Here is a 61,243-nt window from a genome sequence, read left to right as displayed (position 1 = left end):
CAAGTCATCAAAGTTTCTGGTAAACTCCTTGTCTTGGTCTGTCAATGTTCTAGAGCGATGACCAAACCTGCTGAATTTGCTCGATCCACGAATGCCATGGGAATGAAGATGCTGTTCTTCCAGGTAAGAGCCACAACCTCCACACACATGAAGGAGGGCAAAGTAACTACTATAAAGTTGTGATGGACCCTCTTGGTCAGTGCCAAATCTGATGCCAAGTCTAAACCCCACTTGTAGAACAAGCCAGGAGGTTGCTCACACCCTATCGCAATCCAAGCATATTTCCATCATATCCGCCATCTATGATTTCTAGTACCGATCACTAGAATGATGTTTAAACCAAACTGAGAATCCTCTTTACACTACAGTGGCTCAACTTCTCATGTACCAGCGCCACAGATTGTTGGCGCTCCGCTGGCATTTGCACCATGATCTTGTTATCCTCTGTGAACAGCCCTGACACATGGATATCGAACACTTGTACAGAATTTCATTTTTTTCTATTTGTTTATTTTTTAAAATTACTCTTTTAACATTGATACATACTCAAGTAATTATCCAACATAAAAAGAGAATTACAGTCAAGTAAATTCAGCATGTACCGTCCAAAATCGACTCTTCTTCCAAAAAATGAACCTCATTTTTTCACTTGCTATCCAGTGCTCCCCTTCGGAGCCTTCAACAAATGTACAAACAACACACATTCTAACTAGCTCCCTCCCAAATACCCATATAAAGAGGGCCTTATTATTTTTAACAGATGGATAAGGCAGTCTAGGTGAGCTTAAGAATCTCTATCCAGCGCCTTCATCGCACCGTTCTCCTTCTCAAAGGCAGTCACGCATGTTTTCATTGCCTGATTTGGTTCTGGAGGAAGTTGGATTTGGGCCTCCTGATTGTCGTAAGTGAGTTTTAAATCGCACGTTCGTTCTGTAAAGGTTTAATGTGAAATTCCAGCTCAATTTACCGTTTCGGTAACCGTTGATGGATGATAGCCTGACTAGGGTGTCTGCAGAGGAAGTGTGATGGGAGAATTTGGATGTAAGGAGCTCATGATCGAGGAAGTCCGCGTCGCTCGGTGGCATTCGGACTAGCCGTTGCAGTTCACGGTATAGAAATGACTGCCAGAAGGTGAGGATAGACTGATCGCATCTCGCATGACCCTTAAACGGCATAAATCTCGTGCAATCTAGCTTATTCTTAGAATAATGGGCCAGATCCGGCGCAGATCCGGCCTCAGCAGGCTCAGAAACATTTCCCAACGTCATCCGAGATCCCACAGAAATTGCAGTCATCCCAAGCGCACCGCCACTGGGTTGGTTCGTAGATGTGATGAGGTAGGTTGCATTTTCACCCTTTGTCTTATCTTAGAATCTTCTCTATTATTCATTCCCAACATATTCTTACTTGACAGGTTGAGTGCAACCGTCGAGGTTTGCATTTCAGGGGATTGAGATTCTGATTCAATTGGGAGAGGTGTTCCACTGCAAATCCGAAATGATCCTATTCTTTTGTGAGCAAAGATATCGTTGCGTATTTGTTGCGACCATGAATCGACAGCGCTGTGTGGAACCGAATGCATCGTACCGTTTGGCAACGCTGAGAAGGACGATATTCTCTTCTCAGCAACTTGGGTACTGAATGGGAGAAGGTACACCGATTCTAGAAAGATGACACTGAATTCGTTGCCCGTGCAGTTCGCAGTCGTAGCTGTTGGCTCTTTGAGGTCCAGGACATACTTGAGCTGCAGAATCTCGACCTATACACCTTTTCCCTTCATGAAATCGTAGGATTGCTACGTACACTGCGCAGGTGATTCACACTGGAAATGTAGATAATTTCCCCAAGTCGTGAATCTCGTGCTCTACGAGTCCCCCGCATAAATCTGCATCAGGTCAGGCAAAGATTGCACAGCCCTGATAGTTTGATGGCATTGCTAACCAAGTCTCTATTTTAGCATTTGGCCACCAAAACCCGCTCTTGAAAGTCATAACAGTGCGACAAGTAGACCAGTTCCGCAATTAGAACAACAAATCCCAGCTTAAGTTGAAGTAGTGAGCAAGCAAAGAAGCCTTGCAAGCATTTCGTGACAAGATAGAAACTTATTATAAACTTTTACATGGAGATTCTGGATACTGAAATTCTTGACTGGTGCTCGACCATGATATCTTCACTTTTTCTGACTCTTGCAATCAACAGTTCCTTGGAGAAAGTGAACGTGTTAGAGGTCCCGTATGAAGACACGACCTTAGCTGAAGACAAGCAGCCTAAACGTATCCCTGGTCCACAACCATATGCATCTTGACAGAAGCGTCTCTGCAGCACATAAGCTCTAGCGGAGTAACATTCTCCGATGAGTCTCATGTTTTGAACTAGGTTGGTGGACATGGTGCTGCTTCACATGGGCATTATTGGGTGGAAAGTGTACGCATGGTAACAAATCCGAATCAACAACCCTTTCATCTTTGAGTTTGCTCTGGGTACAAAGCTCCAGTGTGGGGAGGCTTTTCTCGACTACGATGTGTAACTGGCTTGTTGCTGGGCACCAGGCAAGCTACCTCGGGAGACCATACCTCCCATCACCCTCCTGATTGCTCTCCTCTTCTGCCGTCACCTCAATTGGAGTTCATGCTGAACCTTGGAATAGTGATTACTTAATATAATCAATGTCCATTACAGCTCTTACTCAGCATCAAAAAGGTTCATCACTGCTTGCCTCGTGAGGTTCTCCTCTGAACTCTTCATCCTGTTGTCTGCAAGTGGATTAATCGAGAATGTGCAAATCATTCATGCGATTCCGCTTCATAATCGATGATTACTGAAATTTGTAAAGTTTGAGGACATTGCGAGATACTTTAGCTCTATGACGCTGTGAGGTATGCGTCTGCAATGTCAATTGGGGTAATTGAACTCACTTACTCCTTGAAGAAAGTCTCACCTGGATCATTTTCTTCATGTTCTAAATTTTTTTGCAGCTCTTCATCAACGTAATTGGAAACTTCTCGTTGACTGCGGGTTGCCTCTGAAAAGGTGCAACAAGTGGCTACGAGACAATCCCATTTTAAGGGAGTAATTACACTTAATTTTTTTATGTCATGAATCGGATCACCAATCCACTAACTCAGCTGTATCATTAACGACATTTGTTTAGAAGCAGAGCCAGTGTGATGCAACTATCCAGGGTTTCTTAATGTTCTGTCCCTGTAGGTGCACTCAAAAGCATTACAGAATGTCTTCTGTGCAGCCATTTTAGGGTAGCTATTTGTTTATACAATGTTTCTAAAAAAATGAGCTGCAACTATCCATTCTCACATGCTGGGTAAACATGTGACAACTTTTTCTTGAGTTAGGGGCTTAACAATGAAGAAGGGCTTATGATACAAATGACTGTTGAAATCCCTTAGGCTTCAGGTTTGATAACTTGTCCATTGACAGCTTGTGCAGTCTACCTCTTTCCATATCCGGTTTTCAACTTTCCTGTTCAAATCCAAGAGCATTGCTTCACACTTAGTCTGAAGCAACAAATGCATGGTACTGCTGAAGAGCTTCCTCACCTGATCTTGAGCTTAAGCTCACAATATCTTAACCTTGGGCATTTTACACAAGCTGACTCAAGAAGCTTGAACGTGATGAAATTGAACGAACGCACCTCATACTTTCTCACGTTATCTCGCACCCATTTGATTTCTTTCCACATCTGACGTTGCATTTTGCAGAGACAAACACATTTTTCTATCCTCAGCACTGCGAAGAGTTTTCACACTCAACGTCTCACTCTTCGCAGTTCTTCCGGATTGCAGAATAGTTCTGAGAACAAACCTACTCTCAGTCGCTTCAGTTAGCAATAATCCACACCAATGCCTTTTACTTCTTCGTCTCACCATCTGCGCCATTCTGTTTGATTATGAAGGTGTTGCTCTTCGAAGATCTAGGCGGTTGGGAGTAATCCCAGTGACGTAGGGATGAATTTTACAGGAAGATTCCCAAATACTTCACGTCATAGGACACTGGCATGGTGGCTGTTACTGCTGGCTGCTAAGAGTGTTGACATTGTAAGAGGCTCTTTGTACAGCTTCGAAGTTACGCACAGATACTCCGAGAAGGCGAGGAAAGAGCTCCAGGAGCGCCATGGACAAGCATTTCAAGATTGGCCACAGCAAGGTTCACCAGAGTTTCATGACATGCTCTTCTTCTTCGACCTTCGTCGCCACTTAGGGCGCATTGCTGCATCCAAGACGCCACCGCTCATGGCAAGCTCCACAGGAAACACCACCTACTACAACCAATATGACGGGTGAGAAACCATGTACTCAAGCCCTTGCCTCTTCTCGCTATGAAATGATGCGCAACGCTTAATATGCGTTGGTTTGAAGCTGCTCACGCATGAGCGAAGCTTCTAATCAGGTTGCAATACACATACATTGAAATTGGAACCCCTAGCCAGGCGTACTTCGTAGCATTGGACACCGGGAGTGACTTGTTGTGGCTGCCCTGCGCGCATTGTGTCTCGTGTGTCGCTTCAGTCTCTACTGAATTTGTAAGTACATTCTGACGAGCTCTTACCTTTTACAAGAGGAATACTCTGTGACCGCAGACTTCGAGATTTCTTGCTTCAGCTGATTGATTTAAACTTGATTATCGGATTGCACACAGAGCTCCACATATAACGTGTATGATCCGGCAGTTTCGACAACGTATAAGGGAGTAGGGTGTGGCAGTCCATATTGTGATATGGCTAGACAATGTGCTTTGGGCTCAACGCAATGCCCTTACCATTTGCAGTACCTTTCACCAGCTTCCTCTGAGGGCTACCTTGTGGACGATGTTATCTATCTCACCCCACAGAATGGTGGAGACAAGATTGCCATAGCCATTGTTTTTGGGTATGCAACCTCCTTGAACCCTAATATTTTTTTAAATTTTTTTGTCGACAGTCAGCTCTTGTGAATTGATTGACGTTGTAGGTAAGTGGTTGATTCAGGTGTGGAACAAATCAGACTGGGGCGTTCCTTAATGGTTCTACGGTGCCAAATGGTCTTCTTGGACTTGGCATGCGAGGTATATCTACTCCGAGCATTCTGGCTCGAGCGCAGGTGGTAGCGAATTCCTTCTCGATGTGCTTCGATTATGATGTGGGCACCGGAAGGCTTGTCTTTGGAGATCGAGGCTCCCCACATGCGGAGAGTACTCCCATCCTCACCAGATTATCGCCGTGAGATGATTTCCATCCTCTTCTGTACTTAGCGTTTACAATCCTTGATTGAATCGAGTGTTTTCACTGCAGCTGGTGGGAAGGTAGGAGAATTTTCTATACCTCATTTGAATGATGAATTCTTCTTTAAACCCCTTGATGAGCAGCCCATATTACTGGGTGAGCTTGACCTACGTGGTTGTGGGCGGAAAACATGTGCTGACGCCGGCAGTGGCTATATTCGACACAGGAACCACATACACTTACCTGACCACCACCTATTACAACAAGGTCGCAGCCGCTGTAAGGACTGATCTTAATTATCTTTTTCCTTACTTTGAAATGCTTGTGACAATAACTTCGCTTATTCTATTGGAATCTAAAAACAATTGGTTCTTCAAGCAGCAAGTACTGTTGAGTACCTTGGAGCTGAGTTGCACATAGTGGACTTGGAAGAATTGTTTCATAATTGATGGTAGAACGAAACCAAATGCGTTGTGGTGAAGATCTCTACCTAATTTCTGGAGTTCGAAGTTTTCACCCATGCCTGTGCAGGTTGACCGAGCAGTGCCTTATCAAAGAATGGTCAGCCCTGTGGACGCTTTCGATCTTTGCTATGCGCTAGACATGTAAGTTTTTAGTCTAGACCGAAGCCAGGTCTAAGTTCTTGCGGACGACTTTTCATACAATTGGATGCTACAGATTTTGAAGTCATGACGAGTGTAGTTGGTTTATGGCTTGCTCAACTGCAGAGACAAAACTAGTGTGGAATTACCTGCTATCGCTCTTCACTTTTCTGGTGGGGCGAAGCTCGAAGTTATTCGACCATATGTTCTCATCGGCGACTCTCAGGTGGATTACTGTATCTCATCATCTTTGTCTCTCTAGTATCTAAAAAGTGTTTATTCGAATTGAGGTTGACCTCTTTTAGTTGTTTTGGCCTTGTGAAAGCGTCCGCTTGATGAAGCGTAATAAGTTATGGAGTGACACCTGATCACAACCTGAGTCCCCCAATTTCCAAACTTTTATTTTAGTATTGATGCTGTTCGTAATTATGTACAGGATAGAATACTTGGATTCTGCTTGGCGCTGATGGATAGCCAGAGTGATTATAGCATTATAGGGCGTATGTTCTGATTCACTTTTAAAACCTCCCGGTTCTATTAACTTATTTTCTGTATACCTGAAAAACACCGCTAAGAGCTAGCACGCACATGCTATCTTATAAACATTGTTACCAATATCAAAACAACGGTGGGCTTGTTGAATTCGCAGACAATTTCATGGTCAATCACAGCATCACTTTTGATCGTGTAAAGAATAAGATCACTTGGATTCAAGTTCCTTGTAAGCCCTCCATAGCCCGCAGCTCGTTTCAAAAGGCTCTTTCGAACTCACATGGTAAACCAGTTTTATGCTCCCAAGCTAAATTTGAAGTCTCTCTGTGGCAAAGTTTATGCACAGAAATTAAATTCTCGCTAAATCACTATGCCAATAGCATCATCTTCCAGGTTTTCCAGCAGAGATTTCATTTGAATAATCGATTAATCTATTACTTACTAAAAGTAGCATGTAGCATGTTACAAGTATCGAACAAGTGCTGGATTGAAGCGTCGGGTTCTGGCTGATTGGTTAAGCATTGCTTCAGCCATTCTCTCTTTCTGTTGTACGGCCTTGAGAACCAACTAGGGATGCGAAGTGCCACAAACCGCTGGTTTGACTCGAATAGTGCTCACCAGAAATTTTAAAGGTATATCCAGAAGTCCAAGACAGATCGTGACACTTAAATATTTGTTGCAGTTTTATACAACAAAGAAGTTCAGTTACTTAAGCACTTTACTTACTTTTTCCCCAGAATCAGTGCTTCTACTACACTATACCTTCTTTGTTTTGGCTTTTTCCTAGAATTCATATTCTTCAAGAATGACTGATTTGCGATGATAGTAGATATAGCAGTTTCTACAGCCATTTCAGGAGTCTTGTGTATACTTAGTCGTAACTCAGTTCATCTCGAAGTTTCTGAAGGTAGATTTGAACTATCACTTCGTTTCAACATTTACCGCTACTTTGGTGTGAGCATTTGGCATATTTTCTTAAACAAGTTTCGATAACTGTGAAGTGGATGTTTGACTATCTCATAATATCTCATGGTTTCCACTTGCTAGTGAGTGCCCCCAATGTTCTGATAGGCTTTCATGTACACAGGCTCCGCAAGTCAACATATGAGAAAAGGCGATTCTTGTGGGAGACAAACGCTTTTGGTGTTCCCATTTCAATACGAAATGAAGATTAGGGAAGGGACAGGGTTTACAGCTTCTATCCTTGTTGATAAGTCTATCAGTAAACGTAGTTCTTTCCCTCACTGATGGACGATCCTTTCGAGTAACACCTCAAACTAGAAAGTCTGATCCCATCCGAAATTCTGTCCACCCATAGGATTCAACCTTTTTCAGGTGTTAATGCAGTCATTACCACTTAGCTCATGAGAGCAAACTGAAGGAGGAGATGAGATGATAACCCCAGTTTAGGACACGCTTCGTGGAGGACCAAGCAGTCAAATTTGATTGCAAGTCTTCTGTGCTACGATGAAGACATGCAACGTCTAGAAACAACGTCTAGACATGCAACTGTAGATGACGATAAGAATTACTTGCGACAGGAGAGGAAAGTAAGTGAAGATTGCTGATCTTCGTCTCATCCGATTTCACCAGCAACCTTTGATATAGAGGCTTGAATTTCAGTTTTGAATTGGATCTTGACAGATATTAAATAACACGAACAAGATAGAAAGTCGTCTAAAATCATCAAGACCTGTGTTTTTATGACGTGCTACAAAAAATTGTCATAGCTTCCCATAGAATTCATTAGTGATGAAGCAGTAATGTTAAGAGCACTGAGTTGTAGTGTCTTTTACAACTTCTTCTAATCTATTATTTTTTAGAAAATATTGCAAATAAATACGAAAGGAAAACAGCAGTAGTATTAAAAATTATTTTTGTATTTCAAATTTTGTTTAGAATTTCTGCATGATGTCTTTATTAAGAGTGTGAGTGTTGAGAACCTGACATTAAAAAATTTATCATGCAAGTAGAAATATAAATAGAAGCAAGACTGAAATCATCTTCAATTTTTCCAATAAAATTATAATGAAAATTAAGAATTTCAGGCACAATTTTTATCAATGTATTTCCAAGAAAGCCACTAACTCAATTTGCAAGCAAAAAATCAATCATGTGCACATAGAGATTATATATTTTTTATGAATCTCTCTGTAATCTCCATATGAACTAACACAGTACTTAAATTCCCTATAATTAGCAATGATTTTTTTTAAAATGTTAAAATATTCATTGGATTGGCATGTATTGCAAGTGCAATACCAAATTAAGTATAAATATACCAACATAATAACACATACTTATATATATATATATATATATATATTTGTGTGTGTGTGTGTGTACCTTAAACTATTGAGAATTGTTTAGTAACTCCCAGGCTGCAGTTTCTCATTCAAAACCACCAGTGCCGACAGAGAGATGGGCAGAGTTGGCCAAACCATGGGTTTTGATGCCTACCGACAGCTGCCTCAGAAGTCGCGGAGGCAGCAGCAGCAGTGGGGAGTGGAGATCCCATTTGTCATGGCTCCTCGAAGATAGTGTCCTTTCAAACCCAGCTGCATCCCTCTTGGCTTCCTCACGCCCATGCCTGTTGTGGAGCTCTCGCCATGTGGTACGCAGCTTGTCACCTCCACGCACTGCGAGCTTTCCCAATCTTTGTCACCCACAGTTTAAATCCGCATGCACTGCGTCCATTTACTAGAGTTTAACTGCAGTGCATTGATCATGGTGTCTGCACACGAAGAGTTTGAGATCTGGCAGTGTGTGGGTTGATGTTGCTGTTGCTGTTGTTGTAGTTGAGGCTCTGAGCTGGAGTAGATGCGTCTGGAGCCTGAAGCTAGAGACGATCAATGGAGAGATTGTTATTTATTTCTTAAGTTTAGGCGAGGTTTGAGACTGTTTGGATTCTTTGAAAAGATGAATGGCTGCGTAGCGTGTTGAAAGGGAGATGAGATTGGAGAACGTGTCGATGTAGCAGTGGAATTGATGTGTGGAGTTCTCGCCGGAAGCACTGGTGCGTTCCATCGTCTTTCTTTCATGCCGATTGTGGTGCAGTTTTGTTGATGTCACGCTTTACTGTTGACACGGTGAGATTAGGACATTTTGTTGGATGTGAAGTCCATGAAATACATTGGATGCAGTTGTGATGGTTGAGGCTGTTGAACAGATTGGAAGAACTTTCAATTGCCGTCGGTGAGGCCATCTGTAGGATCCTCTTAGGAGCTTGAAACAAGCAACATGACGAGCACTGGGCGTCTTCTCGGCCTCCAGCTTCCCCCAGTTCCTTCACATCTATCTGATTTCATGCCATCTTGTGTCCGATCCGCCCAAAAGAGTGACGCGAAGGAATGCTCCTCGATAACTCCAGTGCCAGATTTGCCACTTCAAGGCCCACACGTGGTATCAGCTTCCAATCCGTTGTGTACGAAATTGTGCCCAAGTGACAACAGAAATGCTGATATGAACAGCCTTGAGCGACTTCAAGCTACCAAAAACCCTTCATCCTTCACATTGAGCTGCACCGACGACGTGATTGAAGTGATCAAGCCAACAGAGGAAAAGGACAAGACGGCAGTAGAATCCCCATCGGCGTCTGGGTGGGGTGTTCCATATTTCAAGCGTGGGGGTAATTCCGAAGTGGATTCCAAAGCTTCAACCACTAAAACTTCCCCTGAATCACACCCCACGACACCGCCTGAGGAGGATGGTGCAGTGACTGTAAGTAAAGAGACGGGAGAGAACAGCCATTCTCACTGCCGTGGGCTCCGATCGAAACTCAGCAGCATGCTTTCATTGGAAAAGAGAACCAGCCTGACGGGCTTACCTCTGGTGACCGGACATTCCAGCCAGTATGTGATGGAGATGTCAGGATTTCAGTCGACCTCGTTCAATCGACGAACCCAAGGGGTGGAAAGCAAGATAAGCTCTGCAATTCAGAAGGAGTCTTTTGCCCGGATGTTCGATTTATATGACGAAAGGAACTTCTCTTCCCATCCTGGCTATGGCGCGACAGGAGGGTATAAGCTCGGTAGGGCAACTGATGCAGCAGTGGATGCGGGGGTAAAAACTAATCCCCCCTGGATCGACAAGGACAAAGTAAATGACGCATGGGGTACAGAGCCGTGGCATTCCGACCAGCGGAACATCCTCATGAAGACTTTGCACATCATGCGCTGCGACATTGAATCTCTCAAGGTAAGTGACATCTTGAATATATGTGCAATACAGACAGGAAGAAAGTAACATCACTGCAAAAACAAGATTTCCCCTTCCTCGATCGTATGATTTCTGACTGTTGTAAGTCTTGTCAGATGATGCTCAGATCCATTGACCTTCCTGCAGCCAGGGGGAGGCCCCACGATGCACATCAATTCGACACCCTAGTAAGTACTTCGTTTCTCACTCTGCAACTCATTATGTTAAGAAACATGAGCCGAATTAAACCATGGAGCAGTTCCCCCTCACTCTCATGCGAAAAGGTTGTGTTCCTTCCGAATCTTCGACTGAGTTCATTCCATCTTCAGAGCTCCCGATTTCGAAGGATGTAACGGGTGTTCAGTGAAGTGAAAGTCACGTTGTTGTTTTCTTCTGAAACATCTTTGGATCGTCCACGGTTTTGTAGGCCCATGCGCAATGCCATCCAGTGATGATGAGGAGCAGTGTTGCAATGTCCGAAACACAAGAAACTTCTTGCAAACCACTCGATGATGTGCAAGTTCAGAATCGCATTGAACCTGTCGTAGAGGACAAAACATCAGCTCAGGCTGCAGAAAAAGTTGCGAGTTCAAAGGCTGGCAAGGATCTTTGTGTGTCAGAGTTGAATCCACCTGAGAAAGGAGAGAGTGACGAGCCGTTGAGTACGTGGAGTGGTGGGTGTCCCAAAAAGAGGAAACAGTGGTGGAGAGAACTGTTGGCCGCATTCGGATTGACAGTGTGGGTTCTCACTGGAGCAGTCCTGGTTGCCAAGGCTATTGGTGTTCCGAACCTGGGAGTTAGCAACAACCTGGCTTATAGCGGTTGCTGGGGCCGTTCTGATGACGAGGAAAGGGCCAAAACTCCAGGGTACTCTACCCCTATCAAAATCCTTCGATCACATGTCAAAGCTATTCAAAGCTTAGATTCTTATATAAAGTCTCAATCCGTTTCGGTGTAATGAAAACATCAGTCTCCACGAAACGTCTCACCCTTCTCTTTAAATTTCCAGTCAAGGAGCGAATGGAGTAGTGGAGCTCCGCTTGTGCACCTTTGATAATGTGATCAAGAAGAGGTAACTGTCTTTCGATCCGCCAGAGACATCACGCACAGATAGAGGCAATTCAAAACGTATGCATTCATCATGCGCCAAGTAGAAGTTACGGTTTGCAAATCGAGCCCTTTGTCAAGCCTTCTTCAGGTGAAACTATATCATGATATTTGTGGTTATTTCGTACATGAATCCAAGCTGGGAAAGGAATTTCAGGGATTTGTACCAACACCTCAGGGCTTGTTCCTATCCAGGCTGTCAACAGCAGAATAATATTGGAAATTTATCTGCTCGTCTTTTTTCCTGTGCAGACCAACGCTTGTCATGTTCTACGCACCATGGTGTCCTCATTGCCATCGCTTGCGTCCCATGTGGTCCCAGCTTGCTGGTGTGTTGAACGATCAAGGATATGATGTTCAGGTGAGTTCTCTACGCACACAGTTTTCTCTCCAAAATCGATCCGAAGAAAAGATCGATGAGGGCAATCTCAGAAACATCAGCTCTTTGAGATTTATTGCGTTGATGTCGGTGAGATAGTCGGAATTGAACAAAGCATCTCTAACTCAGTGCGTGTTTATCGAAACAGCTGGCAGTAGTGGATGCTACAAAGTACACCAGGCTAGCTGATAAATTTGAGGTGCCAGGATTCCCTACACTAATCATGTTCATGAATGGAGTGCCTGTTGGAAGACACCAAGGAGCACGCGACATGGACACTGTTCTATCCTTCATCAACGACCATAAGTAGGTCAATATTCCGTTAAGTCTAAGTGGTTGCAGCAACCTAGAGTTCGTTGAATGAGATTGCATGAATGGACACCGTCGTTCAGTAGCCCCCTTAAGAATCATTTCCACTCGCTATGAGTCGTTGTTGACCAGCTCATTTCGTAACTAAGTCACTGACGTCATTTCGACAAGTTCAGTTCACTTGAATTGATAGAGTACTCCAGAACTCTTTCACATGATGGCTCTATCGCATGACGACTTCGCATGCGTCCAGGATCTAAAAACTTGGTCGAAATGAATTATCCTGCTGTCATTGCAACAGGAGGTCCGGAGAAGGCAAGAATTTCCAGTAGTACACTATATTTGGCTTTATGACGTGACTCTAAATCTTATGGGTGAAATGATATTAATTGCGCGAGTTTGAGTTAAACATTCACACAAATCCCCTTGATTTTAAAAGCATATCATTTTGGAGATGGGAACATCAATTTTGGGTTTAGTTGGATCACACACTGCATGCCGGCTTCCTACCAAGCTCCATTGGTATGACATATCTAACCTACCGATCTTGTTGATGATTTGGCCAAGGTGAAATTGCCACACGACTTGGACACGTCTAGGGACTTTCATTAAATGTAAGACAAAATCTGTCCGTGGGATTTCAATCTGTACTTAGAAGACACTAGTTCTGCTCAGGAGCAAATTCCACATCATGGAATTCGTCATGAAATGGGACAACATGTTTGCGGTTGTCATTGCAGTAAGCTTAGGGTACCTCACTAGTCGATCGCTGACACACATCATTGCGTGTCTCGAAAGGCTGTTGTCTATACTTTACGGAAAAACATTGTATTCGACGTTACAAGGAAAGCATGTAGTTGTAACAGGAGGTTCTAGCGGCATCGGATACGCCATAGCCAAGCGTGCTCTTGAGGATGGTGCATCTGTAACTCTCGTAGCTCGGAACGTGGAAAAGCTGCAAAAAGCCAAGGCTTCCCTGCTGGAAGAGAGCAGTTACTTACTCGATGCTGTACATGTCAAGGTAAAAGCTCACTTGCATTTTCTTTACGATGTCTGTTGACAAAGAAAAACTAGTTCAATTCGTTTGCAACGTCCACATCCTTTATGGCGAAACCAATGCTATTGTCTTATTTCTTCATTGTTGCCTTGGCCTACTGGAGTCTGCGGATGTAAGTGACGCCATAGCCATTACAGCTGCGATACGCGATTCCCAGGAACGGAAGCCCATCGATATACTTGTCTGTAATGCGGGTGTGATTTTCCCCGGTCTTATTGATGAGGTTTCCGCGACAGAGCTGGAGGACACCGTGAAGGCAAACTTATTAGGAACTGTATATCCCATTCATGCAGCCATTCCTCTCATGAAGAGCTGTGGCCCCAGGACTCCAAAATCCATCGTCCTCGTTAGCTCCGTAGCAGGACTGGTATTGAACTCAGACACTCTTGCACCACTCAACTTGTAACGACAAGACAATCAACGGAATCTCTTGTGACTGCAACTTGTTGACTGATTGATGTTTAACCCACGTCCCTGTAATGACCAAGCAGCATCAAAGCTACGGCGCCAATGTCTATTCGCCAACAAAATACGCTCAAAGAGGCCTTGCAGAAAACCTACGGTGGGAGCTTCTCCCTTGCAACATACACATGCACGTCGTATGCCCGCGTTTCGTAGACACCCCCATGCTCCAAGGTACTTATCTGATTAGTTGCTTTGACTGGCCAGATTCTGAAGTGACTTGCATAGCCGTGTTGTAGTGCTAACCCCAGGTGAATTCATGTCAGCTGGAGAAGCAAACTCGGAGCTAGCAAAGATTTCTCGAGAAATGAACTTTTTCAACCCAGATCACATTGCCACCGCAAACCATGTGGCAAAGTGTACCTGGGCGGGCGTACGAAGGGGCAGATTCTTGATAACCACCGACTGGGTGGGACATTTGTTAGCAGTCGTTTCCAGAGGCCCTATTCCTGAGGACTCCATCGCCACCGACATCTGGGAGCTTCTCCTCATCCTTCCCGTCCGGTTGTTGGGCTTTGTCCTGAAGGGAAAGTTGACACAGACCATACGACGGCTTGTGACTATCCCTTCACATACTGAGATCAGTAACCAGTGAATAGTCCTGGTTTTGTGACACTATTCTAGTGAACCACTTAGGAACATACTCAAGGAATTCAATGTGGAACAAAAGAAAGAATTGAACAAACACAGATAAACGAAGGATAAGAGTGTGCTTCATTATTTTTTACAAGATAAATATACAGGTTGGGGCCAGCTAGGTTGGGTGTTTGTTAAATCCACACCAGCAGGCTTGTGCAGTAATTTATACAAAAGGCGTCACTTGATGGGTCTATATATTGTGGATGCAAACGTTTCTTCGTTTTTCGAATAATGCCGAGTTCGATGAAAAAATAATATGAATTGGGACTGGCTCATCGAACGGTTGGTCCTGTGAACCTGTTTGGCCTTTTGCACATCACACCCAACCACATTCCATAAATACGTCACGTACCTGGTCACTAATAAAACACTTATAGATAGATGCAAATTGTAGAGAGGTGTTCAGGTCTTAGTACTTGTTTCAAGTCATCTCATTCACATGATCGAAATAGGGTAGTATATAAGCAGTATTCACTTTGTGCAAGTCTTCCCCTAAGCATGTCTAACTTTGAACTTGACTCCCATTACCTGTCATGCACTAAAATCCTTCCATACTTGAGCCTACATTGTTTAACTCTAGCTCATTCTATCAATTGGGAAGAATTTGTACCTCTGGGGAACAGCTTCTTGGGAAGCTAAAGCTTGTGCGAGACGCTCCTCAAAAGAAGTTGCATGCCACATTACTTTCTGATCCTGCATCCCACAGTCCGTGTCACTAAACTTTTTCATATTCCAATCCGTAAGTCACTACTGCCACATGGTACAATGATCAATCAACTTTTGTAGTCTACTAGTACATCATGAACAAGTAAACATGAGAAATTGATACTCGCCTCTCTGTACTTGTGGGTGGAATTAGGAATGCCCTTGCCGTCCCACGCTGGACGCTTCGTAGCCCACGCAGCCTCCCAATGATCAGCAAGGGAGCCAAATATGGGCCTTTCCTCAGGATTCATGTCCATCACCCGCATGAAATTCAGCTCCGAAGTTGTAGGTTTGGGCGACACAAACACTTCCGGCGAAACTAGAATGTTCCTGACTGGGGTTCCCATCACCGTGTCATTCTCTTTTCGACCCTCACACTGCGAAACTACGATTTTTATTGGCTTCCGACGCACGCTACCAGATTCTTTCCTTCCAAACGTTTCAACTTTCGGAGATGCCGAAGCTGCTTCATCTCGTGACCCTACTTCTGAGCTACTGGTTGAGGAGTCTGAACCCTGATCAAGGATACGACCATCGATGCTACTTGTTGCACCTTTAGCAGGAGACAAATCCCTACCTCGCCCTTGATTGCCACTTACGTTTTCATCTCTCTGTCCAGAAGCAACTTCAATGCATGAACCAGAATTGGATTCCACTTCTAGGGGCTCATGCCTCGTTTGCCCTCTTTGGGTTGGCAATTCTTCTACCTTCTCCACGAGCACACAGTCGTCCCACTCTTCCGTGGAGAGAAACTCAGAAACATCCCTTGTCGCAAGTTCAGTGTCCAAAGCTTCTGTTCCACTCCAATTTACGGACAACCCCCCTGGGGTTTCTTGTTGCTGATTGTCAGGGACAGGGTTACTACTACAAACCCCGTCGTGAGATCCACGACGCCCTTGTGGCAAGTTGCTGTTGATGGACGAATGGAAGGTAACATCGCTATTTCGCTTGGCCCGGGGCTCCTCCGTTTGGAATAAGGATTCTGCAACGGTTGATAAAGGTGCTTGAGACAGACGAGACCCAGGTTGCAAGGACCATTTTCTTGATGACGAGAAGAGGCTGCCAATGTACGAAGGTTTTGGAGCAGGCTGATCCATGGGAGTGAAATCTGCTACTCCCGACTCTCGTCTGCTTTCCTTGAAAGCAATTACTGCTTTTGAGGCTTTTATATGGTCTTCCGAAAGATCCAGCAGCGGCGCAGAATGAGGGCGTTGAGAACGTGCGGTCTCCGGGGCAGGAAGAAGCTCGTGCGGCTCCAAATGAATTGGATAACTGTTAGTTCCTCCTGCACCACTCTGCAACTCAACCCACTCCATGCCAGAATCCTTGCAGTTGGTGGTCATTGCCAGCTTCAGAGCTACATTTCGTGACCTTTCTGTAGTTTGAACTTCCTGTAGAGGTGACAGAATTTCGCATTATCAAAATCTCCGGATTACAAAAGCATCGTGATTTTACGATCATATGTAGCGTGCAAAAAGGAGACGGTGTAAAATGAAAAGTATTAGAAGTATGAATACCTTGGACAGCAAACCAGGAAGCGAACTTGGTTCTTGCGTCCTTGCAGCGCTTTTTGCCACGGCAGGCATAGCAGCCCTGCCAGCCCACGCTACGGTTTTAACATAAAAGAGAACCCAATAATTAACTGAATGGAAACCTGAAGGAAATGCTTCAATCGATTTGTAATCTAATCATGAATCTCGTACTTACAACGCCAGGGGACCATTGCTAGGTTCGTCGACATCTATCAAATGTTTAGAGGCAGACTTCCGCGTGGGTGGTGTTATTCGTGGGAAATCGATAGAGCCTAAACTTATTTCAGGCAAATCATCAGTGTTGTCCCAGTATAGCCCATAATTATTTCTGATTCTCTCGTTGGAGGCAGAATGCCGAAATTCATGTGTTCCCTGAAAATTTAAACCAGCCGTAGCGAGATTAAAAACTAGTCCAAGAAAAGTTCAGTAATCAACGTGACGTTACAGGGGTGAATCTGTACTCGTACATGAAAGAGAGACTTAAGATGTGGCAGATCATTGTGACTTTGTAGCTCGGAAAAACCACATGCTTCCGTAAACTTGAGAGCCGAATTGAATACCTTATGACTCCGATCGTTGCCGTCCAGTGCACGTGCACGTAAATCCCTCTCCCAAGTTTCATCCGCATTTCTTCCCAACGATGAGGCTTCCTTGGATGATGTCGGGGACAATGGCGCATTGCTGTTGACGAACGCGTCGTAGCCAGCTGCTCTGGGATCTAAGAAGTCTGCAAAAAGAATCCAACGTAACCACTTGAGCTACAATTCGCCTGTGTGCAACTGTCGTTACAAAGACTTAACAAACAACCTCATAGTGCATCAATGAGAAGTGGCCACAAGACCTTGTATTCGCATAAGTTAACAGCCCTCCTAGCATAGTTTTCACACATATACACACAGCGTAAATCAAAACAGACGTCCACTGTCAACAAAGCACGACCTGTAGGCCTCCGGACAAGACCAATTCTTCAAAGGAAAAGATTTCTTCATCACCGAACCAATTCTAACCTTCTATGCGCGGAGTCTTGGTGAAGTCGTACTGGTGCGCGAGCCTGGAATCGTACGTGTCGCTGCTCACTCTTCTCTGGTACACACAAAACGTCACACAAACGAACAAGCATAATTCTACTCTGGTTCGAACTAGACAAAGGATCGGGCGGAGAAGACACAATCGGCTACACCGTGACCCACACAACACAACCACCCCGCAACCAGCCGCAAGAATAGTTCATCAAACACACTGGCAACGAGTTGCTCGTTCACACACCACTTCGGGTTCTTTCTACAACAATCGAATTCCCGCATCCCTGAAGGTTCACACTCCAAGATCGTACCCCAATCCTGCGAGCTGATTTATTTCTGATTCCGACGCACATCCACACCCACCCCATCCCGCCTCGATCCTTATAATACCGTGTTCAGCATATGTTTAGGTCTCTCCATCGCCAACAATACCCAATCCACTTCACCTACGGTTCATGCTCCTCCCAATGCGGTCCAGGGCCCAATGCGAGCACCATCGACCACCGATACACACTTCCTACACAATAATGCACCTCCCAACACATGAATTCCTTTTGCGGCCCCAAATTTGGAGGTTGAGTGATTCTGGTGCAAGGTCTACGGGCAAGTGCGAAGATGGCGGCGGCCTTTCAGAGACCTGTAAACTCAAGCCAACCAGCCAGTCTTACCGTGGGAGAGACGAGTGCCAAATACCGAAATTCCCTCTCTGCCCCCTGCCCGACACCAGGATTCTTCTCCGAAGCGAAAATGCTTTATCTGGCGGGTGTAGTCACAATACTTTTGATCTACCAAAGCTCTTCTCATGCAGGTTTAGAGGAATTTATCTATCTCCTGGAGTCGCAGAGTGTCGCCTGAATGCCATTTGTCATGAAGACTTTGACACAGTCCACTTCCCAATACTGAGGGTTCATCATGCCGGTTTCTCAGTGCATTGATCTCCACAGATTATAGGGTTGTATTGCTTAATGGGGAATCCGAGGAAGATCGACTTAGAAGTGCGAGATCTATCAACTTCGATATAGTCCATGATAATCGGAGTTATTTGTGCGCAAGGGGGCTTGATCTTTATGGTTGGATACAACTTAATGCTAAGCGTAACATTTAAGGGCTTCGCTGCCTGGAATACTTCTGGTTACCGGTAGGAGCGCTGCTGTACTGGTCCGGAGTACAATTTCGGTTTTCATTTCCACTCATCTGGTTGTCTGCGGATTTTTATACTATGAAGGTGCCAAAATTCCTGGGCTGCCCAAAGAGAGTCAACCCAAACTGCTTAATTCAAGTTTCTGAGCCCCCAGAGGTGCCAGCAGAATATAGACCAAACCCAGCCGAACAAATTCCAGCGCAGCTTACAACTAGTGAACGCGCTTTACTACACCCCCATTGAAGACAACGAGGAGGGAGCTCTGGAAGTTAAACCTGAACCCAAGTCAAGTTCGACAGTCTGGTAGTGAATGGTAGCTTGTGTGACACAAGTGGAGTGAATCCCTGGAAGTTTGCAAACAACTCCGATATGACTTGATGATGGGGAATCCTAAGCTGAGCGACGGCCGGTTCCATCCAAGCGAAAGGCGGGCTACGGCTGCGTCCACAATTTTACATGCTACAGGACGTCGTAGCCCTGAAAAGAGGAGTAAGTAGGACGAACGAGATGAGAGGGCACACACCAATCCAAAGCGTGGCTGGCGGCCCAGGGGGGAATGGGGCCACATCAATGTCGCACGCAATGCAGGACAACAGCAATCGAAATTAAAAAATATCGCATGGCATTGAATGTGAATGCAAAGCGTGCCTCGCGGTCCATTCATGCTTCGTCGCCGATGGAGTGTGGCTTCTTCGTCTTGAGAGTCACGCCGAGGACTCTCTGCATGAGTGGAATACGTGTGTTACTTAATTATTTCGGTATAATTAGTTTGTATCATTGTTTACTTTGTTTGTTTGTTTATCAAGTTTCTCAGTTAGTTAATTACTACGCCTTTGCGTGGCTGGGTTGTGACTCGTGTGTAGAACTCCCTCCTGTTGCAAATCATCCTTTGTCACACTGCGGAACGTGGGGCTTTGGCTATGTTCACCATGATAGGGAATTGAAGTAGAAAGAAATTATTTTAACCATGGATTTTACTATGTTTTATTATTATTATTATTATTGATTAATAATTTAAATAATGAATGTAATTCTTCTTCTTGTTCATTGGGTACTGTTTTCTTAGAGGAAGAGTGTCATTTACCTTAGCCAGATATTTTCATTCGTATTTTAGATTATGGTGCCAAAAACACTGGGTAGTATTTTGGTATTGTCCTTATCTTCTTTGCATCATAGGCATTTCTAGAGAAGTACAAATCACTACAAATTTTTGTTTCGACCAATTTGTACTTATTTAATTTTTTTTTTTGTTTATTTATAAAAACCAATTCTGTTGATATTTCTTTGATTTTCTTTTCGGTTATGTAAATCATATTATTAGTGGTTTAAATATTATAAAGCCAAGTGTACTAATTGCGTTTTAAACCAGAATACTAACATATAATATCAAGATTTTTTTTAGATAAAAAAATTAATCACTCGTTCAATTCTAGCATAATATTTACGCACATGATAATAAAAATCACCAGGTCATCTTCGTACAAAAATAAATAAATAAATAAATAAATAAACTTCAACTAACTCTGTTACCTAACGTTATAGTTATAAATATGATGGCAATTTACGAGCATACTGAAAATATTATAAATGAATATTCAATCCTTAAAATTAGTATATATATGCAAGCAGAATCTCACCAAACTTATCCCTTAGATAAGACTGCCTTTGTCCTTTGGCCTTGCCATGGTTGCAAGTTTGACCATGATCCAATTGGTTTGAAATGTTTATCTTAATACCAACAATGGAGAGATTCCCAACACACTATTTCACATTTGTGGGTTATATTTGTCCTTTATCCTTTACGAATTTTGTGCTTTTCTTTCTTTCTTTTTTCGTTACCTTTCATTTCATGCCTGTTATTTATTTTTCTTTTTCTTTGTTGCAAAAAGAGAAGCACACAAAGTTGTTCGAAGAAGCCCAGCTGACTGTGCGGGCCCTGCCAGCCTGGCTCTCACTACATCACAAGGAATCTTTGAGAAGTCAGATGGAAGGTAATGCTAACACTCAAAAAGTGAAATTTATAGTTATTAATCATCTTTTATGGTGATTTGGTAGGTTACATAGCAACTTTGTGTGCTACTAATGAATGTTGTGTATCTTTCTGCAAAAATGGGACTTACAGCATTTTGATACAAAGTTGATATAACAAGTAATTATTTTACAAATAGTTATTGAATATTATTGGGTTGTTTGCTCATGAAAATAACCATGAAGGCGCAAAAAAAAATTACATATTATGTATAACATTCAAGATCATTTGTAGTGGCTTTTTTCCAAACATGAGCCAACAAAATGGCAATCTGTATATATTTATAAGTTATTTTGTAATTATTTTTAGAATTAGTATTGGTTTTTGCATTCCTAATGTAATCTGTAGTGTGTGCACAAGGTCACTTCAAAAGATCACAAGGTTGATGGAAAATATTAAAATTCTAATACTTTTGAAAATTGTTAAGTTACAAGAGAAAGTAGTATTTTCTTTGGACCTCAGACATGAGGACAACATTGCATTCAACTTTAAAAAAGTCAAGTTGAACTAGTTGAATCTTTATATTTTAAAGTTTATTAAATGAGGTATAATAAAATAAACATTTCAATTTGACATACTCACTTCCATGCCATTGAGACATATGCCATAAAGAATTCAATACACAAAAAAGAATGATCATTAAAACATGATATAAAAGTGTATGACATATGTATTTATAATTTTTTTATTTAACTAATTAAAAAATCATGTATTTAATTGTAAAAGATTGTAACTTTAAGTTTTCATATGTAATAGACATATATTAATTATTACATGTGGCAACAAGCACAATGCAAGTTTGCATAGTTTCTAAAACATTTGTGTCATCTTTTGTATAGTTTTTTTGTAAAATAAATTATTTGTTTTTCATTACAATTATGAATGCACAAAACATATCTATTAGTTAGTGATTTTTTTTTAATAATTTTAATTCCGATCTTTATTTATGTTAGAATGGCTACATTAAATTAAATTAATTTTAATATATATATATATATGTATATATATATATAGATTTAACAAAATTGACAAAATAAAAAATTAAAGATAAAAAATTAGTAACTGATAAATCTTTGCATTATTTGTACATATAATATATGGTGTTTTAAGAAATCTTGTTATACTTTTAGGTTATCAATTATAATACAATATTTTTAAAATATTGCTTCTTAAGCTTATTAAACATTATGTTTTGGATTTTTAGGTATAATTTTTTTGTATAAGTTTTTGGACTTTGAAGTTTGCAAAAGCCTCACATTTGTATTTTTGTATTTACTATAATGACTTAAAATTAGTATAACTATTTTTTATATTTTTGACTTTACTATGGTGTTGAAAAACACCCAACCAATCTAGGAACCTTGTATGGCCTTCAAATCTTGCTTCATTTCTTCATAATGGCCTCCAAGATAACAAAACTCATTTTTATCAAAATCTTAAAAATTACTCTAAAAGTTCTAAGTAAATTCTATACTATTTATATAATACTAATATCAATTTAAGGATATATTTTCTTATCTTTGTAATTTTTTATAATAATAAAATTAATTCAAATCAACTGTAAATCATATTTTTTGTATAAATAACTAAAAAGACATGAAATTATTTTTCATGTTTCTTGTAACTACTAAATAATATTTATAGTTCTTTTATAAGTGATACATGAGGATAGAAAGCTAACATAGACCTTGGTTTCAATAACTAACCGTTAATACTCATAAATAAGTAAAAATACTAAACCACCTAAGTAAATTGCATCCAAGACTTATTAAGACTCTATTTTAATGATTTTTTCTCTAATAAGTCTCTTATATCTTATAAATAATAAAATAATTAAAAACCTATAATCTTTATATGTTTGTAATTAAATAACTTAAAACTATATTTTTAATAATTCTATCAAATAATATCTATTGAAAGGACTCACAAAGTATTTTTTTTAAAATTATTATGGATGAAGTTTTGTAAACTTTATCTACATGTAATTTTTGCAAAAATCATCTAATCTTTAAATATGATACTATTTTGGAAATAGAACTTAATAATGATGAATTTAATTATAAATAAGTTTTTTTTCAATTAAGGATGCAAAAAATATTTTTGTAAGTCCATGGATCAATCTAAAAAATGAAGTTTGAACTTGAATAATGTAAGGCCCTCTTAAAATTTATTCATTAAAGTAAATTGCTTCTCATATATATAAATGTCTTATAATTACTATTTGTAATTATTCACTATCATTTTAGGGTATAATTCTTATTACTTATTTGTACCTTAAGTTGTGGTGTTTTGAAAGAATAATACTCTCATCAATGAGATCATTTTTGTTAATGACAATATTATAAAGCAAACAACACACCAATATCAAGCTAGGAATTCTTTTTAAATTGAGATTTTTGATAATTTTTTAAAAAATCTTCCATATTTCTTTTAAAATTCTAAATGAATATTCTACTATCACATGCATTGATGAGAGCATAAAATTAAATTTATCAAATAGTCTAAAAATTTAGATTTTAAGCTAAAAGACACATAATTTTTTATTACCAATAGATCTTATATCAAGTACAATCAATTCACTAATATCAACACCTTCAATTTTTATTGTTGTCTAATTCAATATTCTTCTTACAATCACATCTTTGAAGTAATTTGACATTAGAAGTATTTGAAAATCATCTACTAATCTAGAAATACCTACAAAAATATCTATAAATTAGGCTTTATGATCTACAAAGGCTAAAACTATTATAATATAGTTGTGATTATGATTATTCCAATTTGTTGATTTAGATCATGTAGGAAGATCAAATCAAACATGAAAACAATTAAGAGTGCCACAATATTGTAGTATGACATGGATATTTCAAATCCAAGTTTTACTTTTGATATAGCCTTTTTTCATAGCTAATTTAAATTTAAAGATAAGAAAATATTAATTAAAGTATTAATAAATTTCTTGTAAACTTTCATGCTTATTAAATCATCCATGCCAAAAATTCATCCATAGAGCCATAAGTGTCTCTAATTCTAAGCCTTCTTAATACAATGATATACACTCATCAATTGCCTAGTGATATTAATTAATCCAAGAAGAGGATTTATCTTCAATTCTTTATATACTAAATAAAAAAATGTATAGAAAAATTAAAATAGATAGTTAAATAATTAACCAAAGTATTGTAGTAGAGAAATAATCTTGCCTTAAAAAAATATTAGATCTTTGACTGCAACTAATTGCTCTTTATTTAACTCAATCAACACACTATTAAATTACATGAAGTATTAGTTGAGAATGTACTAGGCACTTGCCTAGGGAAGATAAATTGGAAATTGCAACAAAAAGATACTAAAAACTTTCATAGAATCCTAAATAAATTCCAATTAAATTTTAGCAATTTTAATCAAATCATAATCAAATCCTAAAGAAGTCTTATAAAAAATTTAAAATACCATAAATAAATTATGAATAAATCTTAAAGAAATATTAAAAATATAAACCTAAAAATATATTAAAATATTTTAAAAAATACTAAAATATAAATTCTAAATAAATCTTAATAAAATCTTAATATAGTCTTAAATAAATCATAAAAAAATCCTAAATTAATCCTAATAAAATCTTAATAAAATCTTAAATTTTATATAAAATTATAATGAAATTCTAAATCTTAATTTAAATCTTATAGAAAATTAAAACCTTAATGATTAATAATTTAATTATAGATTTTAACTCAAAATTTGTACAAATTTTAATCATTTAATCAGAAAAAATCATAATTAATTCAAAAAAGATTAATCTTACTAAATAGAAGATAAACCTTAGAATCGACTTGAATATTGATTGGATTCTTTTTGAGATCTTGATATCAATCTCATAGTGTAAATATCTCTTGCTTTTATATCCTAATTGTTCTCAAACTTTGTATAGTTATCAAAAATCAAGTCTGCTACTAGTGTCCATAAATTTATTTTAATTCAACATGCAAACTACTACAAACCTTATAAACCCTCATTAATTCTCTAAACTCTAAATTTTGAGACTCTAGTATTTTTGAATTTCAATAACCTTTAAATGAACCATATATACATATATATATATATATATATATATATAATGATTATATATTTGGAAAATATTATACTAAATCATCTAATAGTCTTACAAAGTTTCCAAAGTATAAACTCTTTATATTTTTTAAAAACCAAAGTCACTCAAAAACGACCTTAACTTTGTAAAGCCTTTATTAAGTCATTACAAACTCAAATTATTCAAAATTAACATCTAAAAATATTTATTCTAGTCTTTTATAAAATCTTACTTTATGATCTATCAAAGAACCTCAAAATTGTAATAGGTCTGTGGTTTTGTGCCTCAAGGTTTGAATTCAATTCTTATTCACAACTAGTCTTCTTTAGATTACAAATCTTGATTTTTCAAGATAATTTTTTCTATAAACTATTATTATCTCTCTTTTAAAGATACTGCTATTATTTATTTTTTTAATTTACTTTATCTTTTCTTATTTATGACTAGATAAAATAGATAGAAGTCTTTCATACAAAAAGATATTATTAACACTCAATATTTTTATTACCTTTCTATATATATATATATATATATATGTATATATATTTTAAAATTAGAATATTTTTATAATAATATCTATAATTTTATTATTCAATATATAATTGTATTACAATATGACAATAAAATTCCTATAACTACTTTTAATTCCTATAACCATGAAGTTACTCTTCAATTGAGGAATTTAAAGTTACTTATATTTGTGAGCTTGATAATTGCTTATAATCCTTGACTAGGCAATCACTTATAATTGTAGACTTGGTTAACATGTATAACTATAAGTTTGATAATAGTCCAGAATTATAGAGAAATCTTGACATTGAAAATGCCAAAACCTTTTTAACAATAACATAAGAATCTTCAAAAAAACCACTTTTCTTTTGAATTTATTTATCATATCATGTTATATATTTTTAAAAAATAAAATAAAATAAAAAAATTATTTTTAATACTTTAAAGCCTTAATTTATCTACAAATTTTTATTTGAGTTTTTAAAAAGATAGATTAAAAATTTTAGAAGATTGATGCTATTATATTTTAGCCACTACTAATTCGTGGCTTATTTTTTTAAAGAATCTATATAATAATCTATCATAAAGAGGAATATATAAAAGGTATGGATATTATATATTATGCTATTATTAAGAGAGATTCTTTATCTTTAGATATCGTTAATTAATTAATTGAGGATTTTTGGAAATTTTTAGAAATTATATATATAAATATTTCCTACACTTCTATTGGAGTTCAAATTTGAAACCTTCATAGTACCACCTAAGCATCTTATTATTCATCCAACATCACAAGCCAAAAAATTTCTCAAACATTAAAAATTATATAGAATCTATAATACACAATACTGTTGGAGTGAAAAAAATTGCTTTAAGAAAATACAAGGTTTTTGGCTACAATTAGATATGGTCAAATATTACCTTTTATTCAAATAAATTTCACCACCTCCTACGCACTTGGTAGCTTTTGATAGTATGTGATAGTTGATACCCCTTCTTCACTCATATAGATGTCTTAGCTCCATACTTTATTAGATTAGAGCATGTAATGGCTCTTTAGAGAGCTATTCAGTCCTTATAAATACACACGAAATTTCACTTCTTAAAATTCTCTACAACATACTTTATGAGGAAAAAAAGATATAGATCACGTTAACACAAAGCAACAAACTCTTTATTATTATTATAAAAAAAGCACCACAACTTCATATTAATTTTTCTTGAAGTAAATAAATTTTTTTTAGAAAGCTTATAAAGATAGAAAGAACTCTTCAAATCTCAAATCCAAATTCGAAATACATTCTAAAAAAAACCTCCAAATAAAAATATTAAAAAATAGTAGTTTTTTTTTTTTATCCTTTAGGAATAAATGAGAGCTTTTTGGAAATCTTTTAAAGATAATCAACTCTTCAAAAATCTCAAATTCAAATTTTAATAATATTTTTATTATTTTTTATATATTATACTACTTTCTAACATGACAACATACTTTGGAAGAAATGTGATTTTTGAAAAATGAAAAAAAACCTGCTTTGACTCTCTTTGTATATTCACATTTTTAAAGCTTTGTCCTAGAAGGTGAGACCACTTTATTTTATTATGGACTAATAATATTCCAATAAATTATTCCATCTTGCAAAGACTTTTTGTATTATCAATTATTTAATATTTGTATTTTCTAATTTTTGACTTGACATTATGTACTAGCTAATATGTTCATGTATTTTCATTAGCAACAACATGTATCATTAATTATCCAAAAAATAATCTTTATTAATAACATTGATTAAAGCCATGCAGAAAAAAATGTGAAGTTAGAGGTCTATTATAAGGTGACTTTGGTATTACCATTTATAATAAAGCAAGCATTGCTGCTATTGTGTGATAACATGATTATATGATGAGAGATAAATAATATGGATTTTATTATAGAAGAGCCTAGTAGAAAGATATAGTAGCAAAAGAAAGATAAATGATAGGAAGGTAGTAAAAGCTTTTAGTCTTAATGCTACTTTATTATAGAAAAAACTTCTATTTATTTTGTAGAAACATAAATGAACTAAATCAAAGTAGATGAAATAATTCATTAATATAGATATCTTTAGAAGAAAGTTAAAAATAGGATTTATAAAAAATTACTTGAAAATATTGAGAGTTGATATGTAAAGAGAATCAATTATGAACTAAAGCAAAATTTGACTTCAAGGCACAAAATTGTGCATTGATAGTAATTTTGAGGTTCTCTAGTTGATTAGAGAGTGACAATTGAGACAAAACTTGTGAAAGGATTTTCGGAAGATGATTTTATGTGATTTGAAGGTATATTAAATTTTTGAAGGCTTTTCAAAATGAGACATGTACTTAGGAGTTTTGGATTTTGAGAAATAAAATGAAGTTTAAAAATTTATGGAATTTTGTAAATTTTGTAGTCCATTTTTAAGTAAAAAATTATGAGATTATTTTTATGCTTGTTATAAATGTATTTGAAAAATTAGATATTAGTCAAAAAGTTAGATTTAAGGATATGAAAGTTTTATTGGATTAGGTTCTTGAAAACTTGAAATTTAGGATTAATAAAGATTTTTGTAATTTCAAAAAATTAACTTATTTGATCAAAGAAAAAACTAATGGAGGTTATTTAGACTTATAAATCTATATACCATCTAATTTTTTAAGCAATTGAATTACATAGCAAGAAAAAATTGTTGCTAAAAGTTTAATATTCAGGTTATAAAAAGAAGAGGGCCAACATTTGAAATGATTAAAGACTTTTTTGTTCAATTAGTGAGTTTAATTTTCTTCAAGTTTTACATGCATATTAATTACTTGTGGATTGAAGTATGAGTGAAATTTTAGATGAAATATATAATTTGATTAATATTTATTGAGATTTAAAAATAATTATAGGAATTGGTTGTAATCATTGTTCTTTCATCATTGTATCACGGACATATTTATTTACTTCAATAGTTACTTATATGATTAAGTAGAAATAGGAAAATATAAAATAATTTCATAAAGTCTTCTTGAGAAGCTTTCTAGAAGCTTCATAGACGCGGTTTTGACTTTAGATGTGTTTGTAGATTAGAAACTTGGCCAAAAAGCTAACTATGTATTGATAGCTTTTGGAATAAGTTATCTCCGTATATTAGCTTGTGGAACAAGTAAACTATGTGGCACATATATAGATAACTTGCTTTGTAAGATAAGACATGTAATTAGCTAAGTCAAAACATGTTGGAGGTTCTATAGAACATTGCTACGTAGCTCTTAATTAGATAGTATATATGGAGGCAAGAGTGAAGCCTTCTTCACTCTTGTCAATGCCTTTCTAGTCTTAGTCTTGTTTCAAGACTTTTTAATCTTCTTGTTTTTGGCAATAGCCATTTTAGTTAATATTACATCACCTTTTGAGTGACTTTCTAGTTCTCTTCGATGATAGAAGAGTGAATTGAGGATTTTCTTTCTTCGAGATTCATGTCCTCGATAGTTTGATAAGAGTGCTAACATATTGTTTCTATCTTGTTTTAAAAGTGAGTGGATTACTCCACTTCTATTGTTGTATTTTGAAGGTTGCGAACTGCCCACCTTTAAACAAAAAATCTTATTTTTTAACATTGATCTTTTCTTTAAAAAGAATGGATTACCTCTCTTTGTGGAATTTTTTTTAGAGGTTGTGGATCACCCTCTTCTAATTTAACTTTTAAATTTGTTTGAGTTCTCTAGAAAATGAAAGAATATGGATGCTACTCTCAATGGAAGTGAGAATAGATTTGTAACTATGAAAGATCTTCATGAGCTTGTTAATACTCTAAGAGTGAAAATCTCATTCATTTCCAATGTGAATCATAGAAGTACTAAGCCTATACATATAGAAGAAGTTCAGAGTCTACTGTAAGAAGTTGTGTAGGTGAAAGAAGCAAGTAGATCAATGTCACAACCAAATCCAGAGAGTTTTGCTTCTACAAATATGACATGGACAAGGATTAGTATGTTTGAGAAGTTTGATGGAAGAAGATCAAAATTTTGAGGGTTTTTACAACAACTCAAGCTCTATCTAAGGTTGCACCTTTTTCCATATTCTAATGGATTTACCCAAGTCGGATTCATATGCGCACTATTATGAGGAAGTGCTCTCTCTTGGTTTGTACCCATAATAAAAAAAGATTCATGATTCCTTTATGATTTGAATTCATTTCGAAAAGTGTTTACAGCCACATTTGGAGAAAGTGATCAAGAACAAGTACCAAAGACCAAGCTTTTATTCTTACAGCAAAGATCACGATCAACCACTACATATGCTGTCAAATTCCAAAATCTTGCTTGTAACGTTGACTGGAACGACAAAGCCCTTACCAACCAATTTTGTTATAGATTGAAGGATAGCATCAAAGATTTGTTATTAATAATACCAAAAGTAGAATCTTTGAAACAATTTATTACTTTAGTCATTGTATGTGACAATTATTTATTTGAAAGGCATCAAGAACAAAGATTTGGTTGAAGAGGAACAAGTCAAGTTATAGCGGCAGCTCTCAAGTTTTTTAAAACCTATTTATCAAAGCCAAAACTAATGTAAATTGATATGATACGTTCTAAACCTCTTACAAAGCAAGAAAAGACTCGACGTCGCCAAGAAGGGTTGTATTTATCTTGTGAAGAAGCTAAGTACACTCCTCAATATTGTCCAAAGAAGCAACACAATTTCAAAATGAGGAGCACAATTACCAAAGAAGATAATGTGTCAAAAAATGAATTTCTCCACCTACAATAGGAACCGTGCGGCTCAAATCATGTGCAACATCTAGTAAAGGTCCTATCCTCTCCTCAAACCCTTCACCTTGTTTTATAATAGAAGTATATTTAGGACCAATAATCACAAAGTCTTTATCTTGTTGGATTCACGAGTCTCAACATGTTTTATAGATAAAGTTTTTGCCAAAAATCAAAAAATACCTTTAGTGAAGAAAATTAAATCCGTACATGTAAAAGTCATAGATGGTCGTTCGTTGTCTTCTCGAAATATTATCCATGAAACTATTCTTTTAGATATAGCAATTAAAGATTATAATAACATAGTAGTATTTAATGTAATAAAATCTTCCTCTAATCTGATTATTTTAGGATTATCATGGCTAGAAAAATATAACCCTCAAATAGATTGGATTTCTCATAATCTTAACTTTTTTGATAGTATAATCTAAGATTTTTGTTAGCAAAGTAGAAATACATAAGTCCAGTACATCCAAACCTTTACTACTAGTTGCAAAAGCTTTCATGCATGTTACAAAAGAAGGATCATCTTTTGCTATATATGCTATACCCATTTCTAATGGTGAAACAATGTCAAGTGGTATTCCTAAGCAATATCAAGAATTATAAGATATTTTTGAAAAGAAGAATGTAAATATTTTCTCCGAGCATCAACCTTATGATTGTTCAATTGATCTACAAGAAGGAGCTCAACCACCATTCGAACCAATTTATAACTTATCGCAGAATGAATTGGCTACATTAAAGAAGTACATTGATGAAAATTTGGCAAAGAACTTCATATGCCATTCTAAATCTCTAATTGGGGCTTCTATCTTATTTGTGAAGAAGGAAGACGGATCTTTACGAATGTGTTTGGATTATCGAGGATTCAATAAGATCACTATAAAAAATAGATATCCTTTGCCTTTGATTTCAGTAATTCTTGACCAACTCAATCAAGTAAAGATCTATACCAAAATAGATCTACGAGAAGTACATAACTTAGTTCATATCAAAAAAGGAGATGAATCGAAGACTACTTTTCGAATTAGGTATGGATATTTTGAATATAATATCATACCTTTTGGACTCACGAATGCACCGGCTCCTTTTCAATATCTTATAAATGATATTTTTTGTGAGTTTTTAGATTATTTTGTTGTTTGATATTTAGACAACATTCTAATCTACTCTAAGAACATAGAAGAATATGAGCTTCATGTTTGTCTCATATTACAGAAACTTAGAGATACAAGATTATATGCCAAGTTAAAAAAGTGTGTATTCCACACTACTCAAGTTGACTTTTTAGGATACATCATTTCCAACGAAGGCTTTATGATGGATCCTAAGAAAATTCAAACTATCATAGATTGGAAGATTCTAAGAATAGTATGAGATGTGCAATGCTTTTTGGGTTTTGCTAATTACTATCGAATCTTTATTGAGAATTTTTCTCAAGTTAGAGCTCTACTTACACATTTGACTTGTAAAGACAAACTTGAGTGGAATAAAGAAACAAAAGCATTATTTGATGCTTTAAAGAAGGAATTTATTTTTACACCAATCTTGTATTGCGTTGACTTCTCCAAGGCATTTTTTATGGAAATAGATACGTCAAATATTGCTGTAGGTGCTGTGTTGTCACAAATGGGAATAGATGACAAACTCCATCCAATAGCTTTTCATTCTAAGAAATTTTCAACAACTGAGATTAATTATGAGATCCATGATAAAGAGCTCCTTGCAATCGTGGATTCATTTGAAGAATGGCATCATTATCTAGAAGGCACTTCAAGTCTAATTACTGTATATACAAACCATAAGAACCTAGAGTACTTCATATCAGCATGTGTCTTGAATCATCATCAAGCCCGTTGGAGCATGTTTTTATGTAGATTCAATCTTAAGATCACTTACCGATCCAAAAAATAACAAGATATATCGAACGCTCTTTCTAGATGTTTTTATCTTGTACCAAAAGAAGAAAATACATCTTTTGATCAACAAAGATCAATTTTCTTCAAGTTTGAGCATTTTCATCTTCGAGCTATAAAATCAACATTGACTGTTGATTCAATATTTGTGAAATAAATTCAATTAAGCATGTCCTCTGATCCTCTTGTTCAAGATATCAAGGATACTTCCTCTAAGCATTATGATACTTCCAAGTTTGAATTCAAGAATAATCTATTATATTTTGAAAGAAGCCTATATGTTCCAGAAGGTGAAGCTTGATTACGTATTCTTCAAGCTCGTCATGACTTTCTAGCAGCTTGACATTTTGGATACAATAAAAGTTTGGAATTAATATCCAAGGACTTTTGGTGGTCATAAATGTGGAAAAAAATCAAAGATTTTGTACAATCTTGTGATATTTGTTGAAGATCAAAAACTCCTCCTCATCGACCTTACAGACTTCTTTAGCTGTTACCTATTCCAGAATAACTATGGTCTTCTATTTCTATGGATTTTATCATGGATCTTCCAATCTCAGGTTCTTATGACTCTATATTTGTGATAGTAGATCGTTTTATCAAGATGACATATTTTGTACCATTTACAAAATCTATCACAAGTGAAGAAATAGCTAAGCTTTTCATTGACAATTTCTATCGCTATTGTGGATTGTCAAAGGATATTATATCAGATAGGGGGACTTAATTTATATCAAGATTTTGGAGAATCCTATTCAAGATTTCAAAAATGGATATAAAACTTTTTTCATCTTTTCATCATCAAACTGATGGATAAACGAAATGGATAAATCAAGTTTTGGAGCAATATTTGAGATGTTCCATGAACTATCTTCAAGATGATTGGACAACTTTTTTAACATTGGCAGAGTTTGCATATAAAAGTTTGGTACATTCTTCCACTCGACAAATACCTTTTTCTACCAATTATGGTTATTATCTACGTCTTGATACTTTTAACTTTTAAAAAATTGATAATTGTATGGCACAAGATTTAACAAATTGCTTGTCAAAGCTACATGCAACAAATAAAGATATAATTAAAGAAAACTCAAGAATGACAAAAGACCAACGTGGATGGCTATTTGTCAAGGACAAGAACTCGATGAAAAAACAGTTAAGACAAGTAAGCCTTCACTCAAAGAAAAGTAACAAAATATGAATAATAAGTATGTATATTGAAAAGAGAAACTAGAATGGCTATTGCCAAAAGACAAGAAAACTAGAGACCCTTGAAACTAGACTAGAAGCAAGAAAGGAGTTGACAAGAGTGAAGAAGCCTTCACTCTTGTCTCTATATATACTATCTAATTAGGGGCTACATGGCGACGTTCTATAGGACCTCCAATATGTGTTGACTTTGTAGGACACATGCCTTGACTTACAAGGCAAGTTTTTCTACGTGTGGGCCACATAGTTAGCTTGATCTTCAAGCTAACAACATGTGTGGCACATGGCCAACTTGTTGACCACGTTTCTAATCCAAAAAGTCAATTAAAGATACCTATGAAGTCAAAGCAGCGTCTAGGAAGTTTTTAGGAAGCTTCTATATTAAATATTATAGAATTAACTTACTTTTATCTACTTTTACTTACTTCTACCTATTTCTATATGTAATTATTAGCTTACATGATTATGGCCGTGACATTACCCCCCCTTCTAGAGACGAGTTCTACGAGGAGCGGTCATCATATGTTGAGAAAATCTATGATGCGACGAATTGTATTCGCCACATACTCTGATCTCTGTTCTCTTCGAAGATGATTGATAGGGCCTCTCAACCATCGGTAGTGTCCCATACCAGGGCGGGAAGACCACCCAGTTATTTGATCATTGTTGAGGCCTTCGTAACTTCCTTCGAATAGAATATTTGAAATACCATCAGGAGTTGTTCCTACCTCTAGCAAAATCACCAAACATCGAGAGTCCCTTCCCAAATCATGATACCAAACGCGTTGTATCTCAACATCTATTTGAGGAAGAACATGTCGTTCTTGAAGATCTTCATCTCGATTGCGTCATCTTGAAGGTTGTGACAATCGTAATGTCTCGTCCGGCAGGTCAGCAAACGAAGGTTCTTGAGTTGAATCCGCTAGTTGTTGGCTCTCCATCTAATTAGTGTCACAAATGCAAAGAAGTTACAAACAAGGATAAGAAATTGAATGTTATCTTGCCTCAATCTTGTCTCTTTTATAAGAGAGATTTTCATCTTGGTTTTGATGGATGTCATTGTTGAAAAACTTTGACTTTAGTTGATGCATTTGCTAGATTCCTGGATGGCTCCCATGTGCGTTCACTAATATCATATCCGCGCCAATGAACAAGATATTCCAGCTTATTTCGGCGCCACCTTGAGTCTAATATCTCTTCCACTTCAAATTCTTCATTATTATCTACTTCTATAGGAGGCGGTGGCATTTGTCTTCTTCCTTGTATATCCACTGTCTTATATGGTTCAAGAAGAGACACGTGGAATACAGGATGGATCTTCATTGACTCCGGTAGATGTAATCGATATGCAACTGGGTTGATCTGTTCAGAAACAGAAAAGGGGCCAAGCCTACGATAGTCCAACTTGTCACAAGGTCGAGTAGTCTTGATATTGCGACGAAGTAGCCATACCTTATCACCCACGTTGATTTGTGGTTGCTCCTTACGATATAGATCTGTGTTTATCTTTTTTCGTTCTTGAGCTTCCTTCAATTGCGTCTTCATTATTGCATGTAACTCTGACAACCGATTTGCCATATCTTCTGTTGCAGGATTATCAACTTTTGAAAAATCAAAAGTATCAAGTCGTAGATGATAGCCATAATTGGCAAAGAAAGGTATTTGTTGCGTGGAAGAATATACCGTATTATTATAAGCAAACTCTGCCAATGGCAGAAGGGTTGTCCAATCATCTTGTTGGTAGTTGATAGTACACCTTAAATATTGCTCCAAGACTTGGTTTACGCGCTCTGTTTGTCCATCAATTTGAGGATGGAAAGCCGAAGATAGCTTTATGTCCACTTTTAAAATCTTGAAAAGGTTCCTCCAAAATCTTGACACAAATTGAGTTCCCCTATCTGATATGATATCTTTAGGTAATCCATGATAGCGATAGATATTATCAATGAAAAGCTTAGCTGTTTCTTCACCTGTGATAGATTTTGTACATGGCACAAAATGTGCCATCTTGGTGAAACGATCTACTATCACAAATATAGAATCATAAGATCTTGAGCTTGGAAGATCTGTGATGAAATCCATAGAAACAGAAGACCATGGTTGTTCTGGTGTAGGTAATGGCTGAAGAAGTCCGTAAGGTCGATGACGAGGAATTTTTGATCTTGAACAAATATCACATGATTATACAAAGTCTTTGACTGACTTCCACATTTGTGGCCACCAAAAATCTCTTGATATGAGTTCCAAAGTCTTATTATATCCAAAGTGCCCTGCTGCTGGAAAGTCATGACGTGCTTGAAGAACACGTAAACGTGCTTCTCCTTCTGGAACATATAGGCGTCCTTCAAAATATAATAGATTATTCTTGAACTCGAACTTAGAAGGATCATGAGACTTGGAAGAATTATTCTCGATATCATAAACAAGAGGGTCTAAGGACATACTGGACTAGATTTGCTTGAGAAAAGTTGAATCAACAGTCAATGTTGATTTCATTGCTCGGAGATGAAATTGCTCCGGTTTCAAGAGGACCGTTCTTTGTTGCTCAAAAGCTGCATCTCCTTCTTTTGGTGCAAAATAAGAACGTCTAGATAGGGCATCAGACAAACCTTGTTGTTTTCCTGGCCGATAAGTGATAATGAACTCGAATCTTGACAAAGACATACTCCAACGAGCTTGACGATGATTCAACACGCGTGCTGACATGAAATACTCGAGGTTCTTGTGATCTGTATACACAGTGACTGGACTAGAAGCGCCTTCTAGATAATGATGCCATTCTTGAAAGGAATCCACAATCGCAAGAAGTTCTTTATCGTGGATCTCATAATTGATCTCGGCTGCTGAGAATTTTCTTGAATGAAAAGCTATCGGATGAAGTTTGTCATCTGTTCCCATTTGTGATAAAACTGCACCCAAGGCAAAATCTGATGCATCTGTTTCCATAAAAAATGCCTTGGAAAAGTCAACACGATATAAGACTAGTGCAGAGACAAACGATATCTTCAAGGCTTCAAATGCTGCTTCCACTTCTTGATTCCATTGGAATTTATCTTTACTAGTCAAGCGTGTAAGTGGAGCTGCAACTCGTGAGAAATCTTTGATGAAGATCCGATAGTAATTGGCAAATCCCAAGAAACATTGGACATCTCTTACTGTCCTTGGAATCTTCCAATCCATGATTGTTTGGACTTTCTTAGAATCCATCACGAGACCATCATTTGAAATGATGTATCCTAAAAAGTCAACTTGAGTAGTGTGAAATACACACTTTTCCATCTTGGCGTACAATCCTGCATCTCTAAGTTTTTGTAATACTTGACGAACATGTATTTCATGTTCTTTGACGTTCTTAGAATAGATCAAGATATTGTCTAGATAGCAGACGACAAAATTGTCTAAGAATTCACGAAATACATCATTCATGAGATGTTGAAAAGCAGCTGGTGCATTCGTGAGTCCAAAGGGCATGACATTATATTCGAAATGTCCATACCTGGTTCGAAACGCAGTCTTCCATTCATCTCCTTCTTTGATCCGTACTAGATTATATGCTCCTCTTAGATCTATTTTTGTATAGATCTTAGCTTGGTTCAACTGGTCAAGGAGTCCTGATATCAAAAGTAATGGATACCTGTTCTTGATTGTGATCTTGTTGAGTCCTCGATAATCAACACACATTCGTAAAGATCCATCTTTTTTCTTTACGAATAGAATTGGAGCTCCTGCTGGAGATTTTGAATGGCGTATGAAATTCTTCGCTAAATTCTCGTCAATATATGTCTTGAGTTCAGCCATCTCATCTTGCGATAAACTGTAAATTGGTCCAAATGGTGGCTGAGTTCCTTCCTTGAGGTCGATTGAACAATCATATGGGCGATGCTCAGGAAAAATATCTGCATTCTTTTTTTCAAAAACGTCTTGATACTCCTGATATTGACTTGGAATACCACTTGAAGTCTTTACTTTTTCAGAAATAGGTGCAGCATAAATAGCAAAAGTTGATCCTTCTTTTGGTGCATGTATAAATGCTTTTGCACCTATCAGTACGAGTTTTAATATACTAGACTTATAATTTTTTACTTGGTTGGTAGAACTATTAATAACGCTTTGGGAAAAGTCAAGTTTACGCAAATTCCAATCTATTCGAGGGTTGTATTTTTTTAGCTAGGATAAACCTAAAATAACTGGATTGGACGGGGATTTAATTATGTTAAAAGCTATGTAGCTATCATGACCGTCTATTGTTACTTTTATAGGATGAGTTTCATGAGTGACATCTCCAGAAGACAAGGGACGACCATCTATGACTTCTACATGTACTGGTTTAGGTTTCTGTACAAAGGGTATTTTACGACTTTTAACAAATTGTTCATCTAAAAAACATGCTGAGGCTCCCGAATCTAATAAAGCAGAGGCTTTGTAATTCTTAGGTCCTAAATATAAGTCTATTATAAAACAAGGAGAGGATTCTGAGGAGAGGATAGGACCTTCATTAGGAATTGTACAAGGTTCCAGCTGCACGGTCCGTATTGTAGCTGGACGAATCCGTTTTCCAACATGTTGTCTTCTTTGACCGTCGTACCCCTCATTTTATAGTTGCGTCATTTCTTTGGACAATGTTGAGCAGTGTGCTTAGGTTCTCCGCAATATAAACATAATCCTTCTTGACGACGACAAATCTTTTCTTGCTCAGTTAGGGGTTTAAAACGTACCGCGTCAATTTGCATGTCTTCTACTTCTGAATGTGCGTTTGGCAAAGATGTTGATGTTGCCATTGAGTAATAACGTTGAGGTTCCCGTGAATGATTCTCGGATCGAAATTCGAAAAGTCGATTATCACATTTTACCGCAAAATCGATTGCTTGACTCAAAGTTTGAGGATCAGGTAAGTTGAGCATCAATTTCTTTACTTCGTATTGCAATCCATAAAGAAATTGACTGATGAGTGCAACATCATCCCACTTGATGTCAATTGCAAGTTGTCAAAATTGTGAAGCATACACTGTTACTGAGCGATTTCTTTGTCGCAGAATTCGGATCTTATTTGTTGCAACACGAGTTGCATCGTATTCACCATACATAGATCGAAACTCCACCAAAAAAGCTTCCAAATTGTCCAATATTGGATTTCATTGTTCAAGAAAAGACGAAAACCACGATAATGCAGAACCAGAAAGTAGAGTGCCAATAAACCTGACTTGTGATCCTGGAGTTGGATAGCTTTGCGGTTGAAGTTCAATTGCCAATTGTACTTGATTGATGAACCCTCGAAACTTTGATCTCGTACCATCAAATTTCTCAGGTAAGGCAATTCTTGGTTTTCTAGTGCTTATAGGGTGTTGTACAATTGGAGAAGGAACGTGATTTGTTGTAGATGTTGAAGCAGCTTCGATCATCTCTATATCCCCACTTTCTGCTATTCTTGTTCTTTCCTGTGTTGGTGAATTGAGTTGATGCATCGCAAGCATTAACTCCCTCATTTGCTCTTGCATTTGTGCCATTGCACTCTTCATTTCAACAAGCTCTGCCATAATGACACTAAGAAGAAAAATTTGTTTGATACTGCTCAAGACAAAAGAAAAGAAAGACTTGATAACAAAGAAGATACTAAGAACAATATCAGTTTAGAAGTGGGTAATCCGCAAACTTCTAATACGCTTATGCCTTGTCAAGAGAAAGGGGTAATCCACTCTTACTCAAGAAAAACAAAGCTCTCATATTGTAAGTACACTCTTGTCAATCTGTCAAGGAGAAGAACTCGATGAAAAAATAGTTCAGACAAGTAAGCCTTCACTCAAAGAAAAGTAACAAAATATGAATAATAAGTATGTATATTGAAAAGAGAAACTAGAATGGCTATTGCCAAAAGACAAGAAAACTAGAGACCCTTGAAACTAGACTAGAAGTAAGAAAGGAGTTGACAAGAGTGAAGAAGCCTTCACTCTTGTCTCTATATATACTATCTAATTAGGGGCTACATGGCGACGTTCTATAGGACCTCCAATATGTGTTGACTTTGTAGGACACATGCCTTGACTTACAAGGCAAGTTTTTCTACGTGTGGGCCACATAGTTAGCTTGATCTTCAAGCTAACAACATGTGTGGCACATGGCCAACTTGTTGACCACGTTTCTAATCCAAAAAGTCAATTAAAGACACCTATGAAGTCAAAGCAATGTCTAGGAAGTTTCTAGGAAGCTTCTATATTAAATATTATAGAATTAACTTACTTTTATCTACTTTTACTTACTTCTACCTATTTCTATATGTAATTATTAGCTTATATGATTATGGGCGTGACACTATTGTAAGGAGCAACTACAATATAATATGGGTGATAAGGTGTGGTTGCTTTGTTGTAATATTAAGACTATTTGTCCTTGTGATCAATTAGATTATCATAGATTGGGACCTTTTTCTATTTGTGAATTAATCAATCCTATTGCCTATCAATTACATCTATCGGAGTCTATAAATATATACCCTGTATTTCACATGTTTCTTTTGGAGTTGTATAAAATAGTGAATATCTTGGAAAGAAGACAAATGCCACCTCTTCCTATAGAAGTGGATAATAACTAAGAGTTTGAGGTAGAAGAAGTCTTAGACTCAAGGTGGCACCGAAATAGGTTGAAATATCTTGTTTATTAGTACTGATATGATATTAGTGAACGCATATAGGAGCCATGAAAGAATCTTGCAAATATAAAAAAAAAAAGTTGAAGTCTTTCATCAATGACATCCATCCAAATTAAGATGAAGAATAGCAAATCTTTTACGATAAAAGAAATAAGATGAAAGGAAAATAACATTCTAATTTCTATCTTTCATTGTAGCTTTTGTATATTTGTGATGAGATGGAGTACCAACAATCAACAGATTTAACTCAAGAGCTTTCATTTGCGGACTTACAAATCGAGATATTACGATTGTCACAACCTTTAAGACAATACAATCGAGATGAAGATCCTCAAGAACGACATGTCTTTCCTTGAATGGATGGCAAGATATGATATGTTTGGTATTACGACCTTGGAAGAAACTCTCACTATTTAGTGATTTTATTAGAGGTAGAGACAACTCCTAACGGTGTTCCAAATATTTTATTTGAAAGAAGTTATAAAGGCCTTAACAATGATCATATAACAGAGTAGTCTTTTCACCTTGGTATGGGACACTATAGATGGTTGAAAGGATCTATCAACCATCTTCAAAGAGAACAAAGATTGGAGTATGTAATAAATATAATTTGCTGCATCTTAGACTTCTTCAACATATGAAGATCGCTCCTCATGGAACTCGTCCCTAGAAGGAGGGGTAATATCATGGACATATATATTTATTTCAATAGTTACTTATATGATTAAGTAGAAATAGATAAATATAGAATAATTTCATAAAGTCTTTAAGAAAAGCTTTCAGAAGCTTTATAGATGTGGTTTTGACTTTAGATGTGTTTGTTGGTTAGAAACTTGGCCAAAATACTAATCATGTATTAGTAGCTTTTGAAACAAGTTATCTCTGTGTAGTAGCTTATAGAACAAGCCAACTACGTGGCACATATATAGATAACTTGTCTTGTAAGATAAGACATGTAGTTAGCAAAGACAACACATGTTGGAGGTCCTATAGGAAATTGCCACATAGCTCTTAGTTAGATAGTGTCACACCCATAATCATATAAGCTAATAATTACATATAGAAATAGGTAGAAGTAAGTAAAAGTAGATAAAAGTAAGTTAATTCTATAATATTTAATATAGAAGCTTCCTAGAAACTTCCTAGACATTGCTTTGACTTCATAGGTGTCTTTAATTGACTTTTTGGATTAGAAACGTGGTCAACAAGTTGGCCATGTGCCACACATGTTGTTAGCTTGAAGATCAAGCTAACTATGTGGCCCACACGTAGAAAAACTTGCCTTGTAAGTCAAGGCATGTGTCCTACAAAGTCAACACATATTGGAGGTCCTATAGAACGTCGCCATGTAGCCCCTAATTAGATAGTATATATAGAGACAAGAGTGAAGGCTTCTTCACTCTTGTCAACTCCTTTCTTACTTCTAGTCTAGTTTCAAGGGTCTCTAGTTTTCTTGTCTTTTGGCAATAGCCATTCTAGTTTCTCTTTTCAATATACATACTTATTATTCATATTTTGTTACTTTTCTTTGAGTGAAGGCTTACTTGTCTGAACTATTTTTTCATCGAGTTCTTCTCCTTGACAGATTGACAAGAGTGTACTTACAATATGAGAGCTTTGTTTTTCTTGAGTAAGAGTGGATTACCCCTTTCTCTTGACAAGGCATAAGCGTATTAGAAGTTTGCGGATTACCCACTTCTAAACTGATATTGTTCTTAGTATCTTCTTTGTTATCAAGTCTTTCTTTTCTTTTGTCTTGAGCAGTATCAAACAAATTTTTCTTCTTAGTGTCATTATGGCAGAGCTTGTTGAAATGAAGAGTGCAATGGCACAAATGCAAGAGCAAATGAGGGAGTTAATGCTTGCGATGCATCAACTCAATTCACCAACACAGGAAAGAACAAGAATAGCAGAAAGTGGGGATATAGAGATGATCGAAGCTGCTTCAACATCTACAACAAATCACGTTCCTTCTCCAATTGTACAACACCCTATAAGCACTAGAAAACCAAGAATTGCCTTACCTGAGAAATTTGATGGTACGAGATCAAAGTTTCGAGGGTTCATCAATCAAGTACAATTGGCAATTGAACTTCAACCGCAAAGCTATCCAACTCCAGGATCACAAGTCAGGTTTATTGGCACTCTACTTTCTGGTTCTGCATTATCGTGGTTTTCGTCTTTTCTTGAACAATGAAATCCAATATTGGACAATTTGGAAGCTTTTTTGGTGGAGTTTCGATCTATGTATGGTGAATACGATGCAACTCGTGTTGCAACAAATAAGATCCGAATTCTGCGACAAAGAAATCGCTCAGTAACAGTGTATGCTTCACAATTTTGACAACTTGCAATTGACATCAAGTGGGATGATGTTGCACTCATCAGTCAATTTCTTTATGGATTGCAATACGAAGTAAAGAAATTGATGCTCAACTTACCTGATCCTCAAACTTTGAGTCAAGCAATCGATTTTGCGGTAAAATGTGATAATCGACTTTTCGAATTTCGATCCGAGAATCATTCACGGGAACCTCAACGTTATTACTCAATGGCAACATCAACATCTTTGCCAAACGCACATTCAGAAGTAGAAGACATGCAAATTGACGCGGTACGTTTTAAACCCCTAACTGAGCAAGAAAAGATTTGTCGTCGTCAAGAAGGATTATGTTTATATTGCGGAGAACCTAAGCACACTGCTCAACATTGTCCAAAGAAATGACGCAACTATAAAATGAGGGGTACGACGGTCAAAGAAGACAACATGTTGGAAAACGGATTCGTCCAGCTACAATACGGACCGTGCAGCTGGAACCTTGTACAATTCCTAATGAAGGTCCTATCCTCTCCTCAGAATCCTCTCCTTGTTTTATAATAGACTTATATTTAGGACCTAAGAATTACAAAGCCTCTGCTTTATTAGATTCGGGAGCCTCAGCATGTTTTTTAGATGAACAATTTGTTAAAAGTCGTAAAATACCCTTTGTACAGAAACCTAAACCAGTACATGTAGAAGTCATAGATGGTCGTCCCTTGTCTTCTGGAGATGTCACTCATGAAACTCATCCTATAAAAGTAACAATAGACGGTCATGATAGCTACATAGCTTTTAACATAATTAAATCCCCGTCCAATCCAGTTATTTTAGGTTTATCCTAGCTAAAAAAATACAACCCTCGAATAGATTGGAATTTGCGTAAACTTGACTTTTCCCAAAGCGTTATTAATAGTTCTACCAACCAAGTAAAAAATTATAAGTCTAGTATATTAAAACTCGTACTGATAGGTGCAAAAGCATTTATACATGCACCAAAAGAAGGATCAACTTTTGCTATTTATGCTGCACCTATTTCTGAAAAAGTAAAGACTTCAAGTGGTATTCCAAGTCAATATCAGGAGTATCAAGACGTTTTTGAAAAAAAGAATGCAGATATTTTTCCTGAGCATCGCCCATATGATTGTTCAATCGACCTCAAGGAAGGAACTCAGCCACCATTTGGACCAATTTACAGTTTATCGCAAGATGAGATGGCTGAACTCAAGACATATATTGACGAGAATTTAGCGAAGAATTTCATACGCCATTCAAAATCTCCAGCAGGAGCTCCAATTCTATTCGTAAAGAAAAAAGATGGATCTTTACGAATGTGTGTTGATTATCGAGGACTCAACAAGATCACAATCAAGAACAGGTATCCATTACTTTTGATATCAGGACTCCTTGACCAGTTGAACCAAGCTAAGATCTATACAAAAATAGATCTAAGAGGAGCATATAATCTAGTACGGATCAAAGAAGGAGATGAATGGAAGACTGCGTTTCGAACCAGGTATGGACATTTCGAATATAATGTCATGCCCTTTGGACTCACGAATGCACCAGCTGCTTTTCAACATCTCATGAATGATGTATTTCGTGAATTCTTAGACAATTTTGTCGTCTGCTATCTAGACAATATCTTGATCTATTCTAAGAACGTCAAAGAACATGAAATACATGTTCGTCAAGTATTACAAAAACTTAGAGATGCAGGATTGTACGCCAAGATGGAAAAGTGTGTATTTCACACTACTCAAGTTGACTTTTTAGGATACATCATTTCAAATGATGGTCTCGTGATGGATTCTAAGAAAGTCCAAACAATCATGGATTGGAAGATTCCAAGGACAGTAAGAGATGTCCAATGTTTCTTGGGATTTGCCAATTACTATCGGATCTTCATCAAAGATTTCTCACGAGTTGCAGCTCCACTTACACGCTTGACTAGTAAAGATAAATTCCAATGGAATCAAGAAGTGGAAGCAGCATTTGAAGCCTTGAAGATATCGTTTGTCTCTGCACTAGTCTTATATCGTGTTGACTTTTCCAAGGCATTTTTTATGGAAACAGATGCATCAGATTTTGCCTTGGGTGCAGTTTTATCACAAATGGGAACAGATGACAAACTTCATCCGATAGCTTTTCATTCAAGAAAATTCTCAGCAGCCGAGATCAATTATGAGATCCACGATAAAGAACTTCTTGCGATTGTGGATTCCTTTCAAGAATGGCATCATTATCTAGAAGGCGCTTCTAGTCCAGTCACTGTGTATACAGATCACAAGAACCTCGAGTATTTCATGTCAGCACGCGTGTTGAATCGTCGTCAAGCTCGTTGGAGTATGTCTTTGTCAAGATTCGAGTTCATTATCACTTATCGGCCAGGAAAACAACAAGGTTTGTCTGATGCCCTATCTAGACGTTCTTATTTTGCACCAAAAGAAGGAGATGCAGCTTTTGAGCAACAAAGAACGGTCCTCTTGAAACCGGAGCAATTTCATCTCCGAGCAATGAAATCAACATTGACTGTTGATTCAACTTTTCTCAAGCAAATCTAGTCCAGTATGTCCTTAGACCCTCTTGTTTATGATATCGAGAATAATTCTTCCAAGTCTCATGATCCTTCTAAGTTCGAGTTCAAGAATAATCTATTATATTTTGAAGGACGCCTATATGTTCCACAAGGAAAAGCACGTTTACGTGTTCTTCAAGCACGTCATGACTTTCCAGCAGCAGGGCACTTTGGATATAATAAGACTTTGGAACTCATATCAAGAGATTTTTGGTGGCCACAAATGTGGAAGTCAGTCAAAGACTTTGTATAATCATGTGATATTTGTTCAAGATCAAAAATTCCTCGTCATCGACCTTACGGACTTCTTCAGCCATTACCTATACCAGAACAACCATGGTCTTCTGTTTCTATGGATTTCATCACAGATCTTCCAAGCTCAAGATCTTATGATTCTATATTTGTGATAGTAGATCGTTTCACCAAGATGGCACATTTTGTGCCATGTACAAAATCTATCACAGGTGAAGAAACAGCTAAGCTTTTCATTGATAATATCTATCGCTATCATGGATTACCTAAAGATATCATATCAGATAGGGGAACTCAATTTGTGTCAAGATTTTGGAGGAACCTTTTCAAGATTTTAAAAGTGGACATAAAGCTATCTTCGGCTTTCCATCCTCAAATTGATGGACAAACAGAGCGCGTAAACCAAGTCTTGGAGCAATATTTAAGGTGTACTATCAACTACCAACAAGATGATTGGACAACCCTTCTGCCATTGGCAGAGTTTGCTTATAATAATACGGTATATTCTTCCACGCAACAAATACCTTTCTTTGCCAATTATGGCTATCATCTACGACTTGATACTTTTGATTTTTCAAAAGTTGATAATCCTGCAACAGAAGATATGGCAAATCGGTTGTCAGAGTTACATGCAATAATGAAGACGCAATTGAAGGAAGCTCAAGAACGAAAAAAGATAAACACAGATCTATATCGTAAGGAGCAACCACAAATCAACGTGGGTGATAAGGTATGGCTACTTCGTCGCAATATCAAGACTACTCGACCTTGTGACAAGTTGGACTATCGTAGGCTTGGCCCCTTTTCTGTTTCTGAACAGATCAACCCAGTTGCATATCGATTACATCTACCGGAGTCAATGAAGATCCATCCTGTATTCCACGTGTCTCTTCTTGAACCATATAAGACAGTGGATATACAAGGAAGAAGACAAATGCCACCGCCTCCTATAGAAGTAGATAATAATGAAGAATTTGAAGTGGAAGAGATATTAGACTCAAGGTGGCGCCGAAATAAGCTGGAATATCTTGTTCATTGGCGCGGATATGATATTAGTGAACGCACATGGGAGCCATCCAGGAATCTAGCAAATGCATCAACTAAAGTCAAAGTTTTTCATCAATGACATCCATCAAAACCAAGATGAAAATCTCTCTTATAAAAGAGACAAGATTGAGGCAAGATAACATTCAATTTCTTATCCTTGTTTGTAACTTCTTTGCATTTGTGACACTAATTAGATGGAGAGCCAACAACTAGCGGATTCAACTCAAGAACCTTCGTTTGCTGACCTGCCGGACGAGACATTACGATTGTCACAACCTTCAAGATGACGCAATCGAGATGAAGATCTTCAAGAACGACATGTTCTTCCTCAAATAGATGTTGAGATACAACGCGTTTGGTATCATGATTTGGGAAGGGACTCTCGATGTTTGGTGATTTTGCTAGAGGTAGGAACAACTCCTGATGGTGTTTCAAATATTCTATTCGAAGGAAGTTACGAAGGCCTCAACAATGATCAAATAACTGGGTGGTCTTCCCGCCCTGGTATGGGACACTACCGATGGTTGAGAGGCCCTATCAATCATCTTCGAAGAGAACAGAGATCAGAGTATGTGGCGAATACAATTCGTCGCATCATAGATTTTCTCAACATATGATGACCGCTCCTCGTGGAACTCGTCTCTAGAAGGGGGGGTAATGTCACGGCCATACTCATGTAAGCTAATAATTACATATAGAAATAGGTAGAAGTAAGTAAAAGTAGATAAAAGTAAGTTAATTCTATAATATTTAATATAGAAGCTTCCTAAAAACTTCCTAGATACTGCTTTGACTTCATAGGTGTCTTTAATTGACTTTTTGGATTAGAAACGTGGTCAACAAGTTGGCCATGTGCCACACATGTTGTTAGCTTGAAGATCAAGCTAACTATGTGGCCCACACGTAGGAAAACTTGCCTTGTAAGTCAAGGCATGTGTCCTACAAAGTCAACACATATTGGAGGTCCTATAGAACGTCGCCATGTAGCCCCTAATTAGATAGTATATATAGAGACAAGAGTGAAGGCTTCTTCACTCTTGTCAACTCTTTTCTTGCTTCTAGTCTAGTTTCAAGGGTCTCTAGTTTTCTTGTCTTTTGGCAATAGCCATTCTAGTTTCTCTTTTCAATATACATACTTATTATTCATATTTTGTTACTTTTCTTTGAGTGAAGGCTTACTTGTCTCAACTGTTTTTTCATCGAGTTCTTGTCCTTGATAGATAGTATATATGGAGGCAAAAGTGAAGCCTTCTTCACTCTTGTCAATGCTATCATATTGTAAATGCTTATAGTATGTAAAAATTAGTTAAAACATATTATATGTTAATAAATCTAGATGTATGTTAGAGTGGCTAATAGATTAAATTAAAAGGAATTGGTATAAGAAACTTTACTTTGTTTCATTACTTGTTTTGATTTTGACATTAAAAATATATATATATATATATATATATAGGATCTAAATATTTAGTATAAAGCTTTATATATATATATATATATATATATATATAGGATCTAAATATTTAGTATAAAGCTTAAGAGAAGGTTGGAGCCTAAAGAAGAAAATCTTAACTAATAGGAGACTTATTGGGAGGGATGAAAGTAAGGCATAGTTGGATGAAAGCAAAGAATGGAAAACTTCATTTCTATTGGTCGAAGGCCATGCCCAATGGGCTTCAAGGAGGTTGCCTAAGGCCTTATTAAGAATTAGGGTTCCTCTTTCGAAGGCTTTTGAAGATTAGAAGCTAAGATTATAAATTTTAGGATTTGGGGTACAATTTGTGTATAAAAATTAGAAGATTTGGAGTTAGGGTGAAGAAGTTATAGCCGTTTGAAGTTAAGGTATTAATTTAAGATATACTGTTACTCTTTTGAGGATACGAGGAGATCTACAATAGCTTTTGAAGATTAAAAGAAGGGATTGGAACATAACTTTTAAGGCCTACATCTTTCATGAAAGAATTATTGGTTTTGGAGTTTATATGAAGGAGTTATAAGGAATTAAAGGTGGTACTTCCAAATCAAAGGCAATAAGTAAGCGGTTTTATTTGTAGTAAGGATTTGAGCCATAACTTGAATATTCGGAGGAATTTTTTGGCTCAAGTTTTTTGAAAAATGTAAAATTTTGTGTTAAAAAGCTATACATATAAATTTCGTGGTATTTGAGCTTATATTTTGTGAGATATGAAAACAATTATATGCAGGTATATAAAGACAAGGGTTTAAAGCGATTGTTAGGGTTATGAAGATATCTCAAGATCTGCCATGAATTTACAATTGAAAATTATTGTAGAAGTTAATAAGAATATATTTGTATCTCATGTAGAATTTGAGTTTGTTTGGACGGTCGGATTAGGAGATATGAGCTGTTGAAGTTCAGGATAATTTCCACATAAGGATATATAAGGTTTTAAGATCTTTATCATACATTTTGGATATTTTCTTGGTACTTAGACTTGTGTTTTGATGTAATTTCCCAAAAAAAGAAAGTTTTATATGTATAAACTTGGTTTTTTATATCTTAGACTTGATTGAGTATTTAGTGACACCCAAAAGCCTAGCGCTTTCTTGAGGAAAACTCTCTCTACGCAGACACCATGACATTACCTCCCTTTTTAGAGATAAGTTCTATGAGGAGCGGTCATCATATATTGAAAAAATCTATGATGTGACAAATTATATTCGCTACATACTCAAATCTTTATTCTCTTCAAAGATGGTTGATAGAGCCTCTTAACCATTGATAATATCACATACCAGGGTAAGAAGACCACCCTATTATTTGATTGTTGTTGAGGCCTTCATAACTTCCTTCAAATAAAATATTTGGAACATTATCAGGAATTGTTCCTACCTCTAATAAAATTACTAAATATCGATAGTCTCTTCCAAGGTCATGATACCAAGTGTCTTGTATCTTGTCATCTATTCGAGGAAAAATATATCGATCTTGAGGATCTTCTTCTTCATTGCATCATCTTGAAGATTGTGACAATCGTAATATCTCATCTAACAAGTCAGCAAACAAAGGCTCTTCAATCAAATCTGTTGATTGTTGGTTCTCCATCTCCTACAAAAAAGCTACAAATAAGGATTGAAAGTAGAATGTTAACTTGCCTAGATCTTATTTCTTTTATAAACAAGATTTTCATCTTGATTTTGATGGATGTCATCGATGAAAAGCTACTATCACCTTTACTACATATACAATATTTTTTACTAGCTCCCATGTGTATTCAATAATATCATATCCGTACTAATCGACAAGATATTCTAATTTATTTTGACGCCGCCTTAAATTTAAGACTTCTTTCACTTTGAACTCTTCATTATTGTCCACTTCTATAGAAGGAGGTAGAGCTTGTCTTCTTCTTGGTATGTCCATTGTCTTATGTGATTCAAGAAGAGATACATGGAATACTAGATGGATTTTCATTGACTCTGGTAGGTTTAAACCATATGCAACTGGATTGATTTGTGCAGAAATAGGAAATGGTTCAAGTCCATGATAGTCCAACTTGTCACAAGTATGAGTGATCTTAATATTGCGATAAAATAACCATAGCTTATCACCTACTGTCGTGTTGCAACATGACTATATGGTGAAAATATAAATAGAAAAGATTTATTAATAATTAGTCATCTTGGATGTTAAAAACAGTGGCCAATTCTAGTACCAATATTCAGGGGCCAGTTAATATCACCCCATTGCAGCTGTACCACCGAACGTGACAACAGCTTATGCTCCACCGGTGTCATCGAACCAAGTATCCTTCGTACCAACAGGACGACCAGGATTATTTTTTAACCCTACATGGAACAAGCCTAGTAGGTATATACCGGTGGAGACACCTAATATGCTTGATGGGGGTATAAGAAGACCACTTCGTTGTTTCAGTTGCAGATAGAATGGTGATTATGTTAGTGAATGTTTCAATCCCAAAGCCAGTGATAATTATGCGCTAGTGTGTGGGAATAGCAAGTAGTCAGGGCATACTTATCAACAATGTAATGCTCTGTTCAATTTCAATAATCGGGATCAGCAGATTCAAAGCTAGGAAAAAATTGAGGGGATAAATCGAGGTCCTTGAGATTCTTTGAGAAATTGGATAGAATAAGTCCGAGCCGTTCTTACCAGGAGTCGATAAAAAGAAAAAGGACCAATTCAATATTCGGGTGAGTCTGATGTGAAGGGCCAATATGACCCAATTACGGAGACATCCAATTTAAGTCCTGTTACGGGCCTCTTACCCAGTATGAGACCTGAGGTTGTTGGGCAACCCAATGAGGTCCCGAATACGAAGGCTTCGGTTCTATTTCAAGTTGTTCCGTTCTCTATGTCGTTTTGAAAAAATATCCTTTTCGTAGAAAGATCCTCTTAGAGGTGAGAATTCTATGGAGGCGGGTTTGCTATTCCAATTTGGAGTCCAAGGTGGAAGAATAGGGGACTTCACGGAGTTAAAAGAAAGGAGAAGAAAAAGAAGAGGGCATTCGGAGATCGGGATTTTGGGGTCGGAGAGCTAGCTTTAAGTTCTTTCAAAAAATATAGAATTGGATTTCATAGGGTTTGGAAGGACTTTTGCAATCGTTGCTGAAAGTCAGTGTTTGTATTGGTGATTTAGGTTTTTTTGCAATAAAATTAAGGCTGGTACTCTTGACTGTTTTGTAAAATTGAAAAAACTTCTGCAGTTGAAATTTAGAGGTGTTTAGAGGGTTGAGTATGCCGAGTGCATACAAAAGTTTGTGTTAATCTGACGGAACAGATAGAGGATATTTGTCCATTATTGTAAAGAGGTATCAAAAGTTAGCAAATTGAGGTTGTTTAAGGTTTTTGTAATATCTGGAGATCTATCGCCTAGAATAAGGTGACTTTTGGTGTGATAAGTCGAGGACTTTTAGGTGGTGGTCAAGATACATTAGTGTAGATTTACGGCATTTTTTTGCAATCTATAAGTTAGACTAGATTGAAATTTCTTGAGCATTTAGAAGGCTTGCAAAGACACTAGTGGTAGAAATTTACAACAATCGGATGACTAGATTGAGAATTACAACTTATCGAAGCTCATTGTCTATGATTAGGATTTAAAAAAATAAATAAATAAATAAAATAAAATAAAATAAAATAAAATAAAATAATAAATAAAATTAATAAATATCAAAAGACTTTGTGCTTATAATATCTTGAAGTTATTAAAAATAGTATTTTTAAGTACTTTGTATTGGGATTAAGCTTTTACATTGAAATCTGAAATAGTTTGTATTTAGAAGGTTGAAACCTACTAGCCTACCTGGATACTTGTAAAACATTGTTTTATCTTCTACAGCTTGATGCACGATGCATTCTCAAGCAAGATAGCATGTAATATGATACTGTGTAGAATGGTGGTTGTTTCTTTTGATAGACATCTACATTAGTTTTTTGTTGTTCTTGAGCTTCTTTTAACTACGCCTTTATTGTTACATGTAGCTCTAATAAATGATTTGCCAAATCTTTTGATAAAGGATTATCAACTTTTAAAAAGTCAAAAGTATCAAGTCATGGTTGATTACCATTATGGACAAAGAAAGATGTTTATTTTATAGAAGAATATATTATTTTATTATAAGAAAACTTTGCTTATGGAAAAAGAATTGTCTAATCATCTTATTGGTAGTTGATGGTATATCTTAAATACTGCTCTAAAACTTGATTAACACGCTCTATTTGTCCATTTGTTTGAGGATGAAATATCAAAGATAGTTTTATATCTACTTTTAAAATCTTAAAAAGAATCTACTAAAATCTTCATACAAATTGAGTTCTTTTATCCGATATAATAACTTTAGGTAATCCATTATAGCAATAGATATTATCAAGAAAGAACTTAGGTATTTCTTCACATGTGATACATTTTCTATATAATATAAAATATGCCATCTTTGTAAAACGATCTACTATCATGAATATAGAGTCATAAGTACATAAGATTGGAAGTTCCGTGATGAAATCCATAGAAACAAAAGAACATGGTTGTTCTAGAATAGGTAATCGTTGAAGAAGTCCATAAGGCCAATGACGAGGAGTTTTTGATCTTGAATAAACATCGCATGACTGAACAAAGTCTTTCACACCCTTTCACATTTGTAGCTACCAAAAATCTCTAGATATAAGCTCCAAAGTCTTATTATATTCAAAATATCTTGTTGCTAGAAACTGTCACGGACACAAAATACAGACTTGAAATCTAGCAAGAAGTTCAAGAAGAAGTGGCAGAACTAGATTAAACAGATGAGTACAAGAACAACACCAGAAAGGTGAGCTAGAACTCCAAGAGATGTGTTGTCGAGACTGAAGAACTCTTCAGCCTCGATCCCTATATATACTCCTACTTAGGAAGCTTCTCGAGCTACTTCTATTAACTAGGAAGCTTCTAGAAGGTTCCAGAGGCTTTCTTTCTAGAAGGTTCTAGAAACTTCTCGAGCTACTTCTATTAACTAGGAAGCTTCTAGAAAGTTCCAAGGGATTCCTTTCTAGAAGCTTCTAGAAACTTCTCTTCTAGAAGGTTCCAGAGACTTCTTTTCTAGAAGCTTCTAGAAACTTCTCTCTAAAAGGTTCTAGAGGCTTTTCTTCTAGAAGGTTCCAGAGGCTTGTTTTCTAGAAGGTTTTAGAAACTTCTCTCTAGAAAGTTCTAAGGAATATGTCCCTGACATCACCCCCTCCTTTAGCTTCGAGGTCTCTGAGAAGCAATGTTGTTGATCAGTATCAATGCAAGAAAATGAAGATCTGTCGCATAACTTCTGCTATGAACTCCAATTGTTGTTCACGAGGCAAGTGGTTCATCGACCCTTGAAGCCAACGGTAGTGGCCCACGCCTTCGACTTCCGACCAAGCATGAACTTCCGTATCCTCATTGTGAAATTGTCACGCCTTCTGGTTGACCATCATAAGCAGGCTCGATCTCAAATACGATCACCAGTGATCGGTTACTCGGTATCCTCTGTCGTCGTCGTGGTACATGTAGTTCTTCATCTCGGGGTCGCCTTCGTGAGATACTCGGTTGCGATACTTTAACTGGCATAGTATCTATCTCTTGGCTATCTATATCAAAAGACCAAACTACGATCTATCTTGGAGAAAATAACTACATCAACTATGAATTTTGTTGGTGCTCTCCCCTTTTCTTATATTATTGAGAGAACAAGCTTCAGAAAGAAGCTATCATCGAATTGATTTAGGTTTATCGGGATGTCGTTGATGAAACTCCTGTACCTTTTGTGGCGCATTCACAAGATTTTCAGCTGGCTCCCATGTTCGCTCATTAATGTCATAGCCGCACCAATGAACAAGATATTCTAACTTTTCCCACCTTCGCCGTGAATCCAATACCTTTTCAACCTTGTATTCTTCGTGGTTCTCGATTTCAATATTAGGTGGCGGACATTGCACTCTTCCAGGAAAAGATGACTCTCGATAAGGTTCCAACAGAGAAACATGAAAGACTGGATGTACCTTCATAGAAGCCGGTAACTCCAGCCGGTATGCCACTGGATTAATTTGCTTTTGGATGATAAATGGTCCCAATCTTTGATAGTCCAACTTATCACATGGTCGCTTGGTCTTGATATTTTGTTGAAGAAGCCAGGCTTTGTCTCCAACTTTGAAAGTAGGTGCTGGATTCTGAAATCTATCTGCAGACGTCTTATAGGATTCTTGAGCGGATTGTAATTGAAGCTTCAACATAGTTTGAAGCTCTGATAGTTGCTTCGCAAATCCTTCAGCTGCTGGATTGTTATTTGTTGACGGACTCAATAAATCAAGCTTCGGATGATACCCATAGTTGGAAAAGAATGGTGTTTGTTGAGTCGACGCATGGAGGGTGTTGTTATATGTAAACTCGACTAGCGGTAGATATGCAGTCCAATCGTCTTGTTGATAGTTGATGCTGCATCGTAAGTACTGCTCCAAGACTTGGTTCACCCGTTCCATTTGGCCATCAGTTTGAGGATGAAAAGCTGAAGAAAGCTTGATATCCACCTTCAATATCCCAAAGAGAGATCTCCAAAACTTTGACACGAACTGGGTACCTCGATCTGATATGATATCATCTGATAGTCCATGATATCGATACACATTATCGAGAAAGAGTCTTGCTGTGACTTCACTGGACGATGTCTTCTTACAAGAAACAAAGAGTGCCATCTTCGTAAGCCGATCTACCACGACAAAGATGTTGTCAAATGAGTTTGATGATGGCAAGTCCGTGATGAAGTCCATAGAAATTGAAGACCATGGTCGACGTGGAATTGGCAATGGCTGTAGAAGTCCATAAGGGCGATGCCGAGGATTCTTAGATCTTGAACAGATGTCACAAGAGAGGACAAAATCTTTCACATCCTTCCACATTTGGGGCCACCAAAAATCTCGGGAAATAAGCTCCAAGGTCTTGTTGAATCCAAAATGTCCCGCAGTTGGAAAATCATGGCGAGATTGAAGAACTCGGAGTCGTGCTAGTCCTTTTGGAATGTACAATCGCTCTTCAAAGTACAAAAGATCTCCCTCCACCTTGAACTTGTCGTCATTGGTACGTTGCTTGATATCAATGGCTACTGAATCTTTAATGGTCGTAGCACGTACCTGGTTTAGGAAGTCAGCATCAAATGATACAATAGTAGCACAAAGTTGAAATCTCTCTGGCTTCAATAACGTTGTACATTGTTGATCAAACGCTGCTTCTCGAGCCTTTGGTGCAAGATACGATCTCCTTGATAAAGCATCGGATAGTCCTTGCTGCCTTCCAGGTCGATAAGTGATAACAAAATCGAATCTAGATAGCGACATATTCCACCGAGCTTGACGCCGATTTAAAACTCGAGTCGTCATGAAATACTCCAAAGCAAAATCTGAAGCATCAGTTTCTAAATAGAAGGCCTTTGTAAAGTCTGGATATACCAAAATTGGAGCTGTAGTAAATGCTGTCTTCAAACCTATAAAAAGTCTTAAGAATTTCAAGAAGAGGGGTAATCCACTCTCTCCAAGAAGAATAAGACTCCAATATTGTAACAGAAGAAGTATCAGTTTAGAGGAGGGTTATCCGCAACCTCTAAAAAATGCTAGTATACCTTCTAGTAGAGGGATAATCCACACTCTACTAAGAAAGAACTAGCTCTGATATCTCAAGTTAGTGTAGTCTCGACAAACTGTCACGGACACAAAATACAGACTTGAAATCTAGCAAGAAGTTCAAGAAGAAGTAGCAGAACTAGATTAAACAGATGAGTACAAGAACAACACTAGAAAGGTGAGCTAGAACTCCAAGAGATGTGTTGTCGAGACTGAAGAACTCTTCAGCCTCGATCCCTATATATACTCCTACTTAGGAAGCTTCTCGAGCTACTTCTATTAACTAAGAAGCTTCTAGAAGGTTACAGAGGCTTCCTTTCTTGAAGGTTCTAGAAACTTCTCGAGCTACTTCTATTAACTAGGAAGCTTCTAGAAAGTTTTAAAGGATTCCTTTTTAGAAGCTTCTAGAAACTTCTTTTCTAGAAGGTTCGAGAGACTTCCTTTCTAGAAGCTTCTAGAAACTTCTCTCTAAAAGGTTCTAGAGGCTTTTCTTCTAGAAGGTTCCAGAGGCTTGTTTTTTAGAAGGTTTTAGAAACTTCTCTCTAGAAAGTTCTAAGGAATATGTCCCTGACAGAAAGTCGTGACGTGCTTGAAGAATATGTAATTGTACTTTTTCTTTTGAAACATAAAATCGATCTTTAAAATATAATAGGTTACTTTTGAACTCATACTTAGAAGTATCTTAAGACTTAGAAGAAGAATTCTTGATATTGTAAATAAAAGGATCAGAAGACATACTTGATTGGATTTATTTTATAAGGGTCAAATCAACAGTCAACATTGATTTCATTACTCAAAGATAGAAATGCTCTGGCTTCAAGAAAAATTTTCTTTGGTGATCAAAAGATGTATCTCCTTCTTTAGGTATAAGATAAGAATGTCTAGAAAAGGCGTCTGACAAACCTTGTTGTTTTTTGGATCGATATGTGATCTTGAAAACAAATCTTGATAAAGACATATTCCAATGGGCTTGGTGACGATTTAAAATACATGCTGATATGAAATACTTGAGATTCTTGTGATTTGTATGTACAATGATTGGATTAAAAGTGCCTTTTAGTTAATGACGCTATTCTTAAAATGAATCCACCATTGCAAGAAACTCTTTATCGTGGATTTCATAGTTAATCTCAACTGTTGAAATTTTTTGGAATAAAAAGCCATTAGGTGACATGCAATATAAGATTGATGTAAAAATAAAGGCTGACTTCAAAATTTCAAAAGATGCTTTAGCTTCTTTATTCTACTCAAGTTTATTTTTTCAAATCAAACGTGTAAGTGGAACTGCAACTTGAGAGAAGTCTTTGATGAAGATTCAATTATAGTTGGTAAAGCCCAAAAATTATTAGACATTTCTTACCATTTTTGAAATCTTCCAATCTATAATTATTTGAACTTTCTTAGGATCCATCATAAGCCCATCATTTGAAATGATATATATTAAAAAATTGACTTGAATAGTGTAGAATATATATTTTTTTACCTTGATATAGAGTCCCGCATCTCTTAATTTTTGTAACACACAATGGACATGAAATTCATGTCCATTTGTATTCTTAGAAGAGATGAAGATGTCGTCCAGATAACAGACAACAAAATCATCTAAAAACTCTCAAAAAACATCATTCATTAGATGATGAAAAGTTACCAGTGCATTTGTAAGTTCAAAAGGCATGATGTTGTATTCAAAATGCCTCTATCTTGTTCAAAAAAAAGTCTTTCATTCATCTCTTTCTTTAATACGTACTAGATTGTATGCTTTGTGTAGATTTATTTTTCTGTAGATCTTAGCTTGATTTAATTGATCAAGAAGTCCAGACATCAAAGGTAGGGGATACCTATTCTTGACGGTGATCTTGTTGAGTCCTCAATAATCAATACACATCCATAATGACCCATCTTTCTTATACTTTTCTAACCATGATAAACCTAAAATGATTAAATTAGAGGGAGATTTAATTATATTAAACATTGCACAACTGCTATGACTATTTATTGCTACATCTATAGGAAGTGTTTTATGAGAAACATCTCCAAAAGATAATGGATGACCATCTATGACTTCTATATGAACAAGTTTGATTTTTTGTACTAATGATATTTTATGAATTTAAACAAATTCTACGTTTAAGAAACAAGCTCAGTTTCCTGAATCTATCAAAGAAAAGGCTTTATAATCATTAGGTCCTAAACACACATCTATCATAAAATAAGGAGAAGGTTCTAAAGAGAAGATAAGACCTTCATTAGAAATTATATGAGATTCTAGCCGCACGATTACTATTGTAGTTGGACAAATTCGTTTTTTGACACATTGACAAATGTACTTTGACAAATGTACTTCTCATTTCATAGCAAAGTCAATTGCTTGACTCAATGTTTGAAGATCAAGTAAGTTGAGCATCTATTTCTTTACTTCATATTATAATCTATAGAGAAATTGGCTAATAAGTGCAGCATCATTCCACTTGATATCAGTTGTAAGTTGTCAAAATTGTAAAGCATATAATGTTACAGATCGATTGTCTTATTGCAAAATATGGATCTTATTGATTGCAACACAAGTTGCATCATATTTTTCATACATAGACCGGAATTCTATCAAAAATGCCTCTAGATTATCCAATGTTGGATCTTATCATTCATGAAAAGATGAAAACTAAGATAATACTGAATCTGAAAGAAATATGCTAATGAATCTAACTTGTGATCTTGAAATTGGATAGCTTTGAGTTTGAAGTTCAATCACAAGTTGTACTTGATTGATAAATCCTCAAAATTTGGATCTTATATCATCAACCTTCTCGGGTAGAGCAACTCTTGGTTCTCTAATATTTGAAAGATGTTCCACTATGGGCGGAGGGACATGATTTGGTATAGATGTTGAAGCAACTCTAATCATCTCTATATCCTCACTTCTTGCCATTCTTGTTGATCTTTGTGGTGGTAAGCTAAGTTGATGAATTGTAAGCATCAATTTCCTCAATTGCTCTTACATTTGTGCCATTGCACTCATCATTTCAACTAGCTCTCTTATAATATTACTCAAAAAAATATCTAATACCACTCAAGACGAGTAGAAAAAAGTTCTTGAAGATAAAAAAATATTAAGAATAATATTAGTTTAAAAGAGGATAATCTGTAACTTCTAATATACTTATGTCTTATCATGAAAAAGGAGTAATCGAATCTTAATGAAGACAAGACAAAGCTCTGATATTATAAGTGTACTCTTGTTAATGTGTCAAGGACATGAACTAAAAGATGATGCATAAACCAATGAAATTTGTATCAAAAAAAGAGTGACAAAATAGAAATAAAGAAGTATGTATATTAAAAGAAACCAAAACTGTTATTGCCAAAAGACAAGAAAACTTGAGACTCTTGAAACTAGACTAGAAGCAAGAAAGAAGTTGACAAGAGTGAAGAGGGCTTCACTCTTGTCTCTATATATACTATCTAACTAGGGACTACGTGGCGATGTTCTATAGGACCTCTAATGTGTGTTGACTTTGTAAGATACATGCCTTGACTTACAAGGCAAGTTTTTCTACGTGTAGGCCATATAGTTAGTTTGGTCTTCAAACTAACAACATGTGTAGTACATGGCCAACTTATTGACTATGTTTTTAATCCAAAAATGAATTAAAGACACCTATAAAGTCAAAGCAGCATCGATAAAGCTTATAGGAAGCTTCCATAGAAGATATTATAGAATTAACTTGCTTTTATCTACTTCTACTTACTTTATACAGCTAATTAGTAGCTTACATGCATATGTCTGTGATACTAATGTCTTTCTTATGCATGGAATATTATATGAAGCTATTTTTAGGCTATTAGATATTTAGAAGGATTATGTAATGACTTCTTAGTTCTTGCTTATAATGAGCTAGGAAAGGTGGTTTCAGAGATATTTTGGAATCTTCTTGTAATTTATATTTAAATAGTTGTTCTTAGCTTGAATATTATAGTGCCTTGAGTCTTTCCAATAATAGTTTGGTATTATGTACTAGAAGAATGTTGATAGGTTTCTTTTGATTGCAATGATTATTTTGTCAAAAGATACTATGACAAACTAATTGTAGGTTTGGTTTCTCCAATTGAATGTCCAAAGTTTGCATAGATTTAGGCCCATTGTTTTAGTTGACTATTTCCATATGGAATCTTTGTATTGTGGCATTGATTAGATGAGATCTTTTGGAGTCCTAGGTCCAATTTATCTCATTGAGTGCAATTGAAAAGTGCATGGCAGGACATGACCTCTTTTGTTGATGAAGGTCTCTGATATGTGTTCTAGTGATGATCAGACCACCGCTAGTATGCCTTAAGTTGCATGAATATGTGTTAAGTTGTATCCTACTGCATCTATTGGTAATGTATGTTCTGATTGTATGGATTTGCTATTGGATTGTTTCCGTTCTTCCCTTTGAGTGGACAGTGTTTGGCTTGGTGTGAGGTGTTACGACACCGATTGCTTTGAGTAGGCAGCCTACTATATTCAATTTTGTGTTCCTTTTCTCCTCCCCTAAAGTTTGGTGGCAGCATGGATTTAGATAGTTTGTGAGTGTCTTCAACCAGTATGCGGACCCTAGGGCCTAGCACCTTGCTTTTGTAGGTCTCAAAGCACGGCAATGATCCACGGCAATGACTTCCTCTATGCAGCTTAAGGCTTTGGTGAGGAATTGAGGTGTATGTAATATTCTGCTGAGGCCTTTGAGTTGTGCCCATGTTAGGAAGATAGTTTGGGGTTTATTTGATGTGGAGTCGGGGTCAAAGTCTGCCTTCCAAGTCGTCAATAGTATTTCTTAATTGTTGATTTTGTGATGTTTAGATAGTGTCTGGATTTTGCCTTGTTCACTTGTAAATTAGATCTCAAAGTACCCATCATCTAGCATAGTAATCAAGGAGTATGAGCGGTAGAGCACTTGGAGAGCCCATTCGTGTAATACCTTGGGGCGGGGGTTCCGTTTCAAATATACTAGTAAGGTATGTGCCTCTTCATGAGCTATCTGTTCATGTATTCTGTGTGATTTCATCGCTAAGGATGACTCTGATCGGTGGTTGTTCAATGCTTGGCTGTATCATTGCTTGCTGAGAAGGAGGGGTTGTTGAAGTTGGAAGGGTGGTCTCCCTGGTGGCTCCAATAACAGTGGTTTCAATCCCGTATGCATGTAGGAGATTTTCTGCATCTGGACTTAGCTGGTTTGCTAGTTTATGCAATTCCTCTTCTACTGTACTCTGGTGTGTGAAACCTAGGTGTGGATTGGTCTTAATACAATCTTCTACTGGATCCCATTTTGCTTGCACGAAGGCTCGTAGGTTTTTTTACTGTGCGTCAAGAGAGCTCCAATGCAATGGCTTGTGTTGTCAAACTTTGATCACTACCTATGCTACTCGGGATGTATGATTCTGGTGTGGTTAGGTTTTTCTCTTCTTGTTTCAAGCCCCTTGTTGCTTGTGTGGATGCTCGGGGATTGGAGGTGATGTTCAATGTCCCGTGATCCTTCTGCTGTGAATGATGGTTACCCATGTTTGCTGTCTTGATGGCTTCGATATGGTCATCGTCGTGGAGGCTGTGTACCACCTTCGCAGCTGGAGGAGGGGATGTCTGGTGTTTCCCCGCTGGCTGTGGGTGGAGAAATGGGAAATCGCAAATTCCTGTCCGTCCCTCCACAAGATTGAGGCTCAAGAAACTCGCTGGACTAGTCCAATCCACCCAAGCACCTGTTGCTGAGTCTGGGGTGAGGGAGCTTACCTGTTGGTTTGATTGGTGTACTGGCTCCTCTTGTATGCTATTCTCCAGCTCCGTGCTCCGATGTTGGTTTGATTGGTACGCTGGCTCTTCACGACCCAAGGAAATGATCATTGTTTTGAAATCGTCACCTTCTCCTCTGAAATGCTCAACAAAATTGCT

At 36.9% G+C, this 61,243-nt stretch overlaps 4 protein-coding genes across 15 annotated transcripts; 3 read left to right on the top strand and 1 right to left on the bottom strand.

Moving 5' to 3' along the window:
• Window positions 1-818: 818 nt before the first annotated feature.
• Window positions 819-8,363, top strand: LOC112274965 (aspartyl protease family protein 1). 10 transcript variants are annotated; one of them, XR_012216440.2, is made up of 13 exons: window positions 819-905; window positions 1,016-2,724; window positions 2,976-3,030; window positions 3,911-4,294; window positions 4,405-4,537; window positions 4,654-4,883; window positions 4,982-5,212; window positions 5,359-5,494; window positions 5,726-5,820; window positions 5,944-6,043; window positions 6,254-6,317; window positions 6,467-6,941; window positions 7,397-8,363. XR_012216440.2 is itself a non-coding variant. In XM_024504857.3 (10 exons), the coding sequence occupies exons 1-10, from the start codon at window positions 3,963-3,965 to the stop codon at window positions 7,555-7,557; spliced, it is 1,554 nt and encodes a 517-aa protein (XP_024360625.1). In that variant the 3' UTR covers window positions 7,558-8,363. The 10 variants fall into 10 exon arrangements, 4 of the variants coding, with proteins under 4 accessions (XP_024360625.1, XP_090102455.1, XP_024360628.1 ...); XR_012216441.2 differs by lacking the exon at window positions 2,976-3,030; XR_002967608.3 differs by lacking the exons at window positions 819-905; window positions 1,016-2,724; window positions 2,976-3,030 and having other exon boundaries at window positions 3,963-4,294; window positions 6,467-6,538; window positions 6,768-6,941.
• A 430-nt stretch (window positions 8,364-8,793) lies between these two features.
• On the top strand, window positions 8,794-12,722 carry LOC112274991 (uncharacterized). Its single transcript, XM_073530216.2, has 8 exons — window positions 8,794-8,923; window positions 9,108-9,325; window positions 9,479-10,506; window positions 10,623-10,694; window positions 10,934-11,373; window positions 11,516-11,578; window positions 11,866-11,974; window positions 12,141-12,722. Exons 3-8 carry the CDS (start codon window positions 9,550-9,552, stop codon window positions 12,300-12,302), a joined length of 1,803 nt encoding a protein of 600 aa, XP_073386317.1. The 5' UTR covers window positions 8,794-8,923; window positions 9,108-9,325; window positions 9,479-9,549; the 3' UTR covers window positions 12,303-12,722.
• Window positions 12,723-12,904: 182 nt separating this feature from the next.
• LOC112274964 (uncharacterized) lies at window positions 12,905-18,528 on the bottom strand. Of its 3 annotated transcripts, none has more exons than XR_002967601.3 (9): window positions 18,030-18,347; window positions 17,704-17,779; window positions 17,257-17,423; window positions 16,872-17,068; window positions 16,682-16,757; window positions 15,293-16,555; window positions 15,070-15,152; window positions 14,603-14,765; window positions 12,905-14,340 (listed from the first exon to the last, which is right to left on the bottom strand). XR_002967601.3 is itself a non-coding variant. In XM_024504856.3 (9 exons), the coding sequence occupies exons 2-9, from the start codon at window positions 18,084-18,086 to the stop codon at window positions 14,732-14,734; spliced, it is 1,953 nt and encodes a 650-aa protein (XP_024360624.1). In that variant the 5' UTR covers window positions 18,087-18,235; window positions 18,387-18,528; the 3' UTR covers window positions 14,512-14,731. The 3 variants fall into 3 exon arrangements, 2 of the variants coding, with proteins under 2 accessions (XP_024360624.1, XP_024360623.1); XM_024504856.3 differs by lacking the exon at window positions 12,905-14,340 and adding an exon at window positions 18,387-18,528 and having other exon boundaries at window positions 14,512-14,765; window positions 18,030-18,235; XM_024504855.2 differs by lacking the exon at window positions 12,905-14,340 and having other exon boundaries at window positions 14,512-14,765; window positions 18,030-18,362.
• On the top strand, window positions 12,993-14,632 carry LOC112274968 (3-dehydrosphinganine reductase TSC10B). Its single transcript, XM_024504862.2, has 4 exons — window positions 12,993-13,322; window positions 13,462-13,725; window positions 13,850-13,994; window positions 14,087-14,632. Exons 1-4 carry the CDS (start codon window positions 12,993-12,995, stop codon window positions 14,413-14,415), a joined length of 1,068 nt encoding a protein of 355 aa, XP_024360630.1. The 3' UTR covers window positions 14,416-14,632.
• Window positions 18,529-61,243: the final 42,715 nt, after the last annotated feature.

The sequence above is a fragment of the Physcomitrium patens genome, chromosome 22, assembly GCF_059467195.1.
Source record: "Physcomitrium patens ecotype Gransden chromosome 22, ASM5946719v1, whole genome shotgun sequence".
In the NCBI taxonomy this organism is placed as follows: domain Eukaryota; kingdom Viridiplantae; phylum Streptophyta; class Bryopsida; order Funariales; family Funariaceae; genus Physcomitrium; species Physcomitrium patens.
The sequence above is the reverse complement of the archived record's forward strand: the minus strand, read 5'-3'. Positions and strand labels throughout refer to the sequence as shown.

Excerpts from the sequence above, each read along its gene's own strand:
- LOC112274991 (XM_073530216.2), top strand. The coding sequence starts at position 9,550 with ATGACGAGCACTGGGCGTCTTCTCGGCCTCCAGCTTCCCCCAGTTCCT. Across the intron at positions 11,579-11,865 it reads GATAATGTGATCAAGAAGAG|ACCAACGCTTGTCATGTTCT; the intron begins GTAACTGTCTTT and ends TTTCCTGTGCAG. Across the intron at positions 11,975-12,140 it reads ATCAAGGATATGATGTTCAG|CTGGCAGTAGTGGATGCTAC; the intron begins GTGAGTTCTCTA and ends TTATCGAAACAG.
- LOC112274968 (XM_024504862.2), top strand. The coding sequence starts at position 12,993 with ATGGAATTCGTCATGAAATGGGACAACATGTTTGCGGTTGTCATTGCA. Across the intron at positions 13,323-13,461 it reads TCGATGCTGTACATGTCAAG|TCTGCGGATGTAAGTGACGC; the intron begins GTAAAAGCTCAC and ends GGCCTACTGGAG. Across the intron at positions 13,726-13,849 it reads TTAGCTCCGTAGCAGGACTG|CATCAAAGCTACGGCGCCAA; the intron begins GTATTGAACTCA and ends ATGACCAAGCAG.
- LOC112274964 (XM_024504856.3), bottom strand. The coding sequence starts at position 18,086 with ATGGGGTGGGTGTGGATGTGCGTCGGAATCAGAAATAAATCAGCTCGC. Across the intron at positions 17,424-17,703 it reads CAAGACTCCGCGCATAGAAG|ACTTCTTAGATCCCAGAGCA; the intron begins GTTAGAATTGGT and ends TTCTTTTTGCAG. Across the intron at positions 16,758-16,871 it reads AGCAATGGTCCCCTGGCGTT|GGCTGCTATGCCTGCCGTGG; the intron begins GTAAGTACGAGA and ends GTGGGCTGGCAG.
- LOC112274965 (XM_024504857.3), top strand. The coding sequence starts at position 3,963 with ATGAATTTTACAGGAAGATTCCCAAATACTTCACGTCATAGGACACTG. Across the intron at positions 4,295-4,404 it reads TACTACAACCAATATGACGG|GTTGCAATACACATACATTG; the intron begins GTGAGAAACCAT and ends GCTTCTAATCAG. Across the intron at positions 4,884-4,981 it reads GCCATAGCCATTGTTTTTGG|GTGTGGAACAAATCAGACTG; the intron begins GTATGCAACCTC and ends TGGTTGATTCAG.